At 44.4% G+C, this 72,089-nt stretch overlaps 1 long non-coding RNA gene across 1 annotated transcript; it reads left to right on the forward strand.

Moving 5' to 3' along the window:
* The first annotated feature begins 3,056 nt into the window (after positions 1-3,056).
* LOC310689088 lies at positions 3,057-39,764 on the forward strand. Its single transcript, XR_014517300.1, has 3 exons — positions 3,057-3,196; positions 24,403-24,477; positions 39,172-39,764. It is a non-coding gene; the product is annotated as an uncharacterized lncRNA (long non-coding RNA).
* The last annotated feature ends 32,325 nt before the right edge of the window (positions 39,765-72,089 follow it).

Below are 72,089 nucleotides of genomic sequence, written 5' to 3' on the forward strand. Positions count from 1 at the left end.
TCAATATCAGCTGGTGCTAGGAGACACAGATAAACAACACCAAATAAACAACTTTTGTTTTGCTGCGTAGCAATAGATACTAAGGATCTGAGGTTTCTTTCCTCTTTCTTGTGTTTTGTGTGCATCTCCAGCAGCCTTACTTTACTTTCTTTTTTGCTGCTGCACCAACCTTAGCGAATGCATTTTGATTAAAACAGAGAAAGAAAATGTGAAGCAGATATAATAACCAGGTGTGGTATTTGTGTTCTGTTGTACATTTCTCATAGACAGCAGTCAAAACATTCACTGCTTAAATTCTCATCAACTTATAGGGGACAAGGCAGCTTTGCCCACCAAAATTTGAATAATAAAAAGGTGTTTTAAGAGCCACTCTATTCTTCTGATTGTAAATCGTTTTAACTGGCTTTAATCTCATCTTTTTATATTGCTATAACCCACTGTGGGATCTTATGATGAAGGGTGGGCATAAAATGCACCGTGAGGATATTAGGGTTGGCATACGTCTGGAATTTTCCAGACATATCCAGAATACTGCAGTTGTAAGCAGTGCCTGGGTGGAAATAGTGCAAAAAAACCCCCAAAACAAAACAACAACAACAACAAAAAGTCTGGGAAAATCTGGACATAAGGCAACCCAAGTTGGCAGTGTTGTTTTGGGTGATTTTCCTTTTAAAAATAATAGTATTTGATTTTACAAGTATAAAGCTATAACAGTACCAAATACATATTCATATTTAGAGATTTCTCTGAATTTCCAGACTTCCCACCATCCTCCCCTCCGTGGGTCCTATTGTCAACATTTTCAACTGCATATTATTTCATCGTCCATATTTTATATCTCTCCAGATTGCCCATAGTATTTGTTACATTACAAGTGTTATTAGAATCCTGCTAATGTTTTCATCTGCCTACAGTGGTCTCCTAAATCAATGATAATGCTTTCCCATTCTTTGGCGATTTCCCTTTAAAACAACTCAGAAACAACTACTTCTTTTTTGCTCATCAACTTTGGGCAAAACTAAAAAAAGCACAACAACTTTTCACTGTTTGAAATGCAGCAACCCTAATATGATTATTGTGAGTATTACTGCCACCACCTTTTATGAACACAAAAAGAAGAGCTTGGACAAAACATTAAATTTGACTGGGCAGCAAGGCACAAAGCAAGAGCCCCACATTTCAGTGGTAGGCTACTATTTTTGGAAATGGCATTGCTGGTCACAATTTCAATAAGTAAAGGACTACCAAATGACTGACACTTGATGTTTGCTCAGATATCATTAACCATGAGCTAGGCAGTCAGATGCTTCATCCAGCTGCCTTTGTCCAGCAAACATCCTGCACCTAATGATCCAAACTTAATTTTGGAATGCTCGCTCTGAATATAGCTTTCTTTCCCCCAAACCCATCTGTTTTGCTTCATCGAAAGCTCTTAATCATTTTAAAAAACAAAAAAACCCCTCTTAATAACGACAACAGCAATGGGTGTAAATTATACTGCCGAGGGACTAATTTCAGTGGGATGGGATCCACAGCATGTCAAATGCAGTCGGTTGCAGGAAAAATGCAGCCAGCATGTCAAAATGCAGCCTACGATCCCCTAGAGGATTGGAGAAGATGTCTGCAACCAGCTGTTTGCCGCGTGTGCAGCTGCTGATTGTGTGTGCGGACAATGCTGTCTTCATATTGCCACATCTCATGAACAGTTGCTGTTTGCATTCTGCTTCCTGGTTTTGTTGTGCGAAAGCTTGCGTCTCTGGGGAAGAAAAAAAAGGAACAAGGATCTCGTGCCCTGACACTTCCTGGTTTTTATCTTTCTAACCTTTGTCATTCGTATCAAGCCTCCTTTTTGAACCCCCCCCCCAAAAAAAACCCCCAATACCTCTAGGCGAATTTGTAGCATTGCACCTGCAGCAAGCATGATGCAAGTGTAGGGAGGCAATGATGCAAATTTAACATTTACTTCTTTCTGTCTCTAGTAAGCCTTTGCCCTCCCTCTCAGCTAGAGCACTGTCACCTAATTCCAAATCCAGATGGATGTCTCATTGAAAGACACAGAGAGGTTTCCCCTACTATCAGGAGACCATTCCTTAGGTATTAGCTCCCACTGCCAAAATAGCAAATGATCCATCAGGACTGTTAACCAGCAATCAGCCTAACCAAGGGATGTTTGGGAAATGTGACAATAGTACTGATGGCTTCTCCCAAAGAATCGTGGGAACTGTAGTTTGTGAAGGATGTTGAGAGTTGCGGCTCTGCGAGGCGAAAACTATGGTTCCTAGGATTCTTTGAGGGAAGCCATGTGCTTTAAGTGTGCATTGAATGCCCTTTAAAGGTGTGGTGTGGATCTGCCTATAGTATACAAAAAGAAGATGCAGCAGGTTCTTCACCATCCCTGTGAAGCTTAAGTTCCTTTCGGCTTCATAGTTTGATGGACAGCCACAGTGTGATAGCCTCTTGCATATTGCATATGTATGTGATATTGGGGGTTCGGCTTTGGGGAGAAGTTGGAGACAACTGCTCTGCACCTCACACACAGAGGGGACACATTAACTCTGGCAAATAGTTTACTTCAAAGAGAGAGAGAAATGATATTGCCACAGGGAGAGAAGGAAATTATCACTTAGCACCTGAGTTTTCAAAGAGGGCTCCTTAGGTAGTGTTTCTGGGATGTTATGGGAAAATTAAATAGTTAGCTTAGTCCACCCGGTGAGCTTGTAGCCAAGAATCCACTGGGAACCCCTCAAGGCTGGTGCCCTGCATGGATTTCCAGGCATCTAACTTTGTCCTGAGCTAAAAGGGGCATCAATCTGGGCTGTCTTACAACCTCTGTACTCCCCCCTTAGGACACTTGGGCTGCAGCAGACTTTCAGGTTCCACAGCTGCCCCAGGCCTGTTCTGTCACCAGTTCTTTATTAAAACATGCATCCCTTTCATAACCAACTTTTTTGCTCTTATTACTGGATCCGTACGTCAGATCTGTGCCAATGTCGTCTTGGCACACTGCCCCAACCTGTCTAAATCCTCCAGTTTTCCTTCCTGACACAAGAGTTCTCTTCCCATAACACTCAAGTGAAGATGGAAAGTCTGTAGAGTGAGGTTGCAGGGCTGTGTTTTGAGTCCCAACCATGGCATGCATGTCCTGCTGATGTGATCCAAACATTTCCCCAGATCTTGGAACCCTGGTACGTGTAATGTGAGTATGCTAAAGCTTCTCCTTTATAATTTCTGCTGATATTAATGGTAGGTCCTTAGCAGGAGCACTGTTACAGAAATATGGGAATCTAGAAAATGGAAATTGAGTATCTTGGAAAGCCATTGGGTTCTACTTTCCTAATTATCCCATGTTCCTCTCCATTGCATCCTGGATCACAGATTGAGCAAGCAAGAGTTGGTCTAGATGGCTTCTGATGCCCCATCTCTAGAATTTTGTTCTCTTAAGTACAGAACTCCTAGCTCTTGGCAGAGAAAATCAAGGCAGCTGACAGCTACAGGCAAACAGGTGATATAATGTGAGTTTATTCTGTTTGCTCAGAATATCCGCCGTGCCTCAGAAAGGTCAGTCGCTTTGCAGGCAATCTTTGTATCTTCTTCCCGGATGTACCGGTTTGTATTCACAACAAGGAAAGATTTGTAGAGCAAACAGACGAAGACACATCTTTGCTTCAGTTTGAAAGTTCAGGTGTTGCAGTCCTGCTATTTATGGAAGTGTCAATTACAGAAAAGAAAAGAAAGCACCTTTGTTGTTACTTATCTCTGAATTCTTCTCACTCATTCCTTCATGAGTCAAGCCCAAGCCACACCATTGCGTTCTGCCTCGCTCTGGTTTGTACCTGTCATTCTGGTCTAGGGAATGAGGGAGAAATTTGAATCAGTTTGCGTTTAGAGGTGAGTTTACCTAATCCACGTGTTCCGAAACAATATGCGAACCAAAACTCAGCCATCCCTCAAAGTTTGCACTTCATAGAATTGTGGAGTTGGAAGGGGCCATGAGGATCGCCTAGCAAAGCAGGAATATGCAGCTGTCCTATACAGGGTCAAACCTGCAACCTTGGCATTATCAGCACAATGTTCTAACCAACTGAGCTAGCAAGACTTTCTCTGAATTTTGCAATTCATTTCTCCAGCCAAGAAACGCACACAAAAATGCATTTATGGGGAGAAAGTGTGCATATTAGTAAGGATACAGAACTCTTTGTGCTCCATAGGCCATATCCTGATCAGGATTGGCCCCAAGCGCCAAATTCATCAGGTGGGCAAGGTCATCTGCATGTCAGTCATGTGACATCATAGAAAGGGAGGCAGCCCTGTTAACCTGTCAAATATCCCTTGCTCGAGCAATGTTAACATGAGAGGGGTGGTGCTTCAGGGAGTGGTTTGCCCAACCCCTCTCTCAAGCACCCCCTCCATTAAAAACCATTCTAGGCTTCATTGAATTGAAATGAGTGTGGCTTAGAGTGCCTTAGGGCTGGGAGCAGAACAGGCTGCTGGTCTTCAGGAAAACGTTAACTAGACGGGGAAATCCAAATTACTAAGCCCGCATCAGTGACCTTCCTTCTCCTATGATAAGCAAGAATGTTGCTAGTCTGGATAGGCTTTAGTCACGAGTCCTGTTTTAGTCAGAATTCAAGTTCTGATACAGGGACAATGGTTCAGAAACCCAGAGGGTCAGTGTTCCACCAAGAAGGACCAAGAAGCTCCAAGCTGAGCACCTACTGCATATCTGCCTTCTTGTACGTAGTCATCATTGAAGTCAGTTGGATCTACTTCTGCTTAAACCTAGGGTTACAGAGCATCTGAACTGACCAGAGAGTGTGTGGGCCTTTTAACCCTGCTGGGAATCCTGTCCATATATCACTCCCATCTCTTTGGCCACCCACAGAAAGACCTGCTCCCTGCAAAAATTCTCCACTGGCCTTGCCCTTGTCCTCTTTCAAGATCTAGGCATGGGTCTGGTCAGCCTTCCCTGCTAGCATTTGTTTATTCATGATATGTAGCAGAAGTCCTTGCACAGCAGCAAACCTGCAAGCTTCCTCTTAAGACCTTTAGCACGCAATGTTGTAGTTGCCACAGGAAATACACTCGACCATTAATGCGCACAGTAGATTATCCTGTTCATCCACAACTTGCTGGTTTACCTAACAATAACCACAAGTGTTCGTATACAGATGGCTTCAAGCGTGCAGTGGTTGGAAAGACTCTCGCATGCATGCTGCATTTCAGTTTTAGTGACGTTTCAGCTCGCAAATTAGCAGAGGTAAACAACTTGTCCCAATCAGAGAATGCTATGGTTAATGCAAAGGAGCACACTTTGTACAAATGAAATGGAAGCGGCCTCTGTTGGTTAACAGTCCACAAGGTACACTTGTTAACGGCAGAAACTAGAGTAGGCTGTACAATTTGGGACCATAGGAAACTTCCCTGTATAGAGTTAGCCCATTGGTCCATCCAGCTCAATATTGTCTTTGCAGATTGGCAGCAGCTCTCCAGGGTTTCAGGCAGTCCTACTCAGAGATGGTGGGGATTGCACCTTCTGCATGCAAAGCAGATGCTCTACAACTGAGCTACAATCCATCCCCTAATTTCAGTAGGCAACCTATAGCATCTCCAGTTTTTCTGATGTCGGGGCATCTCAAGCCTATGTGAAAAAGGAAAATGCTATACTCTCTCTAGCATGAACGATTGAAGTGTTTCTATATATAAGCAATTAGTGAGGGCATAAAGTACTAACTTAAGACCCCTGTGAAATAGGATTTCTTGACACTTTTGTGATTTTAATGATTGCAGCCGCCGTCCTAGGTACCTTTACTTGGGAATAAGTTTCACTGAATTTACTTTCAAGGAAATAGGGGCTGCCTCTGGAGGCAATCTGGAAACTTCAGCTGGCGCAGAATTCAGCTGGGGCGTAACGGGGTCAGGGGGCAGTCTGCCCCGGGTGTCATCTCTGAGGGGGGTGACAAAATCCCCCCTGGGCAGATCACTGTGCCACCCCCGGGTGCCGATCGCCCCCAATGGGCACCAGCCACAGGCTCCGTGCTGTAGGGCGGATGAGGGAGGCCCCACAGCACATCCTGTCCTGTCCCTCCCTAAGAGTGCCACACAGTCAATCCTTATGGGCAGCATGCCCCCTATGGGTGGTTCGCCCCACCCCTATGGGCAGTTCACTCCACCCTTGGGCGCGCCAGGTGCCTGAGAGGCTTCCTCCGCAGCTGAATTCAGCAGCCAGGTTGCTCACCGGAGCAAGATGGTTCAAACATTACAACACCAATCCTGGCCTGACTGCAATGGCTGCCAATTACTTTTAGGGCCCCGTTCAAAGTGCTGGTTTGGACCTGTAAAGCCTTAAATGACTCAGGGCCACAATACCTCAAGGACCTCTTCTTCGACCCTGACCCTGCCACCACCACCTGCTGCCATTTCTGGTATAGTCCAACGAGTACCATGTACCAATGCAATTCCACTGTATGTTTAGATTGGCTCTGCGATCCCTTGGGATGCTGACTTAACCAAAGGGTTGATACTGTTGCTGTTGCTCCCATGGCACCCAAAACTGTTGCCTGCCCATGTGGGTTGACAGAAAGGAGTCTAGAATAGTCCCTTTACTTCACGGAAAAGAGCAACTTGTCAGCATGCTCAGTTCTCACTGGGCTATTTTGAGATGTCTCACCCCACCCATGCCTTCAAGTTCTTTTTTACTTCTGCAAACCTCAGAGGGTTCATGGACACTGGATGTCCCAAATCATCATGATTGCTTTGTTTTATTTTACAAACCAGACTTTCCTCTTTCTTTTGCGTACAGATACTTCCAGTTTTTGATTTTCTGTTTCAAATTGAGTTATTCACTATTCACTAATTTCTGCAAACATTTCCACTGTGTGTTTCAGATCCCATTATTTTTTATCCCAAACATTGACTTTTATTTGCAGAGCACAAAATAAACAATTAGGGTTAATGTTGTCAATGTTAACCTTTGCTTTAATGCCATGCTTACATGACAGTGCGCTACACTTGCCAAATAGCCCATTAGAAGTCGATGTCAGTGGACTGGGATATTCCATGATAAAAATAACTACCTTTCATAGCAGATGGCGCTAAATTGACTAGGGGAAACCCACAAAACAAATCCATAACCTGAGCATTTGATTTCTAAATGATGGTCAAAATCAGCAGGGCATGATTCAGCAAAAGGTAATCACTTTAAGCCCATGTGATTTCAGTGCAAAAGTTAAGCATGCAAGTAACTTTCAGCAGCTAAGTTCAATGAAGTTAATAAATAAATGCCTTTTATATTCTTCAGATACTGTGCTTTACTAGATGGAACAATTCTATGTAGCTTTTTTTTGCAATTTTGAGGATGCATTTTAATATTGTATTTTTCTCTTTCAATTTTTTTGTAGTCCGGTTCAAGAACATATGTTATTGGGCAGCCATATAAATATTGTGAAAATAAATAAATAAATGTTGAACTTCCACTGGTTTGTAGACATATTTCAAGGGTACAGTTTGTCAGCCATGTTCTTGGGCTGTAGTCTGTCGGTGCTCTTTTTGGTGGAGGGTGCAGAACATTGTGGTACTCCAAATTCCATTAACCAATGGGCAGGAAAGGTTTTCAGCACCCAGCGGGCAACACGGTCCCCATTCCACAGCCGACAGGAAAAGCTGATGATTTATGGCTTATTCAGATACTAGACCACCAAATGTTTGAAACCAAAAGAGGAGCTTATATTTATGGTAACTTCCCCAAAAGTCAATGTCAGGCACTGAAAAGAGAATGAAACAGCAAGTTTCAAAGAATGGCTGAGTGTGGTTATTCAGTTACTCCTAATAATTCTACCCCACCTTGCAACCAAACAGGTCCTTCATCTTAAAGCAGGCATGCCCAAAGCTCATTTCAGGAGTCCAATCCGGCCCGCCGGTCGGTCTAATCCAGCCCCTGTGGCAGTTTATTTCCAGGGGGTAGAAGCTCAACAACTTTGGGGTAAAATCATAAAAAAGAACAAGTATGGTCGGCCCTCACACATGTTCACTTCTTTGAAAAAAGTTTGGGCACCCCGTCTTAAAGAAAGGGCATCATAATCCTATTCCCTTAAAAAACAAAAGTGACATTATGAAAATAATAGGTTGTAGCTAATGTTAGTCATAGAGTAGATCCATTGGGCAACAAAGTGCTTCCCCTAGCACAAAGCTTTGCATTTGTGCAATGGGGCTGTTCTTCCCTCTCCTTTCCTCACACATCCCTGCAATTTCTCCAAATCTTCCCTCAAAGGCTGGGGAAAACCTCAACACAGTAGAAGGAGAGCATAGCCAATTTTTCTTTCACCACCCGATAAAAAGCAATAGGCACAGATTCAGGGGGTCTACTCTGAGTAAAATTTAGTCTGGTAATTATGTATTTTGAACTTTTTTTACCAACCAAGGTCCAGAGTATGGACGCCATATCACAAATTAGAGCCCAGCCCAGTTTGCACTTATTGAACCCATCTTGTCCGGGATTCAACATGTGCCCAAGCTATGACTCAGTTCTTCCTGTGAAATTGTCTGAACTTGGATTAAACCCAGATGTGTTGTGGGTTGCAGCATTCACAAACACAGAGCGATGCACGTTCAACAAAGCAAGTAAACCTGTTTTGACTTCCACCCTTAATTAGGCTCATTTAGCATCTGGAGCAGTGTCTATGTCATTAAATGAATCGGAAGGGATGGGGTGGTTGCTACAGTATAATCCCAGCTCAAGTCACATTTACTATTCCACCATGAGGCTGCCAAATGTGGAGTGAGCAATTGTGTGGTAGCAATGAGTTGCACTGACAGGTGGCTGCAGGGTAAAGTGATGTCACAATCTGTTTCGGGCATACTGAGCAGATGGGCTCAACCCATTTTAACAGCTCATCCATCCATTTATTTTTTAATACTTACAAAATTTCTCTTCTGCATATTTTTAGGTGCACTTATGATTGATAGACACATTTTTGTAAGCAACCTCCACTAATACAATGTATTTTTGTGTGCTATCTTCACTCATACATGAGTATTTCTACACATTTCTTCTTATTTGTGTATTTATGTACATATTATTTGGCAGAACAACTGTGACACAACATTCGGTGAACGATGAATTTTGCAGGACAGCTGAATCTGGGTTCATGCATTGGTTAGAGAACTGTAAATTGGGTAGTTTCTCATTTAAATGTAGTCAGTCTCTCCTCTAGGCTAACATCCCCATAATCCTTCCTCATTGCTGAAGGACCTGTAGGGCTCTTTGGCATCAAGAGATTTGTCCCATGGAAGAACACCCCCCCCCAAAGAGAGAGAGATGGAGAGAGAGAGAGAGAGAGAGAGAGAGAGAGAGAGAGAGAGAGAGAGGAGAGGAAATCACAGCACAGTAATGGCCTTCAAACACAGAGCATCCTTCTGAATGAAACTTCTGCAGTTCCTCAGGGGTAAAGTGTTGGGTACCACATGCTGGCAGGGAGCAGGACAGTGCTTGTGGTGGGAGAGGCCAGAGTCAAAGAATAAAAGTGACTTGAATCAAAGAATTGTAGAGTTGGAAGGGACCCTGAGAATCATCTACTCCAACTCCCTGCTGTGCAGGGATATGCAGCTATCCCTTATGGGGAATCGAACCTGCAACCTTGGTATTATCAGCACCACAGTCCAATCAACTGAGCTATCTAGCTGACTTGTACACAGCATCAGAACCACCAATGGGCAAGGCCAATTTGTTCTGTTCTTTTCTGCTCCAGCCTCTTCTCCCCCCCCCACCTCCCTCTCTCCCCTTCTTCCTTCCTGATCACTCTTGCTAGAGGTATGAACTTTTTGGTTGCAGAGGGCTTTTCCCTCACTCCTTATTCCATCCCTTTCAGGCACCTCCCCATGTCCCCCCCTTCCCTCCTGCCTTTACTCCCTTTGGGTTCTCTCACCCATTTGAAATTAGACCAATGCCCCCTCTGCTACAGCTGTGTCCCTGAAGACCTCCAGCCTAGAAGAAGATTCTCCTTCTTTTATGAAATCAAGCAAGGTTGCCTCCCTGTTGATGAGAAATCCCCAGTAAGAGGCAGCTCAGAAGGCAATGAAATTTCTGTGGAAACATTTGTGGCTCTGGTGATGGTTGTGATGTAAGCTCAAAGGGTGATGTACAATGACTCCTGCAACCTACAGTAACATTAGAGATATCAGACCCTCCTTGCAGACAGACATATTAATGAGGAGGATATATATTTATCCACAAAGACTTGGCTGCAGACAAAAGACCATCAGTGTGCTGCAGAGAATAATTTAATGTTCTACCATCTGCCTGAAAGGTTAGTAATAAACTATAGCAATATGAAATGAAAGCAAACCCTCATTCATAATTGCAATAATAAAAGGTTCTGGTTTCTCTTCAAAAGAAGCTTCATAAATGATTATGCACACATCCACCAGCACCAGAATCTAATTAATAATCAGTTACTTTTAAGAGATTGGGAAATCGAGTTTGTTTGGGGGGTTCCATGCTCCCTGTTTGACAGATAATGCAATAAAAAGGCATAAAGGCATAAAGGCACAATGTCAGGTAGTGTTTTCTCTCTCTCTCTCTAAATATATTTTTTTGTGTTTTGCTATCTCAGCACAATTTCAAGCACAGGAAATTGGAAGATAGAGCAAAATTGGTTTCCCAAACACCGCCGAAGATGGGATCATTTAATTAAACTGTAACAGAGCACTGCTTCACGGGGCAGGAAGGTTTGCTTTACCATTATTTTTATTGTTATCCTAAATGCTAAAACGTTTCGGGTTATTTGGAATGAAGATAATTTAATCCATGTTTGAATCTTCTGAGCTCTGCAAGTGTACTGGGCTGCCCTGTCTGTCACAGGCAATGAAGCTTCCATTTTGACATCCTCTAAAAGCTTCCCAATCTTGTTCAAATTTTCCCTTAAAATTAAATTTCATCCTCCTGCTTCAGTTTAAAAGGCTTTGTAAAAAAACACACCGTGGTAGTAAGTTCCAGGCCAGGCTTTTAGAATATTACATTTATAGTCCACCTTTTCTCCAGAGTAGAAATCAAAGAGCTGTAGGTGGGATTCCCAATTGGTCTTTGGTCTGAAAACTAACCAGATCCAGACCTAGTTCACTTAGAATCATAGAATCATAGAGTTGGAAGAGACCACAAGGGCCATCGAGTCCAACCCCCTGCCAAGCAGGAAACACCATCAGAGCACTCCTGACATATGGTTGTCAAGCCTCTGCTTAAAGACCTCCAAAAAAGGAGACTCCACCACACTCCTGGGCAGCAAATTCCACTGTCGAACAGCTCTTACTGTCAGGAAGTTCTTCCTAATGTTTAGGTGGAATCTTCTTTCTTGTAGTTTGGATCCATTGCTCCGTGTCCGCTTCTCTGGAGCAGCAGAAAACAACCTTTCTCCCTCCTCTATGTGACATCCTTTTATATATTTGAACATGGCTATCATATCACCCCTTAACCTCCTCTTCTCCAGGCTAAACATGCCCAGCTCCCTTCAGTTCAGCAAAGTTGCCATGCCTTGTGACTTTGGGATATTCTTTAACAAGATCAGCTTCTTTGCAAGGAGACTGCATCATGGGTGTTTAAATGGGCTTGCCATGCTAAATATCAACACCGTGTGAAAGGTAGATTTTTTCTCAATAGTTAGGACATTTGTACATAATAAAAGCCAGAGAAGCATTTGCTAAGTATAAAAAATCATATTACGTCTTGGTGCCTTATTTTGTTTTAGTGCCATCATTCTTTATATTGATGAAGGCTTGGGTCCTCAAAAGTGGCTTAGATCTCTCCAGACCTTGGGGGAAGGGGTGGGGTGAGACTGGGAGGATATATGATTTAGATCTTCCAGTATCTAAAGGGCTGTCACATGGAAGATGGAGCAAGCTTACTTTCTCCTGTTCCAGAGGCTAGGACCTGAACCAATGGTTTCAAGTTACAAGAAAGGAGATTCCAACTAAACTTCAGGAAGAACTATCTAGCAGTATGAGCTGTTGGACAGTGGAAAGGACTCCCTTGGGGGGTTGTGGACTCTCATGGGAGGTTTGTAAGCAGAGTTTGGATGGTCATCTGTCATGGATGCTTCAGCTGAAATTCCTGCATTACTAGGCGTTGGACTAGATGACTGTTGGAATCCTTTCAAACTCTACCATTCTATGATTTTATGATTATTTGGTTCTGCCGATGAGTACTGCTCACTGTGTAGGGACCCAAAGGGGATGTATGTGTCATAGTAGCACCTCAGTTTTTTAATCCCTGCCCCCCATGATGCATGAATGGCTCCAACATACATAGGTTTTCCCCATTTAGAGCAGGGCAGTGGCAAGGTTGGGGCTGTGCTGGTGCAACAGTGGAGAAAATATGGTTCTGTATATCCCTGGCCTGCCCTGCCCAACCCATCCCCATTCATCCCCATCCTAGTAACCTTCAGCAATCCCATTGTTGGAATGGTAGGCCTGTCACATGACATGGGTCACCACTAAACAACTTGGAAACAGTGGCGGAGCAAGCCAATCAGGCGCCTGGGGCAGCACACGTGCCCTGCACTCAGGGGTGGGGCCAGCCAGGGCAGGACGCTCTGCGGGGCCTCAGAGGAGTCTACCTGCCTACTTCCACTCAGCCACCCTATAGCTGGGGGGGGGGAGGCAGTGGGCAGACAGTTTGGGGCAGTGCAGAGCCTGTGGGCACCCAAGCCCATGTGTCACCATCAGGAAAGACGCGTGGCTCTGGTGTGCTGTAGGCCACGCGGTGAGTGCCACCTGGCATTTTGTCACCCCCCCCAGTGGTGACATCTGGGGCGACCCACCCCCACCACGCCCCCTTCCTCTGCCCCTGCTTTGAAACGCTCAGCAAGGCATAGTTAATCTCTAGCCTGTGAAAAACGCCAACCACAGGCTTCTGGCAAATCACAAGACATGGAATTTAAAGTTTGGTAACCTCCCGCTGTTTGTCTCCAGCTACCCCTGGAGTAGTTCTTTGGAGATTCTTTGTCATCTCATTCTTTGTTAAACACCAAAGTGCCACTTTTATGAAAGTATCAGTCTCCAAGAATATAGAATTTCCTTTTGGGGGAATATCGCCTTCACATCCTTTGATGCTTTTAGAGATGCAATGCTGATTTCCTGGAAGAAAGACTCTTTGACAAATTAAAAATACCAAACTCAATTTTAAAAAAAAGAAAGAAAGGAGAAGAAAATAGCAGCCTGTGCTCAATGCTTTTATCCAATGCACACAGCTTAGGCCTCAGACAACAAACAAAGCACAGAGGAGGAAGCTAATGGCCTCTGGCATATACTCACCAGGGAGTAATGAGGAAATTCTTAATACAGAACATGAATCTGTATTTGCATTGCCAACAATTAGGTCATAGAGTCTCAGAGGATTCCAAATAGTAAAGCTGTACAAAATGGCTTTCTTTTCTCTCTGGATGGGTTTCTGATATGTTCATACTCTGTTCTGCGGGAGTCTTGATGGGCTGCAGTTACATCAGCCACATGGTATTCAGCTCTGTGAAATTGATCTTCCAGCAATTTCGGGGTCTTCCAAAAAAGCAGGTGTTCTGGTTTTTCCTTTTTGAAATATGGCAACCCTACCTTCAGAAGCCACAACTCCATATGCAAGTCCCTCTTGCTTCCCTCTCCTTATGAGTTAACACCACCCCCCACCCCTCCACACTGTATCAGGGAAGCCTTTTCTGGATGTTCCAGTCTATAATGCCTGCATATATCTCATGTGTTTTGATTAAACACTGACCACGTGCCAATTGTGCCTTATATCGGCAAGTGTAATCATTCCAAACATCTGGCACATCCAGCTGAGGCGTCATGATCCAAGAGCACATCACTTAATACCTCTAATGTGTTTGTCTACTGTTCCATTGATCAAAGCTTTTCCTGCATGCGATGCAAAGATCTTCTTCTCAGCTTTTGACCCTTGATGTTGTCATCATCACACCTGAGATGTTTCGCTGGAAGAGATGAGCAAACTTGGCTGTCAAACGATTGCTTGGTGAAATGACTCAAAGGAATATATTAGCCTTTCTGGAACACAAGTCCTAGAAACTCTCAAGCCTAAGTACTAATCACTTCCTTGGAAGGAAGTCCATTAGATGTGATGTTGAAATAAAGGTAATCAGGATGAGACGCTGTTACGGTAACTCTAGCCTTTATTGTAATAGCACGATGACCCTGAATGTTTCTTGTGACGATTTCATTTTTGAATCGGATCTGGTGAATTTTAGCAGTGCTATCTCATGTGTGTTTTGCACAAAAATAAGCCCTTTTGTGTCTAATGGGGCTTATTCCCCAGTATGATCAGCACTGGCAGCCAAAACACCAGGAAAATAATAATAATAATAATAATAATAATAATAATAATAATAATAATAATAATAAATTATTTATACCCTACAATAGTCTATTAAACATTAAAAGCTTCCCTAAACAGGGCTGCCTTCAGATGTCTTCCAAAAGTCTGGTAGTTCTTTTTCTCTTTGACATCTGGTGGGAGGTTGTTCCACAGGGTGGGTGCCACTACTGAGAAGGCCCTCTGCCTAGTTCCCTGTAACTTGGCTTCTCACAGTGAGGGAACTGCCAGAAGGCCCTCGGCGCTGGACCTCAGTGTCCAGGCAGAACGATGGGGGTGGAGCCGCTCCTTCAGGAAGGTTGGGGAAGAGGACGAAATTACCATCATTGTCACTCCAATCTCTAGAGAGAGAGATAATGGAAGCAACTGTGAAATTTCTAGCCTGGTGAGAAGACCCTCTCAGCTTCATTTAAGCCAGGATACTGTGGCCCTCTGGAATGCAGCAAGACAAGGACTTGTAACATGAGTGGTGATGATTTTGGATTGTTAATTTTGCTTTTGTTCTCCCTGTGTACAAGGTCTAGATTATTGAAATATTGAATTTATCCTCTGTTTACTTTATTAATTTCAGGGGACCCTGGGCCCCCAACACACACACACACCTCCAAAGTGGTCAAACTATATATTTCTGTTGCTGCTATTCAAAAGTGACTCTGCTGTCCATCCACTGCTATAAAGTAGTCTGCCAACAGGGCAGCAAGTAAGATAACTGGGCTGGGTCAATGAGAAATCCTGTGCTCTTGTGGCCCCCACTCAGTGTTCAAACTGGTTAACTTCTGGTACCAGGCCTGGTTGAATTGCTGGTTTTAAATTTATTTATATGATTCGATACAAATGGGCTTTCCCCCACTTTGTGTATTGGGATAATAACTTAATGATTATTATTTATTATTATTATTTTATTTTTTTATTTTTGTACCGCTTTATATTTTTAACAAAAATCTCAAAGCTCTGTACAGCATATTAAAATCAATCAATCAATAAAACATTAGCCAGGCGATGTTCCTCCGGCCTCATGAGGAGCCTCTTCAGTAGAGCTAGTGAAATATAGTGGTACCTCAGGTTACAGACGCTTCAGGTTACAAACGCTTCAGGTTACAGACTCCACTAACCCAGAAATAGTAAGAACTTTGCTTCAGGATGAGAACAGAAATCGCATGGTGGCGGTGCGGCAGCAGTGGGAGGCCCCATTAGCTAAAGTGGTACCTCAGGTTAAGAACAGTTTCAGGTTAAGGACGGACCTCCGTAACGAATTAAGTTCGTAACCAGAGGTACCACTGTAGAGCAATTGTGGATTGCTTTCGTTTACTGTGGAAATGTGGTATATAAATGAACTAAACAAGAATGTAAGAATCATAACTTGAATCTGCTGGGCCTATATAGTCCATCATCCTGATCTCACAGTGGCCAACCAGTACCTGACTGCATGGCCTTTCAGCATTCTCCAGACATTACAATATACGATGCGGGTAGAGCTGTGGGTTAAACCACAGAGCCTAGGACTTGCCGATCAGAAGGTCGGCGGTTCGAATCCCCGTGACGGGGTGAGCTCCCGTTGCTCGGTCCCTGCTCCTGCCCACCTAGCAGTTCGAAAGCATGTCAAAGTGCAAGTAGATAAATAGGTACTGCTCCAGTGGGAAGGTAAATGGCGTTTCTGTGCGCTGCTCCGGTTCGCCAGAAGCGGCTTAGTCATGCTGGCCACATGACCCGGAAGCTGTACGCCAGCTCCCTCGGCCAATAAAGTGAGATGACTGCTGCAACCCCAGAGTCGGTCACGACTGGACCTAATGGTCAGGGGTCCCTTTACTTTTACATTACTTGTCTTTGAATAACCACACTAGGCTGACATGTCCAGCTTGCAGGGAATAGCCTTAGAAGTGCTGAAACAGAGCACCCGTTCTCTGAAAGTAGGGTTTTCTTGCCAAGCTCCTCATTTTCTGAAAGGACTTGGCCACTAGTAGCTGGAGGTGGGGAGGGGACAGCTTCAAAAGAACCTGCACATTCCTTTCTATGTTTGGGTAGCCTAGTTTTGGGAAGAGAAATGTCAAACAAGTCGTTTTAACTTTGATAAGGCCCAGTGGACATAAAAATGTTCCCATGTTTCGAATCACGTAAGTTGGCGTCTTATGTAGGAATATGGAATTAAACTTTATTTGTGCTTGCGAGTGAAGTTCTTCAGCTAGTCAGATCAAGGTCACTCGTTTCAGCGCCAAAGCACGCTTGACCCCATAAAGACGAATGACCTTTCCATCAGTGAATTGGGGGAGAACTTGGTGTGACTGTCCACATTCCTAGGGTAGAATTCAGCTTAGCCCTACGTGGGGGTGTGCACGTGGGTAATGAGGTCTGCTGATGCAATGAGATTTTCCACCCTCTCCTCCTGCTATGTGGCCTTTGTTTGCCTGCTAAATCTCTTCTTGGAGTTATTCTAACCCTCCAGAGTAGATTTAGAGGGCGTGGGTGGAGGAAAGCCAGGGGAAGTCCCATTGCTCAAGCAGACCTTGTTCTGTGCATCTAACAACTTAATTGAATGCCTCCCTTGGTGATGCAAAAGATGCAGGCTATAGACTTGACGTGGACTGGAACCCCAACTCCACTTTCCTGAACCTCATTGAAATAAATAGGATTTAGTCCTGAGTAGATGTGTGTGTGTGTTTGTGTGTGTGTGTGTGTGTGTGTGTGTGGCATTGCTTTACATTTTGCTCTGCATTTATCACATGTTTCCATTCTGCTGCAGTTCATCTTCCACCCGAAAGCACATCATTCATTTTACTTCCCACTGTGGTGAAATTTCACAGCTTACGTAGTTTATGTCATCACAGTGGTACCTCAGGTTAAGAACTTAATTCGTTCTGGAGGTCTGTTCTTAACCTGAAACTGTTCTTAACCTGAGGTACCACTTTAGCTAATGGGGCCTCCTGCTGCCGCCGTGCGATTTCTGTTCTCATCCTGAAGCAAAGTTCTTAACCCGAGGTACTATTTCTGGGTTAGCGGAGTCTGTAACCTGAAGCATCTGTAACATGAAGCATCTGTAACCCGAGGTACCACTGTAATTACCTAAATTGCATAAGTTATGTGGTCATTAAGTTATTCTACCCCCATTCATTTCAGTGCAAAGGAAACACAATGCCTTTGGGGAGATGGAGGGACACACACTATTAACTAAGTATTGTTTGTGGACTGAAAGCACACAATTCCTGAGTGCTGCACACACAACTGGATTGAAGCCAATCATATGTGTTGCATTGATTCCCAGTCTGGACATGGGATGAACAAGTGAACACCTGCCATTTCTGCTGTTGTTTCTGTTTTCCTTAGAATTTTCCAACTTCCTTACATCTGAGTAGACATGGTCAGCTGTCAGGGAACTGACATCAGAGACACGGGAGAAGGAGAGGGTCTCTGATTCTGCAGGCGAAGGTCCCAGCACCAGGGGGAGACTCAGCTTGGGAGAAGGGGAAGGGAATAAGTGTAACACCAAGGATCCAGGAGAGCAACGGGACGAGGAGGTGGAGGGGCTCCAGGACTCTTCTCTGGAAGTCAGTGAGGAGAGCCCAGGCACCCCGCTGCCCACGCCCACCCTGCGTAGGAGACTCCCGGGCAGTGAGAGGCGGAGACGATTGGGCGTCAAACAGCTCTTATGTTGGCAGCGGTTTAAGAAACGCCCACAGACAGATTCTACGAGTGACTAAGGGCAGCCACGCTGAGATGGGCTGTGCAGTCCGAAGGGTTAACCAGGCAACCTAACGCCCAAACGGGGCAGGATTCCGCACGAGTAACTCCCAACCACTACATCAGCCTTGTGATGTTATACTGCTTTCCCCCGAAATGCTTGCTTTAGTCTTATTTCAGGTATCAGAACACGGTCCTGCTATGTGTGATGCAATAGAGCTGCTTAGGTGCTGGGGCGGATTGGTGGTGAGGTCAGGGCTCACACCGCCACTAATGTCATTTGGTGTTCATTTCTGGTTCTTGGCATTTATTTATTTATTTATTTGATTTGTAGACCGTCCTTCATCTGAAGATCACAGGGCAGTTCGCAACATAAAAACACATGATAAAAAGCACAAAATATGCAATAAAAACAAGAAGAAACGAACCCAATAACCCCATTCCCCCCACCCCCAATCTTCCAATATACCCTGCACAGAATGGGGAAGGATATGGAACAAACTGGTGTGTTTTTTTACAACAGCGTGATGCCAGGAAAAAATAGCACACTGGTAAGCACTTTCAATGGGGAACAACACACCCTCAGGAAATCTTACCATTGCAAGAAATGAATATCTGCATTAGCAAATAAATGCCCTGAATGTGCAATACCAACCAGCGTTTGGGCTAAAAAAAAAATCACCCTAATGATAATCTCTGACATTTCAAGGCGAATATCTGCACTTGTCCTCTCCAATGAGGTGAACAGGAAAGCCCTGCTTGTTCTGCAGCAGAGAAAAAGAATATGACCAAGTCTTTCAGACAAAGCTGGCTCTACGTTCAAGAAGACACTGGGCAAAATGCCCACTGATTGGGTCCCAGTGATGAGATTCCTTAGCAGCAGTGGTGGGCAGCCACAGAACGTTGGAATTTTCTTGCAATGCTCTGTCAGGAGCATTGTGGGAAATTTAAAATAATGGCTTGCAGACTCAACTAGGAGTAAGTGGGCCAGGCAGGACCCTGAGTGCTTGCGGTTCTGGGTTTCTGGGAGCCTTCCACCTGCTAGAGGATGTTCAGAGCTGACCTTCAATCTGCTTCCAGATCAGTCTTATGCGATCACATGGGCTCCCCAAAACAAGCATAGATAACTGGAGTGATTCAGGGCTGCTAAAGGGGGTTGTGGTGGTTGGGCAGCAAGGAGAGGAGGGGAGAAGGAAGTGGTGCAGGCAAGATTCTCTGCCTGCATGTCTTCATCTCTCCCACCTCGCCACCAACCTTGTTTCTGTTAGAATTCTGTTAGAATTCCTGCTCCATGACTGCAGTCATGGAATTGTTGTCTTTCACATAACGGTATATGTTTTGACTCCACAGAGTGGGAAGTGACGGAGACAGGATGTTTGTGTTACTAGGTTTATTGTCCTTTGCTCATTCTCTTTGCTGCCTGATGTGTGTATGAGAGAGGGAGGGAGCCATGTTGCAGTGTGTTTATATGTAAATAAAGTAGATTAGCCAAAATGCTGAGTTGCTGAGGTCTGTTACACAACTGGGCAAACTCTGCAGAACCCTAAGTGTGCCAATGTCTGTTGGCATCGGTCGCTGTGATGTTCGGGCTGAAGAAAGCTTTTGAAGCTCCTGAACAATCGACCAGGAGGGAGAGAACATGCCAGTCGGGCATGTGTCTCTGCCGGGGTCCTACTCAAGTGTAGGCTGAGCCCCATCTCACCACCAACCATGTTTCACCAGGGTGCTGAAACTTGTCCTCCAATTTCCTGAAAACTTTCTTCCCTGAAAAAGAGGATCCTGCCTTTCTGTCTTATTCACAAGGCGCCTTAGAATGTCTTTAGAATTTTGATAGCTCTGGAGCTCAGAAATGTGTGTCTTTTTGTTTTCGTTTAACCTTTTCCCAGCACTCTAGCACTTCCTGATCTGAAAAATGCCCCGTGGGAATTCTCTCATAATGTCTTCCATGAGACTTTAATCAAGGTAAAGAAGCAGGCTACAGCCTGTCTGAGATAGGTGCACTCGCTGATCTCTGGTTTTTTTTTTCCAAATAAATTTTATTAGGGTTTATAGAGAAAAATGCAAAACTATATCAAATATATTTTCCGCTTCTTTTGTCCAGACTTGGACTTTGATCTAAATACAATATTTAAAAAAACCCAGAAAGAGAAGGGTGGGGGAGAGGAAGAAAGGAAGAAAGGAAGAAAGAGAAAGAGAGAAATAAAGAAAAAGAAATTTAAAGAGGTTAAAATAGAAAGAGAGAAAAATAAAATTCAGAAAGAGACTTCCGATTCTTCATCTGTCCACTATATATAAACAATATTCACTTCATCCACTTCAATATAACACCCAACAAAGCCACTTCCTATCTCGTTTCTATCTCATTTCTGATCTTGTTTCCAAGGGAAGCCTTTTTGTCATTGTAAAAAATATTATTGCACTAATTTATTTAATAGTAAAAAGGCCTCACTTTAACCTCCCAAACCTTAACAGATGTCAGGGTGCAGGCCTCCCCTCCACCCACCCACCCACCCGCTTCTTGCCCCCTGTCCGTACACAATAGGTTTCTGCCCCCTCCACCCGCTACCCCCTTGTCTCTCCTACCCGCCTGCCTGTCTGCTGGCTCAGACGTGCTCAGAAATTGTGCAGAAAGCTGGGAGACATGATGGGAGAAGAGGGAGAGGCACCCAGCTGGCAGGGAGGTGGCTGCCCAGGGGAGGGAGGGTAGGAGGTGCCAACTTGTAGAAAATATTGGGGGGGCTGACCTCCCTTAAATTTTTGTTTGGGGGACCAAAGGGACCAGTGCCCCAAAGAGTTGGCACTTATTCTTCTTGACTTCCTATAAGCATCTGGTTGACAATTATGAGAGCAGAATGTTGGATGAGATGGCACTTGGGCCTGAGAATTTCTCTGATATTTTCCCACCCCTTTGGTTCTTTTCAAATGCAATTTACCTTCTCATTAATTGATTAATTACCTGACATTCAGAAGACATCTTAAGGCAGTCCTGTTCAGGGAAGTTTTTAATGTGTGACATCTTAGTGTATTTTTGGTCTTTGTGGAAGCTACCCAGAGTGGCTGGGGAAACCCAGTTGGATGGGCGGGGTACAAATAAATAATAATAATAATAATAATAATAATAATAATAATAATAATAATAATTATTATTATTATTATTATTATTATTACACAGAGGAGAAGATTTCCATATGGCACTAGAAGTAAACTGTTTCTTCTATAGCTTGTTTTTTTTTTACAAAAAAATCAAAAAGCAAAGCAAAGCATTTCCAATATGGGTTTTAATCTCCTCTCCACTGAAGTCAGTAGCAAAGCAACCAATGATTTTAACAGGTCTTTAACTGTACACCCGGGGGATTGTGCTGATTCATGAGTTTAAGGCACCAGTTCCTGACTCAGCGACACAAACCCTTTGCTGACTGATGCCAAAGGGACATAGAACTATCCATTATGATTCCATGACAGAAAATTCTCAAGGTGATGAAAGCGTGAATCAAATAATCTGCATTTTGAGTGTTTAGTCATGTTCTGCAAGTGGTTAAGTAAATTAACCTGGCACTGTTTCAGAAAAGAACTTTCAAAGAACGGTGTGATTCAGAGATGATGCAAAGGTTTCTGAAGTTACAGCCAGCCAGATAGTTTGCTTTTGGTGATAGTCATGACTGGAGATTTTGTACTTCTGGAAAGGCTGGAAGAGCAGGGGGTGGGGAAATAAGCAAGTTTTTTTCTTCCAGGTGGGGTGGGGGGTGGGAAAGACAAATAAAATTATGGTATTTATTTGAACATCATTCAGTGCTGAAGTAGTTTATTGAAAACCCCGACTTCAAAAACGGAGTTATCTTTGTGGTTAGGCAAGGACAATTACTGGAAACTGGGAAGAAAGGAGCTCATGGTAGCTGGAAACAAGGCTGGATTTACCATTAGGCAGAATTAGGAAAGGATGTATAGATATGTGCAGTATGCACAGAAGTAAAAGGTAAAGGTAAAGGAACCCTGGACGGTTATGTCCAGTCAAAGGCAACTATGGGGTTGCAGTGCTCATTTCGCTTTCAGGCTGAGGGAGCCGGTGTTTGACCACAGACAGCTTTCTGGGTCATGTGGTCAGTATGACTAAACCGCTTCTGCTGCAAAGGAACACCGTGATGGAAGCCAGAGTGCACAGAAATGTTGTTTACCTTCCTGCTGCAGTGGTACCTATTTATCTACTTGCACTGGCGTGCTTTTGAACTGCTAGGTTGGCAGGAGCTGGGACAATGGGAGCTCACTCCATTGTGGGGATTCGAACCGCCAACCTTCTGATCGCCAAGCCCAAGAGGCTCAGTGGTTTAGACCACAGCACCATCCACATCCCAAAGCAGCCATGGACCCCAAGCAGCCGAGTGCTACCTGGGTTATTAGTATACTTACTTAAATGAGAGGATGCCTTTGAAATGTGACTACAAACAATGAAATTCTAATATTTTATCTTCCTGCATTGTTTCCTGTCATCATTTCTCCTAATCCTCAATTGAAGTGTACTGGCTGTTCAATGATAAAGCTATTCTGCTACCCTTTGATATAATGAGTGATGCAGTGGTACCTTGGGTTACATACGCTTCAGGTTACATACACTTCAGGTTACAGACTCCGCTAACCCAGAAATAGTACCTTGGGTTAAGAACTTTGCTTCAGGATGAGAACAGAAATCACGCAGCAGCAGGAGGCCCAATAAGCTAAATCCGTGCTTCAGGTTAAGAACAGTTTCAGGTTAAAAACCGACTTCTGGAATGAATTAAGTACTTAACCCGAGGTACCACTGTAATGTAACCCATTACCAGTGTTGAATTGCCAGCCTGGCAGACTTTTGTATGGGAGAATGGAGGCGACAAGGCTGGCCCACCCAAAAGACGGATTGAAGCAGCCACTTTGGGTAGCAAAATCCCATGAGGCAATGCCCCCCATGAGCACCCCACATGTCCCTGCCACCACATGACCCTGGTAAGCGAGACTTTGATGGGGATGGGGGGTATCTTCCCATTTCACCTCAGGTGGTAAAACAGGAGGGGCCACCATCTTGTCCTTCATTTCAAGCAGCAAAAATATCATGTCATAGAGCAGGCTTCCTCAACCTCGGCCCTCCAGAGGTTTTTGGCCTACAACTCCCATGATCCCTAGCTAACGGGACCAGTGGTCAGGGATGATGGGAATTGTAGTCTCAAAACAATTGGAGGGCTGAGGTTGAGGAAGCCTGAGTTCTTTCTAGAGCATGAGTTTTTTCCACCAGTTTTCCAGGCTGGAACCAGCCCTATTATTAGGCAGAGAGAGCAAACCACCTCAGACAGTGGTTGCAGCTCCTTTTGAGCTCGATGGCTCTCCAGGGTTTCAGACTGGGGACATTCCCAGACCTTTCTGGAGATGCCTGGGCTGGAACCTGGGCCTTCTGCAGATTCTCTACTATGAGCTGCTATGGCCTTTCCTTCCTCATGTGCTTTAGAGCACATTGATCTCTCACTCTCACCTGTCTGAGTTACACAATAAGAGAAACCTATACTTAGCTTTTAAGGCTCTGGATTAAACCAGCCTACAAACATATCTTTAATTTTTTCTTTTTTAAAAAAAAATTGGTGTGATTACTAGAACAATTGCCCTTTTAATGATCTTTCTCATTGATTATTTATTTGGATAACACTGAGTCTGAGACCATTCCTCCCCCCCCCCTTTGAAAGCAAGACAAGAAGGTTACCTTCTCTTATTTATTCACATTAAACAGTTTTGTAAATGCTGGGCACTTTATAGGGTGAGATCACAGTTCAATGTGTGGCAAGGGATCGGTAAATCAATCAACTTTTGTTTCCCTTATTTTTCCAATCTTATGTGCAGTTCTTCACATTTCCACATCAGTGGAAATGTGCAAATGCCGTGGAACTTAGGAGGGGCAGCTCTTTCATTAGTAGTGGGGGGGGGCTGCCCCCCACTTGTCACTCCTGCTTTAGGGGTTCAGGCAGGGGTCTTTCGCAGTCCTACCTAGAGGTGTCTGAGATTGAACCTCTACAGTATAGTGGTACCTCAGGTTAAGTATTTAATTCGTTCCGGAGGTCCGTTCTTAACCTGAAACTGTTCTTAACCTAAAGCACCACTTCAGCTAATGGGGCCTCCTGCTGCTGCCGCGCCGCTGGAGCACGATTTCTGTTCTCATCCTGAAGCAAAGTTCTTAACCTGAGGTACTATTTCTGGGTTAGCGGAGTCTGTAACCTGAAGTGTATGTAACCTGAAGTGTATGTAACCTGAGGTACCATTGTACATGCAAAACAGATGCTCTCCCATTGAGCTATGACACAGGTTTTAAGAGAACAAATTCAGTAAGTGTCAAATGCTTTAATCTTCTTCAGAACCTGCCCATCCTTAACTTTTGAAAGATCCACAGCTTGCAAAAGGCTGCAATAAAGCTTCCCCTAAAGAACCAGGTGGGTTATTTAATATATTTATGTTTGCAGCTTTATTCGATTTGTTTTTAAACCATGACTAGTTTCCCTGCAGCAACCGAAGAGGTGTTGCAAAATTCTGTCCCTTACCAGAGCTTGTTGCCTTCCAAGCCCTTCCACTGCTAAGCAGCCTACACCCCTGAGCCTGCTTGCAGACAATGTGACTGAGTGCCCAATCTAAATGCATCCTGCAGTATATCTGAAATATAATTAGGAATACGTAACCTAAGGACACGGGCCTCAGTCATTCATCTCCTTTGTGTGTGCTTCAATCACCCCTTTTTCCACAGTGAGGGCATAGAAACAGAAAAGGCCACTGGCTGCAATTTGGTTGGCTTCTCATGACTTAATCTAATGTTTGGGCTGAGTCATGCATTGTCAATATTTCTTTTTCTTGAGATGCATTATTTAGCTCCTTGCACTAATTTCAGTGCAATGTCAAGTGTCAGGTCAAGAATCCAGGACAAAGAATATCGTTTGCAAATTGTTTCCTTGTCTTGACGGAGTTCTGATAGAACTTGGCCTCAATACAGGATTTTAGCCCAAGAATTCACTTCCTCCTGACTTCCGAAGGAACAATGTTCTTGTTATACTGCAAAGGACCACACAGTGCCGAATCATGCACAGCTCTGATAATGTATCCTTTAGAGCTTGATTTGTCAGAAATTAAGGACCTTTCAAGTTTGATGGCTGACTGTTGTGCAGGTTTGGAAAAGGACAATCTTTAGTTTCTAGTATGGATACAGGAGAAATTCGATTCAGTTTGCATTTAAATGCAAATCTATCAAGTTCACATTGTTCAAAATGGTATAAGAGCTGAAACACAGCTGTCCATTGAAATTCACACTTACCCAAATCTTGGGACATCATTCTCCAACCAAGCAGTGTTTACAAAAATACATATTTTAGGGGAATTGTGTGTAAAAGTGAATTTATTAATGAAATAACGTGCATTATGTTAGGAGAAACTGCTTGCAAAAAATGTGTTTACAAGGGGAAATTCATGCAAACATGCTGAGGAAGTTTTATGAAGGTTTTAAAAAGTAAAATAAAATTGCAAAATGCAGAAGAAATGTGGAGAACTGAAGTCAAGACTGGAAAAACTGAAAAACTGAGAGAACTGAAATTGACAGGTCCTTCCACCTCTAGTTTCCACCCACCTGTAGCCTGGTTCCTTCCTCTGGCAGACTCTGCTCCTGGCCTATGGGTGTCAATTCCTGCACCTCATACCCGCAAGACATTTCTTAATAGCCAACAGTCACATAAAGTGGTTTACATGGAGGAAAATAAGACCTTGGGAGCAGGAGCGAGGAACTTGTAGCTGTCCAGATGTTGTTCAACTCTGACGTCCATCAGCCCCAAGTCCATACAGTCAACAGTCAGGGATGATGGGAGCTGTAGTCCAGCAACATCAAGATGGCTGCAGGTTCCTCATCTCTGTGGTAAAGGGAGGAACCGGCTAGGGTGTTGAAGTATGTACGGTAAGCATTTCCCATGATTGACTTTCCCAGAAAGGAACCTGGTGACTGTGCTACTTCCACACAATGGAAACAATGCACCAATATTTATTTATTTATTAGTGGGCAGACAGAAGAAGGCCCAGATTTGCGTAAATTTTGAGTGCATTCATTTATATACAAATTTACAAACAATTACTTTAGAAATACAGTGGTACCTCAGGTTAAGAACTTAATTCGTTCCGGAGGTCCATTCTTAAACTGAAACTGTTCTTAACCTGAGGCACCACTTTAGCTAATGGGGCCTCCTGCTGCCACCACATGATTTCTGTTCTCATCCTGAAGCAAAGTTCTTAACCCGAGGTACTATTTCTGAGCCTGTAACCTGAAGCGCCTGTAACCCAAGGTACCACTGTATAGCATATTTCATAATCAGTGAGGAAGACTGTTACCAGGTAACCTATATAGATGGCATTCAATTAGGTTTCCATTAATTTCAATGGGTCTAAATCTGAATAAAAAGTTGAGTGCCATTGGGCGTCTAGTCAGTCTGCAATCCAGGTGCTAAGTGTTGATGAGCAACTTCAATTCCACTGCTCTCCCTTCTTAGGGTTCTTTGTCTCTAAAGTAGACTTGGACCGTTGGATTCCATCTATCAACATCCCTAACCACTGGCTATGCTGGTTAGGGCTGATGGAGTTGGAATCCAACAACATCTGAAAGACACCACATAGTCCTTGACATTGTCTATACTTTGATAGCAGCTCCAGAGGATTCCAGATAGGAGCATTTTCCAGGCCTACGTAGATATTCTAGGGATTGAACCTGGGACCTTTCATGTGGTCTACCTTGGAATGGCATCCTTAATCACAATAGGCCAGATGTGGTCACATGACTCACACTGAGCCCTGTGAAGCTTCTAGGTTAGGCTTTCTCACTTTGCTCCTTGTGTTAGCTACAGATGGCATTTTATCTCCAATGTGAAAGAAGTTGGGCTTGGGAGAACCTCAGCCCACTTGGGTGGTTGCTTTAAATTTGCCATGACAACATTGGGGTCACCTCTGTCTTTAAAGTAAGCAGCTGGCAATGCTCAAGAATTGTTGCTTGTTGTTGTTTCCTGACAGTGACCATCAGGGTCTGCAATCCAGACCCATTTACGCTCAGAGAAGGCCCAATACAGTCAATGGAACAGGCTGGTCACGACTATATTAAGACCCATTGATGTCAGTGAAGCTGCTCAAAGCATGTCTAAGCCAGATCCATTGTGTTTGTACTCAGGGACAAATGACTCATCATTTCGGTTCCAGAAATTAATAGCTTTCTGGGTTTTCCATGTCACCCAGGAGTGGTGATATTGCAGAGGGTCTCGGTGTCCATTCTACATACTTTCACCATATTTAGTCAATCTGCGACAATCACCACAGATACTTTTGGCAATGCGAGACTGGTAGACAATGGACAGAAATCTGTTCCATCTGCAGTGGTGCGTCTTCAGGGTGTTCTGCTGCTCCCCCGTTACACACAGTCATGTTCTTTTCTTCTGTTTGTTATCCCTTCAGCTTTTATCACCATGCAACATTCCTCGTTTGCAGACTCTTCCCGTCATCTGAGCCAGTTGCTATTAACTTGTGACATTTGATGTGGGAGTCCAGAACAATTAATCGACACTGAGGTGTCTTATTAACTTTGTTTCATTCAGTGTGCCTTTTCTCTGGCATGCTCTCCGTGTTTTTCTTTCCTACTCAAAGTAATTAATCAGCAGGAGAGAATGCCGATCTGCCCTTGCCTTGTACAATTCCGTTCTTGTGCTGAGCTATTTTTATTAGAAGATTTCTAACTGCTTGCTCATAGATTTAGTTTATCATCTACCTTTTCTTATATTTACATGCTGGGATGGTGCAATGCACACGCAGACACACACACACACACACACACACATAAGACTCCTGAAACGACCCTCAGGAACAAATCTGGTCCAACTCAAATTTGTGTTTTTGCAGTTTGTGCAAACCACACTGTACTCTGCTCCAAATGACTGGGATATCGCATGGAATTTCTCTCATATTTCAGTGAGTGGCTGTGCTGCATCTGTAGTTCTTAGGTCTATAGTTATGTATCCAGGGTAGGCAACATTCTTAGGCCTGTGAGCACATTTGTAAAGTGCTCATTTTACATTTGTAAAACCCTTGCCAGCACCACAAACACATCACAACTACAAGGAAGGAGTCTGCCCCTGCGGCTTGATGGAGTTAGACACTGTCTCTCATGCCTTGTTATGCTGCTGTTTTTATGGGGATATACACTTGGTATTTATTACCCCTGCTATGCAAAAATCTCCAAATGAATCTGAACTCCAATGTCTAAAATCCCTGGTAGAGGACAAGGATCCTGAGATCACGTTAAGGGTAGCCAAATTCTGTGTGATTGCCATAAAACTTAGAAAACAAGCTGTGTTATCATAATGATTAAGGTTTTAAATGATAATTTTAGGTCAAATGATAATTTTAGGTTAAATTAAATTAAGTTTTAATTTATATATATTTTTAACTGTTGCTATATCTGTATTGTCCCTGTTATACCTAACTGCAAATTCAAATGTATCCCTATCGTGTTTTATGACTTCCTTGATATTGTATGTGGGCTGGAATTATGTGTGACCGATATATGTGTGACCGAAATAATAAAATTCAGTATTCACATCACAACCAAGCTGAATGTCAGTGAGGGAAAGCTGGGGAAAGGAACCCTATTGGTGCCAGGGTCAGCCTCTGTAAGCTTATGTTTGCCCACATGCACCATGTTGATGACCCCCAATTTAGGGGTCTCTCTCTCTCTCTCTCTCTTTCCACCACTCCTTTATTTAAAAATATATACATGCTGCGTTTCTGGGCACAGTCTATCTAAAGTAGGTTACAATAAAAGCTACAAAAAGCTAAGACAAAAAAATAAAACAGAATTCACAAAGATTAAAAAAAGACTCAGCACTCCAGTGACATTGTAAAATCCCAGCCTCTTTTCAGTGGGTGAGACAGAAAATAGCTCAGGTTGAAATGAATGAGTTTTGGAGGCTTTCCAAAAAGCCTGAAGTGTAGCCGCACACCACAGATCGACTGGGTATACAAAAAAGTATCAGGTGTTATAATGATTGTAATACAACAAAATCAAAACACCAAACCGGCTTGCAGATATAAAGGACAATTTTACTTAGTTCAGCAAATTAAAGTGCAACGTGCATATCAAAGCCTGGAGATACTTATAGACATACAGTCAATTAGTGGCCCAACTCTGCCAATAATGTATATAGTAATAGTGGCATAGCACAGATGAAATAAGCAAATCGTTCTACAGTTAGTTATCTACTGGAAGCACAAAGTCCTGTAAGTGGGAATGGTTGCAAGAAAGGGTCACGTTGCACTTTAATTTGCTGAAATAAGTGAAATTGTCCTTTATATTTGCAAGCCGGTTTGGTGTATTGGTTTTGTTGTATTAACACCACAGATCTACAGGACATTCAAAAGGTGTGGAGCCACCACAAAAGCACTCTTTCTCTTGTGGTCACACATCTTACAGGGCTAGGAGGTGGACATCTTCTTCATCATCATCATCATCATCACACCTGATTGAGCTCTCAGTGAGCAGGCATGATAATATGGGTGCATGTGGTCCAGCAACAGTTAAAAACCCAAGATAGTCATTAGCAAATCACTCCCCAGGCTTCATAGATGTCAGTTAGTGAGACTCTCCACCAATTTCCCTCAAGAAAATGTTGTTGGGTCACAAGCCCATGGGAGACAGCATCCTCTGTCTCCTAGCTAGGGAGGACCAACTTCTGCATTCTCAGAATCCTCATTGTCTTTCAAAGACAAGAGTTGCTACACAACTCAACATCCTCATTGCATGTAAAGGTAAAAATAAGGTAAAGGATCCCTGGACAGATAAGACCAATCAAAGGTGACTATGAGGTTGCGGCGCTCATCTCACTTTCAGGCCCAGGGATCTGGTGTTTGTCCACAGGCAGCTTTCCGGGTCATGTGGCCAGCATGACTAAACTGCTTCTGGCACAACAGGACACCGTGACGGAAACCAGAGTGCACGGAAACACCATTTACCTTCCTGCCATAGTGGTACCAATTTATCTACCTGCACTTGCTTTTGAAGTGCTAGGTTGGCAGAAGTTGGGAGAGAGCAACGCAAGCTCACCCCATCTTGCAGATTCAGACCGCTGACCTTCCAATCGGCAAGCCCAAGATGCTCAGTGGTTTAGACCACAGCGCCACCTGCGTCCTTGCATGTACAGCAATGCCATACCACCTAGAATTACAGGCCTCTTGGTTATAGAGATGGATTGTGTACTCGTGGACTGGAAAAATAAGGAGTAAATTTCTTCCCATAATTTTTGTCTGAAGGTAATTTGGCATTGGTTTTGCCTTTTGGGAACAAACACAAGAACCAATAAAATTTGTATGAGGTTTCTTTGGCCAGAGCAGTATGTACAAAATGCAAGGAGAGATATGACACAAAAGTGTGGAATTTCTCATGCCTTTGGCTTTGGAAGTAAGCGGCGGTGTGTGAAAATATTCTGCCAGATCTTCTATAAAATTCACAGTGCTGCTACAGGCCAGGTCAGACCCACTACTGCAAACTGGCTCTCCCTATCCAAGAGAAAGAAATGACTGACAAAAAGTGTCCCAGAGTGACTTACAAAAACAATAAACACCAAAACAAAGTATAACAAATGACCAATAAAAACCCAACCAACACAGCTATGCAGATAACAGACAGGATTGCCCCCACAAGTTGATACACATCTCTAACAAATGCAACCAAGTCTTTGGCTGATTGAAATTCAGGGCCCTTTTAAATGTGTTGTGGGAAAGGGACATTTGTTTTGTTCTTATTTTAATTTTGTATTTTTAAATTGTAATTTTATGTTGTGAACTGCCATGAGATCTATGGATGTAGAATGGTATATGAATTTAATAAACAGTAATAATAATAATAAGGACAATTTGCATGCCCAGGCACCATGAACTGCCCTCCTTCCCATACCAAGAAGTAAATGACCACTTGTAACAACATTCTTTGGTTCAAATTAGACCACAACTTTATTGATTTCAGATGTAAGTGGCTTCGGCTTAGGCACTGGGTATAACTGGTATCGACTAACCCACTTGCAGGTTGACCCCCCAAGGGGTCCCATCCATGTTGAGGGAGTCCTATGACATACATCAAGTAGGAAAGATCCCACACAGATCACCTGCTGTGGCCCTTAGCCCCCACTTGGGTGTCTGGACAGGAGACCTCTTCCAGGATCCTTTTAACGGGATATGCAAATCCTCGAAGGAGCAGGCAAGGCATGCAGCCTCACCACCAAGCATGACTAAACTTTTACCCCAAACCACCAGGTTGGCCATTTGACCTGAAGGACAAATGAAAATGGCAAAATGCTGTGTAAGGGACCTGCTCTCATTTATACTCTGGGAGCAGACCTGAGTGAAGTCCTGAGGGACCTGGTCAGGACCACCCCCCAGAGCATGCCCGCCCCCTGGTCCAGCTGTCATTGGCCAATTGAGCAGCCAGACCAAATCCCAACGCTCCCCAGCTGGTGGGAGAGGATATCGAATCTCCTGAGGACCTGGCAAGGAGGGGGCAGCAGGACGTTGACGTGCCGCAACACAACACTACCAATTAAATGGTAAGCAGTACAGTGGTACCTCGGGTTAAGTACTTAATTTGTTCCGGAGGTCCATTCTTAACCTGAAACTGTTCTTAAGCTGAAGCACCACTTTAGCTAATGGGGCCTCCTGCTGCTGCCGCGCCGCCGGAGCACGATTTCTGTTCTCATCCTGAAGCAAAGTTCTTAACCTGAAGCACTATTTCTGGGTTAGCTGAGTCTGTAACCTGAAGCATATGTAACCTGACGAGTATGCAACCCGAGGTACCGCTGTATTATATTTTTTACGGAATGCTGAAAATTCGCAAGTATTAAGCATCAATTGAACCTCATCCTCATATCTAATATTGGTTTGCTCGGGAAACAGTGCTGCAAGAGTTCCCGTCTCCTCTCATTGTGTGCGACTGAGGTGCGTCGGCAGAATTAATAGAGGAAATTATGGAACATTGAATTGATGGGAAATCTCTCACGTCTTGTTCTATATGCCCACAGTGTGTTAATGAGGCCTCTTCTGCAGCGCTTGCTGTGCTGTTACCAGGACCACTTAGTCTAAGTGATTCTAAACTGAGGTTCTACCTCTTTGAATGCACAAGCAGTCATTACGAGGCACACCTACATCTCTAGTTGGAAAAAGCTACTCTGCCCTGGGGATAGAAGGCTCTGCAATTCTATGTTTCCATTTAGTGCATGTGTACCCTGCTTTTCCTCCAGGAACTCTGGGTGACACCCACTGTTTCGCCTCTGCAAGTTTAGCCTCACAACAACCCTGTGAGATAGAGCATGAGCGAGAGACTGGCCCTAGATGAGATTCATGCCTGACTGGGGATTTAAACTCCAGTTTCCCAAGTCCTAGCTCAGTGCTCCAACCACTGCACCACACTGGTTGTTGAATGGTGAGCTGTGTTCTGCTCAAACACCAGGGGATAGGAAATGTGTGGCCCTCCAACTGTTCCTGGGGAGGAATTCAACATTGCACGAAGTTGATCGTTTCATCAGCATAAGCATTTCTGCTTGCCAGACAGAACAATTCCCCTTATCCTCCCCCTGTTCTGCGGGATCTCCTGACCCCCACCCCCAACCAACTTGTGGGGGGTGCAGGGGGAGGACAGGGGAAACTCTGTTGGATAAATAGAATGTATTGCTGATGGGGCTTGTTAGGTGAATGCTACCTCTGGACCTCCCATCACCCCAGACAATCCGAGAAGGAAATATACCAGCTAATGAATAAAGCCATTTTTAATTATACATGGGCATTCTTGCCTCAGGAGGGCATTCTTGCCAGTAATGGTCCGCAGCAGCAAAATGGATCCACTTGTGCATTTTGTCCTGAGGTTAAAAGGGCTTACATTAATAACTTACATTAGGAAGTTGGAAACATTCACTCAAGATGAAAAGGTTCTGCCAGACGGAAACCACACAGAGGATCTCCTCCTCAATCAGTTTCGGGGAGAAATAAGGCCTGGCAGCAGAGGAGAAACCTGCAAGTGCAACTGAGGAAATAGGTTTGGTTCTCATCTGCACTGATCTCCCTCCATTCAGGATGGAAATGGTTGTAAATAAACATAAGGTGGTCCACCAAATGTTGGGGAACCGAGGGCCCAAGGGGCAATTGTGGCCCTCCTAGCATCTGAATCTGGCCTGTGGGATTTTATTCACATCACACCCCTGTTCCCCAGGCTGGTCCCCTTCACTGGCTTGCTTGGAGGGCTTCTTGAGTGTTTTCGCTTGGGTGGAACATGTCCTTCCACATTGATAATGCCTCTGGATGGATGATGGTGTCAAGTGGAAGAGGAACCAACCCCCACGGCAGGTTGCCGGGAACAGACAAGGTAAAGCCCTTACCATCTGCTTTTATTCAATATTCACAGAGAGAGGCTTGGGAATGCAGTCTCTCGGAATAATGCTGTTGCCCCGAGTGAATCTCCACCCCCTGTGTCTCTCCCACTTCCTCATGAGTCATTGCTACAGTGCTGAAAAGTGCCCTCTGCCTCTGAGCTCTCTGCTCTCCTACTTTCAACGTGTTAGTATTATAATGTCTCATTCTCACATTGCATAAGGTTGCAGGTTGCCTTTAATTACTTAATTGATGTATGAGTATGGGAACTACAGTGGTACCTCGTGTTAAGAACTAAATTCATTCTGGAGGTCCGTTCTTAACCTGAAACTGTTCTTAACTTGAAGCACCACTTTAGCTAATGGGGTCTCCCGCTGCCGCCGCACCACCAGAGCACTATTTCTGTTCTTATCCTGAAGCAAAGTTCTTAACCTGAGGTAGTGTTTCTGGGTTAGCGGAGTCTGTAACCTGAAGCATCTGTAACCTGAAGCATCTGTAACCCGAGGTACAACTGTATTTAAATGTCTCCTCCCTCTCTCCTCTCTGCTCTGCTCCTCTGCTAAAGAAGATGGATGTGAGAGTCATCTTGTTGTTTTGTTATTTGCTTTATAAACAAAACCTTTGACGTTACTATTCCAACCATAGTTGCTTCTGCTGCATTCTGCTGTAAAGGACTGAGTTTACTATCTGTGAACCAGCGTTTAATGCTCATACAACGCTTACCGGGTTATAGAAGAAGAGTTTGGATTTGAGTCTCAAAGTGGCTGACATTCTCCTTTTCCTTCCTCCCCAACAACAAACACTCTGTGAGGTGAGTGGGGCTGCGAGACTTCAAAGAAGTGCGACTAGCCCAAGGTCACCCAGCAGCTGCATGTGGAGGAGCAGAGACGTGAACTCAGTTCCCCAGATTACGAGTCTACCACTCTTAACCACTACACCACACTGGCTCTCAACTTATGACCCTCTCTTATGGAAGAGGGGGGGTCTGGAATGCTTTCTAAAGACACTAAGTCCATCAGCTGTTGCCCTTCTTCTTCTTCTTCTTCTTCTTCTTCTTCTTCTTCTTCTTCTTCCTCTTCTTCTTCTTCCCTTACCATTATTCCCAGCTTTCCCTCTCATCTTCCTCTGATCTGTGACCTCCCTCAAACCTCTGTTGTAATTCTGACCTGTCTTCTTCTTCTCTGGAAGGGTCAGGCTGGGGAGGGCGTCTCCACCATTCCTCCTCTGCCCAGTCCCTGACAGATGGAGAGGGATGTGTGTGTGTGTAGAAACCAGCCCACTGACGAAAGATACAACTTACATTTCTTGCCTCGCCCACTTTGGCCTCTGGCCCTGTCCGCCACTTCATAGCTGTCAACGTTTCCCCCTTTTTAAGGGAAATTCCCTTGTTCCGAATAGGATTCCTTGCAAGAAAAGGGAAAAGTTGACAGCTATGCGCCACTTGCATGTGGCCCCCAGAAGGATGCTGAGAAAGGCCCCTCAGGCTGCGAAAGCTTTGTACTAATCTGCCAACCCGCCCAACCCTGCTTATTATTTTATATTCACTTACAGGTATTTATAAACGGCTTTGTGTTCAGAAAGTCTCAAAGCGCTATATGTAAAATGAAAAACAACAACACATAAAAGCAAAAAATGAATCCAATGGAATTGTGCCGCTATAATCACAACCAAAATAGAAAGAATCTAGTGTTATTTCAGAAGGTGGTGAGACACGTTCAGATGTTCTGAATGGGGGGGGGACACCCGTCACACATTTTAAACAAGAGGTTGGATAAATAAACGAAAAGGAGCAAAGCGTATTCCAGAAATAACTTCCAAGTTTGCAGGCATGTTACGACATATGGAAGAACAACAGCCGCTACAGTACATTGGTCAATCTGCATAACTTGCCCCCCGGCTTAAGGCAATGAAACAATGTTACCTTAAGATTTTAAATATTAGCAACACTTTCTGACAGGCATTAGCATCGTAAAAAGAAGAAATGAGAAAAAGCAAAACATGGCCCGCAGGAGACTCGAGGGGTGAATCATCTGAAGGATCAAGATACTTTTTGCACAGAACAGTTTGGAGGAAGCTTTGTCTGTACTATATATCCAAAGCAATGTCATACCACTTTAAACGGTCCCAAAGAATCCTGGGAAATGTAGTTTGTTAAGGGTGCTGAGAGTTGTTAGGAGACCCCTATCCCCATAGCCATTCACAGTGAGCTCTTGCGCCTCTTCTTTTTCTGGAAAAAATAGTGCTGCCTATCCCTGTCACGAGGGATGCGGGTGGCGCTGTGGGTTAAACCACAGAGCCTAGGACTTGCCGATCAGAAGGTCGGCAGTTCGAATACCCACCATGGGGTGAGCTCCCGTTGCTCGGTCCCAGCTCCTGCCAACCTAGCAGTTCGAAAGCACGTCAAGTGCAAGTAGATAAATAGGTACTGCTCTGGCGGGAAGGTAAACGGCGTTTCCGTGTGCTGCTCTGGTTTGCCAGAAGCGGCTTAGTCATGCTGGCCACATGACCCGGAAGCTGTACGCCGGCTCCCTCGGCCAATAAAGCGAGATGAGCGCAGGAACCCCAGAGTCATCTGCGACTGGACCTAATGGTCAGGGGTCCCTTTACCTTTACCTTTTATCCCTGTCACAAAGAACTCCCAGAGTGGTTCAGCTATCCTCTTCCCAGAGAATTCTAGGAATTTCTGGCATTTGTGTTCCCTGGGGTTGGGAGGCAATTTGGCCTCCTCTTCTGACACAGAATGGGGTTTTTCTACAGGTCAATGCCAGAGTTTTTTGGGGGGGTCTCCATTTTGCTCCCTGGGCTCTCCTGATTCTGGGCAGTCATAACCCTTGTCAGAGGAAGAATAATCCAGGGTCAGGCCAGGACGCATCATGACAGGCTAAGTCATTTTATACTATAAAGCTGTTCCTATACTGTTGTTAACACAGATTGACAGCAGCGACAAAGAGTTCTGCGCAGAATGAGCTGGTGCCGGCATCAAAGCACATGAAGTCATGTGTTTTTTTATAAACCAGATTGGCTATCAAATGTAGGAAATTGCCTGCTTATTTCCTCGACAGAGTATTAAACTTTATATTTGTTAGCCTCTTAATTGTGCCTTCAGAAATGAAGTTGTCATAATGGAGGAGGATAGTTTGAGGTAATAACTGGGGAAATGGCCCCCGTCCATTATTCAGACAGATGGAAGGCCTTTCGGTTTCCTGGATGACAATTGGAAGAAGGAAGAAAATTGGGTTTAATAAGATCCACCCTTATGTTGGTGCTTAAATGTATCCGCTTTCTAAAATGGGGAGGGGTTTCCCCCCCTAATGGCACTAGAAATTAAACGAAAAGAGATCCTGCATTATTTTAAAGAATATGCTTAGTTTAGAGTAAGGGACGTGGGTGGTGCTGTGGGTTAAACCACAGAGTCTAGGGCTTGCCGATCAGAAGGTTGGCGGTTCGAATCCCTGCAACAGGGTGAGGTCCCGTTGCTCAGTCCTTGCTCCTGCCAACCTAGCAGTTCGAAAGCATATTAAAGTGCAAGTAGATAAATAGGTACCACTCTGGTGGGAAGGTAAACGGCGTTTCCATGCGCTGCTCTGATTCGCCAGAAGCGGCTTAGTCATGCTAGCCACATGACCCGGAAGCTGTACGCCGGCTCCCTCAGCCAATAAAGCGAGATGAGCACCGCAACCCCAGAGTCGGTCACGACTGGACCTAATGGTCAGGGCTCCCTTTACCTTTACCTAGTTTAGAGTGGCTGTGTCAACAGGGCACATATAATCCATGGAGGAAAATAACCCCAGCAGAATTTTGTATCAGTTAAAACAGGATTCTCTGAGCTACATTTCAGGTTTTTTGGGGCTACCCCTTATTTTGTCTTAGACTCTTCTCTGATACAAAATGGAGGAGTTCACTTGGTGTAAGGCAACTTCCTTATCTTACCCTTGTTCTCCGAAACATGAAAGGATGAGCCAGAAGAAAGAGAAACCTCTTAGCATCAGGGAGGATGTCAGTGAATAAACTAGCATAGCCCATCTGGGCCTCCTCTTGCATGAGGTGCTGCTGTAAGCAGGTTTCAGAGAGGGATCTGATGGCGCCTTTTGTTGAGCCTCTCCTTTATCAGTGGGCCCTGGCATGCTTACTCCAAACAGCAAAGGGCCTGTGGGTCTAGCTGCCATTTTAATTCCCCATAATGTCCTACGAGAAATAAAGGTAAAGGGACCCCTGACCATTAGGTCCAGTCGTGGATAACTCTGGGGTTGTGGCACTCATCTCGCTCTATAGGCCAAGGGAGCTGGCATTTGTCTGCAGACAGCTTCTGGGTCATGTGACCAGCATGACTAAGCCACTTTTGGCGAACCAAAGCAGTGCACAGAAATGCCGCTTACCTTCCCGCCAGAGCGGTACCTATTTATCTACTTGCACTTCGTGCTTTCGAACTGCTAGGTGGGCAGGAGCAGGGACCGAGCAACGAGAGCTCACCCCGTTGCAGGGATTCGAACCGCCAACCTTCTGATCGGCAAGCCCTAGGCTCTGTGGTTTAATCCACAGCGCCACCTGTGTCCCTTCTACAAGTGATAGTAGGGTATTAAAATGGAGGACAGGCACAGCTTCCTTGCACTTCTTAGAGTGCTGGGTCGAGGGAGCAGGGATATTAAAGTGCGCATTGCAAGCATTAGTAGTGGGCTCTCCTGAGATGTTGAGGCCCTGACAGCTGCCAATGGGTATCACTTGCAGATACCAAGCCTGATAACTGTGGAACAATTGCCCTCTCTTTGCCTTGCGGGGATGGGGTTTAAACACCACACACAGAATCCACATGCCTCACTTGGGCCCATTGAAAGTAACATTTAATCCATCGGTTAAAGTAATACTAAAAAGATGCACTTCTCACCGTTCTGTCGCCTAATAGATCTACATTGGTCCACAACATAAACACAGGGAGAAAAGTTCTAGAAATCTCAGCTCCTAAATGCCTCTTGAAACAGAAAGCATTTAATCTCGACTGAATTGATAATAAGGAGCAAAGTAACAAAATCTCCTGGGCAGGAAATTCCACCCAGGGCTATCTTAGAGAGAGGACTTTTTGAAATGGGAGAGGTCCTGAAATTTATATCCTGAAATTTACAATCTTGGGTCTCAGCAACTTTACCTTCTCCGAGGCCCCTCTTAGAAGATATGTAAACTGGATGATACTCTGGTTAACTTTGATGGAGGGACGGTGACTCATCTCAGACATGCTGCTGGCTTGTGTGATGCTACCCGTACACAAGCTGAGTCATGTGTGAACAAAGATCCGATCTGCTGGAAAACCATCTGCCTTCAAAGCAATATCAGGAATTGGCTTTAAATCACTGTAAACCCAAATACTTCTTAAGCTCTGTCCCACTGAAAAAATTACTCCGTGTGCAATTCCCTAGAGAGAGCCACTTTAGCTGCTGCAAATCAGGGTAAAGTCATACTTCTCTTAAGTGTTTATTTTAGAGAGTCGTAAATGACTGATTCCGAGACAGCAGCAGTAATGTTGATGAGATTGGCTGGAGATAATAGAGTTTAGGTGAGCCACAAACTGGCTGACCCGAGGGTGTCCATGTGACCAAGGGTGATGTATCTAGAGCTAAACCTAAAAGTGTATTGACCAGTGAGTGATGAGCTTATTAGCTTCATGTTAATAGCCTTATAAACATCTGTGTGATGATCTGATACTTCTTACTGCCTTCCAGGTAATCAACTTAGCCCATGACCATGATAAATGAAACTTGAAATAGGACCACATCCTAATAAGGTTACAAAAGCAGGAGGAGTGGCAGATGCAAATGATGGATTATGCGGAATTGGCAAAACTGACCTGCAGGATCTGAAACCAGGATGAATCAAAATTCCAAAGAGACTGGAGTAAATGTATTGACTATTTAAACAAGAACTGTAGAAGTTTGAAGACACTAGCAGGATTAAAATAAATCTTACAACATGGACTTGAATAAAGAGGAAACTGCGAGATGTAGATTGGAAATAGAAAACTGTTGGCGGGAGGGAGGGAAGTTATTACTCGGCAGAGCGGGGGGGGGGGAAGAGTTGTACAAATGAATGTGGAAATTTATTGTTGTTTGGTTAAAGTGAAAATTTAATTAAAAACTATTAAAAAAGAAAGAAAATGGGAAAGCTGCTTTTTCTTGCCGAGTCTGCAAGGACTAATCATGCACATCAACTGGGATTTTGCTTTCGTTCTCTTAACATCTTCACCCCACCACCACCTGAGAAGAGTAGGGGCGCCCTCTGAGGAATGTGATCGGAAAGATGATGGACAGAAGCCAAAAATAGCCTTTATTATTAATTATTATTATTATTATTATTATTATTATTATTATTATTATTATTGAAGATTTTCTTGTTTTACAGACGTATGTGTAATGTCTCTTGTATTTTTTTCCATGTAACATTTTTACAAATCCGTTTGTTCAGCTTGTGTGCGCATGTTTTCAGTGAGTCTCAGAAACTTTAAAATCCTTCCTAGGTTATGAGCCCCTGTTTAATTTTGCAGTCCTGATTTTCCCATCCACCATCCTTTAAGTGGATGGAATTGGCTATTTTTTGAATGCTCAGTGTTTCATTGTTGCGTGTTTATTTGATCGTAAACCAGTTGGAGAGGCACTCTTGCCCAAAATGTGGTACAAAAAGCCTTTTAAATAAAATAAATAATACAATCATATATTTGTAGAGTTGGAAGGGACCACAAGAGTCTTCTAAGCCGACCTTCTGCAATGCAGGAATCACAGCTAAATGATCCCTGACAGATGGCCACCCAAGCTCTGTTTAAAAACCTCCAATAAGGGAGAGTCCACCACCTTCTGAGGTGTACCTGTGGAACAATACTCATCATGACAGTCCACTGTCAAACAGCTCTTGCCATCAGAAAGTTCTTCCTAATGTTCAGTCAGACTCTCCTTTCTTGTAATTCGAATCCATTGGTTCAAGTCCTACCCTCTGGAGCAGCAGAAAACAAGCTTGCTCCATCATTCATGTGACGACCTTCAGATATTTGAAGATGGTTATCATATCACTTCTCAGCCTTCTCTTCTCCAGGCTAAACGTGGAGATAAATAGATATTTTTAAAAGCCTTTTGGCCTTGTACTTCTCTTTTCATATACACATAAGAATGCAAGAAGAACCTGGGGGATCAGGCCAAAGGTCCACCAAGGCCAGCAGCCTGTTCTCAGATGGTCAAGTAGATGCCCCAGTGGGAAGCCTAAAAGTTGTACCTGTGGAACAATACTCATCATGACAGTCACTAAGGCTGCAATCATAAGCATTTGTTTGGGTAGTGGTGATGGCACCTTGTCATGTGTGATGTCAGGCAGTGGTGAGGATTGTGCCGAGTTCTTCCATCCATTTATGGGCTGTTAATATTTCTATCCTCCTATTTGAAACAATGGTAGGGAAGGATTTAGTCATCCTGTCATGAGCCAGCTTTGCCTGCTGAACAGCAAGCTGAGGGGGGAGAAGGCGGAGTGATTCCACCTGCTGCTGATCAGCCTTCAAGAACACAGATGAGAAGGCACTGGTGAGAACCAGCTGACTTCAGCCTTTTTAAGCAGAGCTTCCAGCAGCAGTCAGATGCTGGAAACAATGCTGGTAGTTCCTGGGCCCTACCTTGCTGCTTCTGGCACGTCTTGACCCTTGATCGTTGGATTTCCTAACCCGTGGACCATCTGGCCATGTGGATTGCTGTTTCCCCGGCCTTCAGACTGGACCTGACTTTGGACGCTGGTTCTGCCTTTAGGCAAATACTCCTCAGAGACTCTTCTGGGTGGCTGGTCTCCACTGCCTGTTCTGTTGCTCAGCAGTGAGACCACAGCACATTCTCCAGACTGTGTCCTGGTTTAGGGACACATAAGGGACTGGGATGCTTTCGGTCCTTCAGATCCAAGGCACCTCCTGGTCTTCTCATGGCATGCCAGCACACCACTTTCTAACCTTCTTGGTCCTACTGAGATCTAAGCACTGGTGCCAGTTATGCCAGTGCAGAGAGGATATATTAATGTAGATGGTGGTCCCAATATTGGAGCTCTGCTGCAACATCAGAGAGGGACATCTGATCGAACCATTGCCCCTTCTATGCTCTTCCAGGGGCCTTGGAATAAATCAGCAACCTGCTGCACCCTTCTCACAGCCATAAAGCTCTTTCTTCTACATCTCGCTGGTAATTGGGGGTGGTGGTGGTGGTATGGCACTGTGGGTTAAACCACAGAGCCTAGGACTTGCCGATCAGAAGGTCGGCGGTTCGAATCCCCACGACGGGGTGAGCTCCCGTTGCTCGGTCCCTGCTCCTGCCAACCTAGCAGTTCGAAAGCACGCCAGTGCAAGTAGATAAATAGGTACCGCTCCGGCAGGAAGGTAAACGGCGTTTCCGTGTGCTGCTCTGGTTCACCAGAAGCGGCTTAGTCATGATGGCCACATGACCCGGAAGCTGTATGCCAGCTCCCTCGGCCAATAAAGCGAGATGAGCACTGCAACCCCAGAGTCGGCCACGACTGGACCTAATGGTCAGGTGTCCCTTTACCTTTACCTTTAATTAGCCATAGCTACAATCCAATTCATGCAAAAAATGATTTTTGTTTTTTTAATTACGTGTGGCCTGAGGACTGCCTTTTTCATTAGAAGTGTCTTTTAAAATGCTCCAGGATGTGACTGTATGTTATATGAACATAAGACAAGATCTGCTGGACCAAGTCAGTGGCCCATCTAGTCTAGCACCCTATTCTCATGGTGGCCAGCCAGATACCTAGGGGAAACCCAAAAGGAACCTGAGCACAACAGCAATTTCCCCATTTGTGAACCCTGCAGCTGACACTCAGGCTGCCTCAGGCAGTGGAGGTTGAACATAGCCATTGATAGCCATATTCACCATGAAAAAAGCAACACCTTCATAGGGAATTGTGCAGAAAAATGCAACCAGCTCCCCCCCCCCCATTGCATACAGTTACTTTGTGAAGTATTTATAAAGGGAATTCATCACACTATTAGCTGTTTCAGGCCACTAATGCACCCACCCAGCCATGCCATCCTCTTAGGGGGATTCTAGTCTGCGGCTATTTTCAGGTGGGATTTATTCACATATCGGCAAACTCAGATTGGGCAATTATAATTGGCTGGGAGACAGGACAGGGAGAAGAAATTGTCTGCAAGACAAAATACACCACTTGTGAGTTCGAATTTAATGAACTGTAGTCCTCTGAGTACTTGACATTAACCCCTTGAATAATCTAGGCAATAAATCTTTCTGCGTAATAACATACACCAGCGGTTATGGACAGTGCTTATTTTTAGACACTTTTACAGCTTCCTGCGTAAAAAAAGGGGGGAATTCCCCATTCCCTTCTTTTCCCCCATTCCTTTCTTTTTCAGCCTCCCTGGGGAAAGCATTCCACAGACAGGGAGCCAGTGCAGAATAGCTCCATTCTTGTATTGCCGCCCTCCAAGCCTCTTGCTCCAGGAGTCATATGAAGAAGGGCCTCCAATGATTATGGCAGAGTCTAGGCAGGTTCATATGGAGAGAGGTGGTCTTTGACAGGGGTGTCTTACCCACAGAGGCTAGTGGTGTGGGGCGCCGGGGAGCCAAGTTCTGGAGGGCGCCAGGGAAGAGGCAGAGGCTGGATGCGGCGCCTCCTGGCATCAGCTCGCCACCCTCGCCCACCTGCCGCCAAAGCAGCACTGTGCCTGGAGCCATCCTCCCTAAAAAACTCTGGGAAATTGGGGGGGGGGGTGCCAGAGGGAGCTTTGCATCACGGCACTGGATATAGGCTCTGCAATAAAAGTGAGAACAAAAAGGCCTCATGCCTAACATTGGTGGAAGTCTAGTTTTCAGTGAGCATGCCCGCTGCAGTTAAACAGCAGTTCTAGAATGGGGCTAGTTTGGGGTGGGACTCAATCATATTTTGCAGTTCCAATCTGCCTCCTCATTTCCTTGGGTATGATGTTTTATTTCCTGTGCTCCTATCTGCAATTTTTCTCTTTTGATATTGACATTTTGGTAAGAATTTTCTATAATCCTCCTTGAACTTTAAAATAACAGCCTCCGATCTGGTGCTGCTTGGCATGTGTAAGAAACCCCAAATATCTGTGCAGTTTTGAAAGGTTCAGTTCTCCATCTTGATTCAAAATGACATCAAATTGTATCCAAACATAGATGGAAACTTGTCCCGTCATCTCAGGAACCACCATGGAAAGCTTGGTTATGGTAAGAGGTGCCCTAATGCATATTGAAAAGGCAAACTTTAATAATAGTAGTAGTAGTAGTAGTAGTAGTAGTAGTAGTAGTAGTAGCAGAATGGATATTTTATTTTATTTTTATTAAATTTGTATACTGCCATATACCCACAGGTCTCAGGGCAGTTACCACATAAAAACACATTATAAAAACACAAAATACACAATAAAACCAAAACCAAAAAACCCCCAATACATCACCCAGAGAATTTTAATGACTGAGTGACTGGCAAATGGATTAAAGAAATTAAAATCAGAGATGCACTATGCAGTCCTAAGAACTATTGAACACAGCTAGATTTGCTTCAGAGTAAACTTGCGTAGGATTGTGCTATTAAACACTTTAGGCAATTTGCTGCTGCTGCTCCGATGTTGGCTGCGCTCCCTTCGTTTTGCAAGAGCTAGTCATGATGGCTAAAATATAATAATCTAATTTGGCCCCGTGGCAACACTTCCTTCTGCAAGAATAATCTAATATTCTTTTGCATTGCATTAGTGTTTGCTGCTTGAAAGATATCAGTCTCAGACCACTTACTGGAAAATAATGGAACGACTCTGGCCGCAGCAGAATTGGAAAACATCTGAGCAACTGACTGCCTTAAAGGCATTAATGTTTCGGCACATATATGCCTCTCATTCTCCCAGGCGATCTGAACTTCTGGGCTGCTCCCTGGCAAACTCCTTACATTAACTCAGAAGTTGGTTCCTCTTGCTCACACATTCACTGCTTGTGCCATCCCAATGCAGTTAAGTTGATGAGAGGATAATCATACCTAGGAATTTGGTGATAATACTATAATGAGAGACCATCTGTAGGTAATTCTGGGCAAAGCCACACAGCCTTCTGCCTTTGTGGATGCCAGATTGCGGTGGATATTATTCATTATATGTTACATTGCAAGCTATATGAAATACCAAGGGGGAAATGTTCAAAGAAAATTCTGGAGCCAGCTGCCACCCTCAGTGACATTGATAAAATTGAACACCTGCTGTCTAGCATGGCTAAGCCTTTCGTGTTTAATACAACTAGGTTTGCTGTAAAAGCATCCCAACTGTCACAGGTGGGTTGGATACAGAGGAATGGTAGGAAGAACCAGCTGGAGAACCCCCGGGGGAAGAAGGCTTAGAGCCCGGGGATTGGTGGTGGGACAATGATGAGTGGTCAGAGGGAGAAGACTAGGAAGAGGAAGTGTCAGAAGCTGAAGAGGTAACAGGGCTCAGTGAGAGGAGGGAGTCTGGGGCAGAGAGCAGTTCAGAATCAGAAGGTGAAGTAGGAGAGGAGGGAAGCCAAGAAGCACAGAGGAGGCCAGAACTGGAGAGGGAAACCTGGTTTTAAGAAATTGTATTGATTTAATTTAATTTGATTTGTAATAATTTGGAAAATTAATAAAAATAATGGGGGGGGAGAGGCACAGAGGAGTACAGCTGGTGAAGAGGCACAGGGATGTCCCCCTCCTGTTGCGACAAGCTCCCTTTCCCCTGGGTCTCCCATAACCAGAAGAGGCATGAAGTGGGAAGAGCAAAGACAGGCACGTAGGTGCAGTCTCAGATTGATAAGGAGGAGACTTAGACAGCTGTGAGGAGGTGGGGACCTTTGGTCTCCACAACTGCTTCATAGGGGCAAGACCTACCGAAGATGAGTTGCTGTGCTCATTAGGCCTGACACTGTTTCTTCTAATGAAGACTTACTTCATTTGATTTACTGCTGGCTCGCTCCTGACACCAAATCAGGAAAGCCGATGAGGGCTCATCCATACTCCCGTTTGTCCTGAGATTTCCAGGCACTGGTCTGATAGGTCTTACTTTTGTCCCACTGCTTTTCCCAGGAAAACCTTCTGCTTACCGCTGAATTGGAACAAACATTAACCCACAGAAAACCTGTGAGCTGAAAACAGTGGGGTTTTCCAGGGAAAGCTGTGGGGCAAAAGAAAAACCTCTAGGTTCTGTGCCTAGAAGTCATGGACCAAATGGAAGTATGGATGAATCCTAAGTCTAGCCTGAGATATATGTACATTTGTATTAAATTGTGTTTTATTATGCTGTTTTTATTATCTACGCTAGTCTGTTAAAATCTCTTTGCTCATTTGTTTTTTCCCCTCGCTCTTTTTTGGCTATAACCTGAACTTGATTGACCAATAAATTTTTGATTGGGCTGGTGTATATGTACCAGGTCATAGTGTATATGAATACATAGATACCATTTGCTCTGTGAGCTGAACTATTCATCTGAAAGCTAGGTGGATGAAGTAATTGGGAACAGAGGAAAAGCTTTTCATGCATCTGCAGATCAGCCAAGCCCATATAATTTGGTTTTCAATTCCACCGGAATACAACTGCATAAAACCAGATCAATAGTTTTTGAAGCCACCTCGAGTTAATGCTTTATGATTAATCTGTTTTACAAAATTATCAGAACAGCAGCCCCCAAATGCTTGTGTTTTTCTAGAATAGCTGCAGGGAAGCCATTAAAAATTATTATGACTGATGCCACCAGTGCTATTAGCCAGCAAATGGTTTAGGACAGTAATTTCCGTATCCTTCATTTGGGAGCGAGGGTGTCGGAAAGCCCAAGACTTGGCAAAGATGGGAAACACCATTAAAAAACATACAATCCTATGAAATGATTTTCTTTTTTTAAAAGCCAAGAGAATATCCGTGCAGCTGAGCTCAGCACCAGAGAGGCAATCACAAGGTTGGATCTCTCAAGTGACTCAGACATTGTGTGTGCAGTGTGTGTTCTTTGGGTGACATGAACACACTGACGTGTTTGTTCATTTATCGCTTTGTCCGATGGACTCTCAATAGCCACTCCCAAGCTTTAGAGTGCAGACCAAGGCTGAATCTCACAGCTGATTATCTGCCTGCTATTTTATTTGATCCAGGAGAAAACACACAGGAGGAGACTTTGAGGGACTGAAACAATAGACATCTATATATACACACAAATTTCCCCAGGGCCAACTGGGAGATTATAATAGCTAAGGGCATTTCTGGAAGGTTATTGTTTTCAGGTGGGATTCAATTGTATTCTGGCAAATTTAGGTTGTGTGATGATAGTTGATTGGGAGGTCTTTTCCAATAAACCTGCTCCCCCCCCCCAAGATCAGACTTTCTGCAGTAAGGAAAGTGAGGGAGAAATACCCTGGGAATTGCGGGCTCACGCTTGCTTTGACGCAGGCTCTTCTAACCTTTGCTCAATAAATAGCTAGGGTCATCTAATCTCCCTGCAAATAAATCAGGATGAATGGTCAATAAACAGGTGCGTCAAGAAGTGCCCTTTGCCTGTGTGAGCTGAGATGTTCCGAATTTAGGCTGCTTCCAAGACTGTTGCTATTTTGTAGGTGGGATTTAATTGCAGCCAGGTGGCATCAGGTCGTGCCAGTAAAATGGATTTGGTAAAATGACACTGAATAACTTCAGCACAAACAAATTAAAATGAATGCTCCATAAATGGGGGGTGGGGGTGGGGGGGTTATAGGTGGGTTATAGCCCTGCCACAAACATTGCATAAACAAATCAGAGTCACATCCATGCCATATGTTTAAAAAACATTTAGCACACAAGGCTTCCTCCCAAAGAATCCTGTGAACTGTAGTTTGTTAAGGGTGCTGGGAATTGTAGTGATGTGAGGGCTAAGCTACAGTTCCCAAGATTCTTGGGGGGGGGGGTTATTGTGCCAGAACTCCCAATCAACTATAGTTGTGCAATCTGAATGAGTCTAGAACCCACCTGAAAATAGTTCGGCTCAGTATACCTGAAGGAGCGTCTCTACCCCCATCATTCAGCCCAGACACTGAGGTCCAGCTCTGAGGGCCTTCTGGTGGTTCCCTTGCTGCGAGAAGCCAAGTTACAGGGAACCAGGCAGAGGGCTTTCTCAGTAGTGTCAGCCGCCTTGTGGAATGCCCTCCCATCAGATGTCAAGAAAATAAACAACTACCTGACTTTTAGAAGACTTCTGAAGGCAACCCTGTTTAGGGAAATTTTTAATGTTTGGTGTTTTTAATATTCTGTTGGGAGCTGCATTATTATTATTATTATTATTATTATTATTATTATTATTATTATTATTATTATTTATTACAGTCTAGAAATGCCCTGCGATTGTGGGGAAGGGCCATCTGGAATAGACAGTGCAGGGTTCAATGGACAAATAGTTTGACCTAGTATGAGGCAGCAAATAAAGTGATGTGCTCACAAATGTGATCTTCATGTAGGGAAGTGTGCGAGTGTGGCCCTTTGTGAAGAGGGTAACGGGGAGCAGTCAGGAATCTCTTCATCTCTTCCCGATGGAAGCTTATGAAACCCAGTGGCTTCTCACAGGTTTGATCCAAAAGTGAAGGAACATTTGCCATTTTGTTGGCTCTCCTTTATATTTTGGTTCTCTGCTTGTTCAGACTACTGAGATTCACATCAGTATAGCTGCCAGATGATAAATTATTGGACGGGATTGTACAAAAAGTTCTTTCTTCAAGCTATACAGCAGACCGTCAGGCTTTTTTTGGCAGGGTAAACTGTAGCACCTCCCTTGTCACTCCAGTACTTGCTATGACTCAGAAGTTTAAGTGTACTCCACTCCCCAGATCACTAGATTTGCAATCCTCAGAACCACTCGATTCTGATTTACTACTGTTTCATTGAAAACTAATGCACTCTAATTAACTTGATCATAACAGCGATGCTATCTCCTCAATTGTATGTCACCCAAGGCCTATTTACAGAAGTGTCCTGGGGAGAAGGTTTCTCATTTATGTACATGCTCAGGTACTGAAATAGACCCAAACTATACATTCAATAAGAGACGCGGGTGGTGCTGTGGTCTAAACCACAGAGCCTAGGGCTTGCCAATCAGAAGATTGGCGGTTCAAATCCCCGTGACGGGGTGAGCTCCCATTGCTCGGTCCCTGCTCCTGCCAACCTAGCAGTTTGAAAGCCCGTCGAAAATGCAAGTAGATAAATAGGTACCGCTCTGGTTGGAAGGTAAACGGCATTTCCGTGCGCTCCTCTGGTTTGCCAGAAGTTGTTTAGTCATGCTGGCCACATGACCCGGAAGTTGTACGCCGGCTCCCTCGGCCAGTAAAGCGAGATGAGCGCCGCAACCCCAGAGTCATCCGCGACTGGACCTAACGGTCAGGGCTCCCTTTACCTTTACCTATACATTCAACAGTAGCTCAAATAACAACCCCTATTTTTCTTCATTCCTCTCTTCCTTCCCCATAACGTATAAGATTGTTTGCCTTGTATTCTTCGGACATCATCACCTTTCTCTGAATTTATGAGCCAAAACTAATAATACGAAGGTCAGTGAAATGCACAATGCATACCCGCCAAGTGTCCCGACTTTCCAGGGACAGTCCCAGAATTATGAAAGCCACCCCTGCTTCTGATGTGATCCTGAAATTTCTCTATTTTCCCTGCCAGTGCTGCCGCCACCGAGCTCAGGGAGGAGGAGAATGTGCTTAGAAACCCACTTTAGACCTTCCAGTGTGTTCCCCCCCCCTCATTTTTTGCTAGGAATTTTTGTGTGTGATAAAATAATATCTAAATAGGTATTTTTTAAAGTGGAGTTTCTTTCTTTCTTTGTTTGTTTAAAAAACAATCAACATAGATTAATGCAGAAATGGGGGAACCCCTAGAACCAATTTAGGGAGCATTTGGTGGTGTGGGGAGAAAGCCACAACCAAAACCCACAGCACTTATGAGTTGTGAGTTAGTGCTGCTTTGGCTACAAGTCCTGGACTGGAAAAAGACTGATGTATCCATTCCCTGAGAAGGAGCCCAAGCACCATTCAGATGTGGTTCAGATCCATGTTTTAATATTTTTAAGAGTTTTATGTTTCAAACATGTTTTCCTCGTCCAGAAAGTTTGAGGTGGAGAAGATGGCATGCCAAAGAAATGGATAAACAAGCTAAAAAGCAGACGGTGGCATTCACTGATTCGGGCCACAGAACTGATGCAGCCATATGTATCCTGAGCTTTTCTTTCTAGAGTCATAGAATCATAGAACTGTAGAGTTGGAAGGGACCCTGAGGATCATCTAGTCCAACCCCCTGCAATGCAGGGATATGCAGCTCTCCCCTACAGGGATTGAACCTGCAACCTTGAGTGTTTTCAGCACCATGGTCTAACCAACTGAGCTATCCAGAGTCCTCTTAGAGCATTGTCTATGACAGTGTTTCCCAAACGTTTTTGGGCAACGGCACACCTGTTTACCGGAAAAAAATCTCGCGGCACACCACCATTAAAGCCCCGCCCCGTGACGTCAGCGCGCAGCGTCACGCCGGGAGGGACGCACAAAAGTCAAAGTTTTTTCCCTCCCCGCGAAGCAACGAAAGAGGGCGCCTCAACACCGGGAGGTGGGCAGGGAGCGGGGGGAGCGGCCAGACGGGCTCCGCTGGGGGACTTTCGGCTGCCGGAGGCGGGGAAGGGGCGGCTGCAGCGGACCCGGAAGTGGTTGCGCCCATCGGGGGCGGTGGGAGCGCGCCGTGCGGGTTGGTGGGTGGGGGAAGGAGAGGAAGAGGAGGGGGCGGCGGCGGCGGCCGGAGGCTGGATGGATCCGCGCAGGGACGGCGCGCGAGCCGGGAGGAGGCGCGAAGAAGGAGGCAAGGCGAGAGCAGCGCGGCTCGGGATGCATTCGGACTGCCGGCTGCTGCGCCCGAGACGCGGGGTATGGTGAGCAGCCCGGAGCGCCCGCTCCCCCGGGGGACCCGGCCGGCGCTGGCCTCCCTCCTCCTCCTCCTGTTGCTGCTCAGGCGGGACGCGGCGGCGCAGAAAGGTGCGTGCGGGAGCCCCGCCGGGAGGGGAGGGACCAGAGCCTTCCCGCCTTTCTTGCTTGGCGCCCACCCAAAAGCCCGCCGGGTTTTCGCGCCTTCCTCCAGTAGGCCGGCCGAAGCGAGCGGCGATGGGATGTGGGAGCTCGCTCGCTCGCCGCCCCGCGTGTGCTCGCCGCCGCCGCCCCGCCTCTCGCCGCCCGACTCGCCCGCCTCCCTCCCACGGCACACCAGCCGGTGTCTCACGGCACACTAGTGTGCCGCGGAACACCGGTTGGGAAACACTGGTCTATGATAATAAAAAAAGGATCCTTCACAAGCTTGCTGTACACAGGCACTTCTCATACTTCTAAATATCCAAGGCCACACAGTGTTAAGTGACTAAGGAGCCATCTTTCACTAGATCAGGGTTTCCCAAACTTGGGTCTTCAGCTGATTTTGGACTAAAGTTCCCATCATCCCTGACTACTGGTTCTGCTAGCTAAGGATGATGGGAGTTGTAGTCCAAAAACAGCTGGAGACCCAAGTTTGAGAAACCCTGCACTGGATCCTTTCTTTGATGCATCTATTGATGATGTACACTTATATCCATTTCATGCCAGTCTAACTGCCATGGCTCTCCTCAAAGAATCCTGGGAACTGGTTGGGTGAGTATGCTGAGAATTACCATATTTTTCGCTCTATAAGACGCACCAGACCATAAGACACACCTAGTTTTTGGAAGAGGAAAACAAGAAAAAAAATATTCTGAATCCCACAAGCCAGGACAGCAAGCGGGATCGCTGCGCAATAATTCTGCTTGCTGTCCTGGCTTATGGGATAGCTGCGCACAGCCTCTCCCGGGCTAGGGGAGCCTTCATCCCCTGCCCAGGACAGGCTGCGCACGGCTAAGGCTCCCCCAAGAGCCGCGCTCCATTTGAAGAGTGCGTGGAGTGTGTGTGCGGCTTTTGGGGGCTTTTCCCCAAGAAGGGAGAAGGGCAGCCCTCCTCCCTCCTCGGGGAAAAGCCCCGAAGAGCCACACACACGCTCCACACGGCTCTTTAAAGGGAGCTCTGAGCAGAGCCTCCCGCCTGCATTCGCTCCATAAGACGCACACACATTTCCCCTTACTTTTTAGGAGGGGGAAAAGTGCGTCTTATAGAGCAAAAAATACGGTATGATAGAAGTCCCATTTCACAGATTTTAGGAAGATCTTTGAGGTGGCGGGAAGCTAAGGCCTGTGCAAGTAATGTGCTCTTTCTTTCCTTTTAATTTGGCATGCTGGGATTCTTGTTCAGACAGATTATGGGAAGTGATGCTGATGAGAGTCCAACATTCCCAATGACCCTAGAAATCAAAATGCAAGTTCCTATTACGGGAATCACAGACGTGCATCTCCCTTGTCAGCACCATTGCATCAACACATTCGCAGGGTTGTCCAGTTACAGGAAATGTCGCCAGAACTGTGTTGAGAAATGGACGCAAAATCAATTTGTTCGCAGGAATTAGCCCGAAAGTTAAGCTGCAAATGAAAGTGGTATGAAGCTAATGACCGCAGCAAATAAAATAATTGTGGGGATAATTCTCCCAAAGCCAACAGCTGGAACTCTGTGGCGTTCCTCATTATGTAGCGTATTTTCTTACACAATTGAAAAATAATAATTGGTCTGTTACTCGTAGAATGATGCTTGGAAAAGTCCGCTTTGAACCATATTAAACTCTGGCTATAAAAGATGCAAATGGATAAAATACTCATGGAGTAATTTGACTGGCAACGGATCAGAGCAGAAACACAAAAGGGATGCCCCATGTTGAAAATCGCTTGGGAAGAGAACTGCTGGAGCAGAAACCACATCAAATGGGGTTTTGCCATGGCCAACTAATAGCTTAAGGTTTAAAAGCCCACATTGTTTGGAAGAGATAGCAGAAGGCCCATGAGCCAAACATACATCTCAGTTGCAACAACCCAACAGTCTGGGTGCTTTCAGATAGTAATAATAAAGATGTAAAAGTAGAGCAGCCAGGTCTGGCTGAAACTATCTGGCTGCCATGGGTAAAAATTAACTTTGCTCTCCCCTTGGCCTCAGCATCTATGCCAGGGGGAGGGAGTTGTTTATATTGCAAGTGGACAAAAGGATCTTACAATGGGAGAATAGACCAATCTACTCCTACATCCTGTTTCCAGCAGTGGCCAGCTAAATATCTCTAGGAAGCCTACAAGCGGGATATGGAGACAATAGGGAGGGAATCATTTTCTTCACCTTAAGGCCTTTCCCAGTTATAACTTATTAGCTCGTATTTAGAACATTTTCACCCACTCTTCAGCCAGAAAGGCCTCCCAGAACAGCTTACAAAAGTTCAACAGCAAGCAAGGCAGTGCCCAATCTCCAGCTAACAATCTAAAAGGCACAACACAAAAGGAAAAAAGGGATGAGGAGGGATGAGGAAAACAAGCAAACTCAGGATCGAACAGCAGTTCTGAAAGCCCAAAATTCTCACAGCAACCAGCTTGAACAGAAACTCCCCACCCCCCTTGTTTGAGTGGTGTGTATCTTTGGTTGTACACTTTTTTAGGGGGGGAAATCCAGTGGTTTTACAGCAGCTCACTTGGCTTTCAAGTTGTTCATGTTAGGTGGGGTTACCCTCCAATAGGCATTGCAATGAGTTCCCTACAAAGAAAAGTTGACTTTCTTTCTTTCTTTCTTTCCAAGCCCCAAAGCCAAAAAAACATTTTTTATTGACTTCTCTAAGATCCAGGGCAAAGCACTGCCTTTCAGAAATCCCCCCTGGTCATCCAGACATATGACAGACCTATAGTCCCCAAAGTTGCAGGGGAAGAGGAATTGATTGTAAAACCACACTAGGAATGGTTTTTTCTACTTGCCAAGCCTGTCTGTCAACCCCTGTGCCAACCACTCTTTCCACCCACTTGACCAATCTACACATCACCACCCCTCGCAAATCTCCCCTCCCCTAAACACTTGCTCCAAGCCACTGCCTACACAGCTCACCCCAATCTCTTTTAAAGGAGATAGGAGGCACTTCACAGAGGTACTTGCTAAACTGTGCTGTGAAGCACCTCTCTCCCCCCTGTTAAAATTCGCTGCAGCTGCATTGACTAGAGGGTGCCACTTCCAAGAGGGCCTTGCTAAACCACTCGGTGAAGTACCCTCCCCCTCCATGAAACAGCTCCCTTGAGTTCCCTGCCCTGGAGTTGGCTTGGCCCTCTATTGGCAAACATGCAAACTGCAGAGGGTGATGACAGCCTTAGATTTTAAATACATAGTAAGATATCTATGCATTCTTATTTATACAGCAGCATTCCCTTATCATTTTGCGGGGGGGGGGGGGGTGTATGTATTTAGAGAGTGAGATTTGTTCAATGTCATTTGCAATGAAAAGTGACTCTTGAATCTTATTAAATTGATTGTCCCAGTAACCTTACTCTTTACTTCCCCATTGTTGAAGTGATGACAACTGTGCGCTCCAGTCATTGCCATTCCTTACGTCACGAAGTTAAGAATCGCCACGCTAACTCCCAGAGCTAAGATGTTTATACAACACCAGCAAGACGTCACTGATGTTTTTATAGTTTTGTTTTATTATTTTTGCATTTGGCTTTATTATTTGTTTCCCAGCTCGCTAAAACTCATGCGGGGTTTGCTGGTGCTATTAAGATTCACCGGTTCTTCCTGCCTGCATGTTTTCAATGCGCATGATTATGGAGATATATGAGAAGTTTGCTTTCATGGAATAACATTTTGCTGCTAATTGGACATGACGCAAAGCTATGGGTAATTTGATTGCGAGTGTGCAGCCCGTATTTCTTCTGTTGTTGTCAGCAGTCTCTCTCTCAGTCGTAAATGAAGGGTGGCAGCTTTTATTATTGCTTGCTAGACTCTGCAACATCTGTCAGCAAATCACAGATTTTGTTCAGGACAAGCAACTGACCTCACGGGCTGTAGGCTAGAGAATACACACTCCACTCAGGGTTAAAACCTAATCCTGATATGGCTCTTGCAGTGGATATATCACAGACCTACTAGATAGGCTATTGATGGGTACTAGCCTATGGTTACCAGATCTTTTTCAAGGAATCTGGGGACCCCCCCTTTTTTTGAATTTCATGCCTTATTATTTTAGGTTCTTGACCTTTTTTAGGGGGGGAACCCCAAAGTTGTTGGGTGCGCACCTCGACACACGGCAGGTGGAGAAGTCCATTTACAAACACACAAACGCCCCCCCAAAAGAGATTGGTGGTGGTGGGGAGAGAAAATATAGGTTTACCAGATTGGCTGGCTGGAACATTGACATAACCAGGACCTCTGGTGCTGCTCCCTGCCATGGCGCCTGCCATGTTGCCTCGCCGGAAGTCCCCAGGCATAAATCTGGGTACATTAATTAAAATCCAGGGACAGATTTTCTCCAGGGACAGATTGGTGAATCCGGGGACTGTCCCCGGGAACCGGGGATGTTTGGTAACCCTATACTAGCCATCATGGCTATGCTCTGCCTTCACAGCGGAATACCAGTTTCCGACAGTGCTTTTTTACTGGGGATATTCAAGGGTATGCAATACTGGCAACTTTTTTCCTAGAAGAAAAGCACTGGTTAAAAGTGTGGCACTTACTGTGACAGGCTTCGTGGTGAGTACCGGCACCCCTTTATTTCTAGAAGAAAAGCACTGGTTGCTGGAGACCACAGGAGGGGAGGGTATTCTCATACGCAGATCCTCCTTAAGAGTTTCCCGCAGGCATCTGGTTGGCCACCAGGAGAACAGGATGCTGAACTAGATGGGACATTGGTCTGATCCAGCAGGCTCTTCTTATGTTCTTATTAGGACAAGTATTCCTTTAGATCAAATGCCCATAAATTACACTGGCACAGGGTCCCTTATGACAAAAAAACAAAAGAGGATGTCCCCAGTTAAAAGTAACCCAAAGGCCAACTCACAGGAACCCAATGAAGAGTGGTATTAATATGCATATACATGAGAAACAGATCGGGACGCGGGTGGTGCTGTGGTCAGCGGTTTGAATCCCTGCAATGGAGTGAGCTCCCATTGCTCTGTCCCAGCTCCTGCCAATCTAGCAGTTCGAAATCACGCCAGTGCAAGTAGATAAATAGGTACAGTGGTACCTCGGGTTAAGTACTTAATTCTTTCCGGAGGTCCGTTCTTAACCTGAAACTGTTCTTAACCTGAAGCACCATTTTAGCTAATGGGGCCTCCTGCTGCCGCCACACGATTTCTGTTCTCATCCTGAAGCAAATTTCTTAACCCGAGTTACAATTTCTGGGTTAGCGGAGTCTGTAACCTGAAGCGTATGTAATCCGAGGTACCACTGTACTGCTGTGGTGGGAAGGTAAAAGGTGTTTCAGTGCACTCTGGTTTCTGTCACGGTGTTCCTTTGCTCCAGAAGCGGTTTAGTCCTGCTGGCCACATGACCCGGAAAGCTGTCTGTGGACAAACACCGGCTCCTTGGGCCTGAAAGTGAGATGAGCGCCACAACCCCATAGTCGCCTTTGACTGGACATAACCATCCAGGGGTCCTTTACCTTTTACCTTTTTTCATGAGAAACAAGCAAAGGCCACAATGAAAATAGTACAATTCTCCATACAATACAGGATGAGATCTCCAAGACTGAACCTTGTTCTATACTTCTTCAAACACGAAGTGAAGAAGGTGCATGGATGGCAACTATCAACAGCCTTATTGCCTCTTTTTTAACTCTCTAGAATGCATTGTATTAAACAAAATGCATTATATTAGGCAAAATTGCATGCAGAATTTTTTATCATTAGCATTATTACATTTTTGTACTGCTGTTCATCTATAGATCCCAGGGCAGTTTACAGCATAAAAATACAACACAAAAACACAAAATGCATAATAATAAAAAATAACAACAACAAGCCAAACCAATAACCCCCTTCCCCATCCCTTCCCACAAACACATTTAAAAGGACTGGCAGAAAAGGAGAAATTCACACTATGCAGATGGGTTTTCATGAGAACTTTAAAATATAAAAAAAATCCCAAACTAACATGGAACTGTGAAGAACTGAATTTAAACAGTGAGAATGAGAAACTGAGTGGAACTGAAACTGACAGATTCGCTTCCCCAAGTGCGGAAAGAGTTTGTTTATATATTATGGGAAAGGGCATAATTACAAAGGGACACATACCCTCAGGTTGAAGAAATAGCCTGAGTGAATTGAAAATGGCTTTTCACTGGTAGAGAAGTTTTGAATAGGAAATTCATGAGGACTGGTGGAGAATTTCTCCACAATGATACCAGTTTGGGAGACAATTGCACTGCTTTATGGCTGTGTATCTTTGATACCCAGAGCATACAATACAACACACCTATAGACAAACTGAATGTTGCAAGCTGGGTAGAGAGGAAAAGGGAAATATGGTCCCTGTTAGATGGAAATCAGAGACTAGAGAATAAAAGAACATGACAAATTCAACCGTTGTCAATTTATGACAGTTTATTTAGTCAGGGCTTGGCTTGGCTGTCTGGTCTGTTTGCAGTTTCCTCATCTTGGGCACTGCTGTGTTATGATACTGTAGCCGCAAAAATCCAACTGTGGTTAATATAAATACATTGAATGGCCAGAACTACAGGGAAGTTCCCGCTTTTCACACAGTCACCTCGTTGCCCAGCAGGGAAAGTGCTGCTTTTGTTGATTTCTGGCCACAGGAGAATTTCTCAGAGAAAATTCTGGTGCTTGAAAGAAGAGGTGGGGAATCAGATGTTGTTGGATTCCAGCTTTCATCAGCCTTGGCCAGCATGAAGAATGGTTTGGGAAGATGGAAGCTGGAGTTTAGCAGCTTCTGGAGGGTCAAGGGGTCTCCATCCCTTCTTTAAGGGGAACCAACCAACCATTGTAGGCTGGTAGAGCACTGCCCAGCCAACTTTAGCCAGCCCCCACCTGCCTATTGGCCTACCGGTCAAGAGGGTGGCCCTGGATGCCAGTTTCCTCCTCCTTAGTCCACGTGTTGTAGAACTCAGCTGGGAAGAGAATGGGGACCCAAGAAGAATCAGTTGGCTCTGACTGCCATTGGCTCTGGCGCCACCTACTGTTGGCCTCCCTGCTTTCTGCCCTATTAGCCTCAATGGGCAGCGGTCAATACTGCAACCAATTGAAACCAAAAGAAAGAAAAGATGTCTGTGATGAGGGAATGAAAAAGGGGATTGGGGAAGTACAGGGTTTCAAATGTTTACATCCATTTTTCATTGCATGTACACAGAATTTCACTTACAGCCAAACTAGACATAGTATTGCATGCATTTCTTTTTTTTTAAATAGCCAAGAAAATCAGCTAGTGGATGGATTGGAAACATGGAATCCAGCACGTATAGACAGTAAGTTTAACATTAATTGCATTACCACAATCCTGACAAACATGACTCTTTGCCAAGGGTGCTGCTGGTAGCAATAGGAGAGAATCTGCTGTTGACACTCCATACAGAGTGCATTGTCATCACTCAATCTAGCCATTGTCAGGGCCAGTGCTTTTTCCCCCAGGGGATACTATAGGCACACAGTACCGGCAACATTGTGTGTGTGTGAAAAAGTGTGGCACTTACTGCAACAACTACATGGTGAGTACTGGCACTGTTTTTTCTAGAAAAAAAGCACCAGTCAGGGCATCCATAACCGTGGCAGGTCATACAAAGCAGGTTACTTACTAAGCAACAACAAAAATGATGAAATAAGATGCTGATTTGCATAATGTTGGCATCTGCCTGTTTATATGTATGGATGCAATTGAATTGAAATAAAAACACTGTACATCTCACCATAGTGGGGAAGGCTATACCAAGATAGGCTGAATACCTGCTCAGTCTGTTATCCAGGTGGGCAACTTCAAGAGTCCAAGTCTCCCTTCTTATTGTTCTTTATTGTTAAATTGGACATGATTGGACAGCCTTTCAAACAGAGGCCTGTGCACTGCAAAGGAGGTGCACGGCCACTCTAGGCCATGCTTTTCCAGAAAAGGCTGCAGTTGGCAAATCAGCTGAAGCTGTGAGGAGGAGGGTGCTATCAGCCACAGGGGATATCTGAGCATCTACCCCCAGATCCCTTCCTCAAGCTGAAAACCTGATCCTTTAAGGTAAGTGTAACCCCACCATGATGAATCCTAGCGTTGTGGTAAACGATATAACCATTATCTGGGTTGAGCTTCAGTTTATTGGCCGCCATCCACCCTACGATGGATTCCAGACAACTGGGATTAGAGATATCCAGACAATGGAGCTTATCTGGTTTAAAACTGCTGACGGTTCAGCCCAGGTATGAAATGAAAGGTTGATTGTACCTTGGTACTTCCTTATTTTCCACCCTGTACTTTATATATTGAACAACACGCTTGCTTGTGTGTTTTTCGCAATGCACACCAGGAAATACCACTAGTCTACATAAATTCAAGGCTGACTAAACCGCCACCACAACTTTCACAGGACCACTCCCCCTCCTTGAAAGTAGAGGAATATTCTTGACCTTCAGGGCAGCGGCCAGTGGGGACAGCCACCTTCCCACCCTCCTCAAGATTTCCCCCAGGAAGTGTGCTACTTGACATTGCATTGCCATTGTCATTGGCCATTCCGTCCCAAATTTCAAAGGGAAACACCGCCAGGAGGCTAAATGCAGCCAAGCACTGACCAAGCATTTGTTTTTACTTGTATTTTTACTTGTATTTTACTTGTATCATGTATTTAAAGGTAAGTCCAAACAAAATCACTCCAGTTTTGGCCCCTGAAGATTAACCCATTCCTCAAGGGTGTTTTTACCCTTCCCAGATGAACCAAAACCTGTTGGGTCAAAAACTTTGGCCACATTCACATAATACATTTAAAACACTATGATCGTTGTTTAGTCATTTAGTCGTGTCCGACTCTTCATGACCCCATGGACCAAAGCACACCAGGCACTCCTGTCTTCCACTGCCTCCCGCAGCTTGGTCAAACTCATGTTAGCAGCTTCAAGAACACTGTCCAACCATCTCGTCCTATGTCGTCCCCTTCTCCTTGTGCCCTCCATCTTTCCCAACACCAGGGTCTTTTCCAGGGAGTGTTCTCTTCTCATGAGGTGGCCAAAGTATTGGAGCCTCAGCTTCAGGATCTGTCCTTCCAGTGAGCACTCAGGGCTGATTTCCTTCAGAAAGGAGAGGTTTGATCTTCTTGCAGTCCATGGGACTCTCAAGAGTCTCCTCCAGCACCATAATTCAAAAGCATCAATTCTTCAGCAATCAGCCTTCTTTATGGTCCAGCTCTCACTTCCATGCATCACTACTGGGAAACCCGTAGCTTTAACTATATGGACGTTTGTCAGCAAGGTGATGAAAGCTTTTTGAGATGCTGTCTAGGTTTATCATTGCTTTTCTCCCAAGAAGAAAAACCCAATTGACAATAACAACAGGCATATAAAAAAACACTATGATACACTTTAAACATTCATGGTTCTTCTTCCCCCCACAAATCAGCAATTCCCTGAATTCCGTGTGAGGAATGATTGATTGTTAAACCTCTATGGAAATTGTAACTCTGTGAGGGGATTAAGGGTCTCCTAATGTCTCTCAACAACCATAGCAAACTACAGCTTCTCATACTCTCCAACATCTTCGTCCCCACAATCAGGATGTCAGGAGGGGTGCACCTTCCAGTCTGGTGCTCTGGCGATCATCGCTGATGAAGGCTCACACCAGAGTACCAGGCCAAAAAAACTGGACATTCTAGGATCCAAACAGAAGCCAGGATTGGTTTCCATGATCTGGGATGTCCCGCTTAAAACAAAACACTGGTGGGGAATGGCTCCCAGAATTCTTTGAGGGGAGCCATGCCTGTTTAAAGTAGTATTGTGGTGCATTAAATGTGTGTGCGGCCTCAATGTCACTGAGCCTAACCTGCAATGACCCTGACCAATTCGCAAGGAAGTTCTGTGTGAAGTATTCTATATTTTTAGTTTTTTTCCATCACCCCTTCTGGGCCATATTTCACATCCTACCAACATTCCTGTGGGCTGTGCTTGCTCTCAAAGAGTTTTCTCATCATTAAGATTGAGAATCTTTCTCACAACATCCATTGAACTGCAGTCTCGTTGATGCTAGACTGTAGAAGTCCTCAAAGCACACATTTTGCTCCAGTGCTTGTACACATTTACTACCATCGATTGGCCTAATAAAAAGTTATCGTCACCACCACTTTATCTTTTGCAGGCTCAGGCTGTGACTTCAGGGCTAACTTTACAGCCTTGTTTCCAGCTTCAGGTGTGTTCAGAAAATGAATCATAAGAGTTGGAAAGAAACCAAAGGCCATCTAGCAAATTCTCCTGCCTTAAGTCAAAATTATCTACTTGCCAACTTCCCTAATGATCAACCCACACACTTTAATACCCAGAATGACCCAGGCAAGGCTGATAACAAGACTCAGCACCTTCAGACAGTTGCTGGAGCTTGAGCACCTGAGAAGGGGACATTGCTACGAACACCTGTGCTGTGCCCCTGTCTTGCTTTGTCCCCTGCAGTTACCCTTGAGGCAAGGCAATGCCATGACAAGCTCCAAGTGAGCAATTTCCTCCATTCAAGAGTAGAGTTGAACCTTATGAGCCCAGATGATCCCTCCCTTATTACCAAAAGAGTGTGATTCCTTAGAGGGTCGACCCCTGCCCCCAACTTGAAGGTGATATAGGCTGGGGGCTCCTATCTCATGTGCTCTCTGCTCCTTTGGACAGGTGTAAACTCCTCAAACAAATTGGGCTTGGGGGAAGGTGTCTGTGAGGTTGCTAGGAAGGGTACCACAGGTTATTGACTGCTAGCCTTCTTTTTGGTATCAAGAAAGTGGTCTAGTTCTTCAGGATTCAGCTGGCTCATTCTCCTCTAAGCTTGAGGCCAGGGCCATCCCACATGCAAAGGCACACAGCACCAGGCATCTAGGTCAATTACACATATTTGGGGGCAGTTTAAAATGGTGTCTTGCAGCAGCTGCCCGCTGGGTTCATTTGGGAAAAGTAACCTACAAAAGCTCGTTATGTTAGAGAACGTTGCTTTGCAAAAGTATGCACCTTAGGCAAAATTGCATGCATTTCTGGAGAAATTTCACTGATACGCTGAGAATTTTCATGAGGATTTTTTTAAAATATCAGAAACTGATGTGGCAATTGGGGAACTGAAGAAAACGCTTTGGAAAAATGAGAAATGGGGAGAAACCAATATTGACAGATTCTCTCATCCTTATCCTTACAGTGTTGACCACCCCCATATTAAGGATGGTAATAACTGAGTTTCTTTATTAGATCTTGACCTTACTGTAGGAGTGTGTGTGTGTGTGTGTGTGTGTGTTGTTGTTGTTGTTGTTGTTGTTGTTGTTGTTGTTGTTGCTGCTGCTGCTGCTGCTGCTGCTGCTTCTTATATTTTTAACCTCTTTCTTTCAGTGAAATGAAATGCATTTCCCTGGTAACTTCTAGGGAGTGTGTGTGTGTGTGTGTGTGTGTGTGTGTGTGTGTGCGCGCGCATAAAAACCCAATTGCACAAGACCTTGGCTTTTCTGTCTTTCACATTGACTGAGACACTATTTAGCCTTGGCTCTGATTCATTCTTAAGAGCAGGAAAGCAAAACCGGAGGAGCTAAATCAACAAACATTCATTAGGGCAATTGAAACTTCCCAGATCTAATGATGTGCCTTTTTTCTCTCCTCGCTTTTAAAGGAGACCTCTGTGCTACAATTTGTGCACATATATGCTGTATGAGAGCTTTTGGCTATGTGTTGTGACTTCTCAGACAAATATTCACACTTTATCTCGTTTTGGCGGCATTCAGCTAACCAAGGTCTATAGATTATTAACTGTTTATTGATGGCACTTATTTCTGTTATTAGAGAATTTGTAGGCTTTTAGTCAGGAAGACAGCATAATAAATAATAATGTTTAAATTACTTTTTTTCATTCATTTGAATTGACTTGAAAAGTCCCGCTGCATGCATGAATGTAGCATATGAAGTTAGGAAATATGAAATTTCCCATGGCAACTTCTTAGAGGCAAATTTCATAGCATCCAAGATGACAAGCCAGCATGCAAAAATACATCATATTAGTGGAGATTACTTTTCAAAAATGTGCATAGTAGGCAAAATTGCATACAAAATGTGTGTGAGAGGAGAAATTCACACTAAAATGCAGGTGAATTTTTGTGAGGACTTTTCAAATGCAAACTGATGTGGAAATGTAGAGAAGTGAACTGAAGATCTGAAAAAATGGGAATCTGAAATAGACATCCGTAGGTCCAGGACTGAAGCAAGAGACATATTAGAGGTCATGCAGGTAAAACTGTTCTTAACCTGAAGCACCACTTTAGCTAATGGGGCCTCCTGCTGCCACTGGAGCACAATTTCTGTTCTCATCCTGAAGCAAAGTTCTTAACCTGAAGCACTATTTCTGGGTTAGCGGAGTGTGTAACCTGAAGCGTATGTAACCTGAAGCGTATGTAACCCGAGGTATCACTGTACTTTAATGGCATCTCCAGGCTTTTGCCTGGCAAGAATGCATTATGTAACTCTGTTCATGCCTCTTCCTTATTTGGATGGACGACAGAGAGGAGCATGTGAGTGTGTTTAGAAAGTAGCCCACTCTACTAAGGTAATGTTTACATTCCATACCCTCCAACACAACATGGCCCAAATCCGGGATGCCATCTTCCAGTTCCAAAAATCCCATACAAGTCACATGACCCACGAGATCTTGGCCCCCAAACACATGAGAACAAGGCTTCCAAAATGGCCACCATACTCTCACTAGGGGAAAAGAGGATGTCCCAGTTTTTCTGGGGCAGTTGGCGGGTATGACATTTATAGCTTCACCCACTTTCGCCTCCAGTTCCTCCTACCACTAGTATGCAGGCCTCAGGCTGTTTCCCAGAAGGGAATGAAAAAGGTTCAAACATTCCCCATCCTGTTTCAAAAGAAGCCCATTATCCTTCTCAGTGGATCAACCCAGAAAGATCACTGGAGGTGACAACATTCAAAGTCATTCTAATGACTTTGATGGAGTTTTATATAACACACACAGGTCTGAAAGAAATGTTTCTGGGAAGCAACCATCATGCTGTTGTGTGCAGTCCTGCCCAGCAAGTTCAGTAATCTGTCAATTTCCAACTTCCTGACTCTCAGCTTCGGAATGCCTTGAACAGCGTGTGTTTTTCCTGTAATCTAAATAGATGCTCATCCAGAGAAATCAATAACACTGCATAATACAAACATTAGCCTCTCTTAAAGTAATAGTATCTTTCCATGGAAGAATTTGGAGTTTGTTCTACAGGGTTAGTATTTAGACTGATGTTACCCAGGCCCATTGGGGCTAATGAACAACTAATGAATATGCAGTTCTTAGAAAAGGCAGGACAGATTAATCAGTCTGAATTCAGAACGTGTTTTTAAATACTGGATGGATGCATGTTCATTTTTGGCTATTTCCTGAGATTTGGCAGGTTTTTATTCATACTAGCCATGTGTTCTAGGATCTTCTTAAGAACATGGGAGGAATCCTATGGGATCAGACTAAAGGTTAATCTAGCCCAGCATCCCATTTCCTAGAGAGGCCAATCATATGCCTCTGGGAAGCTCACAAAAGCAGGCTTTGAAGGCAAGAGTCCAGTTGCTTGTTGTTGCTCCCCAGCAATTGGTGTTCAGTGAAATAATGCCTCTGAACACTGAAGGTCCAATTAGCTATCATGGTGGCAGAAACCCAATGTTTGATCTGCCTAGGTGCCTTACATGTCTTATGAGTCATTGTGCTGTAGTTATTAGAGTGCTGATTAGGACCTGAGAGACCAGGGTTCGACCTTGGTCTATTCATTATCTCCCAGCCTAATCTACCCCACAGGGCTGTTGTGAGGAAAAAATGGAGAGGAGGAAAAGTGTGGAAACCGCCTAGAATTCCTTGGAGAAAAGGATACAAATGTAATAATAATAGATTTGTGTGTGGACATTACATTGAACTGTTGTGAAATAACCCAGTACCTTTAACATGCAAAAATAGTAGTAGTAGTAGTAATAGATTTGTTCAATCCTTTTTTAGAGCAGTTGAAGCTAGAATGGGTAAAGAGTTGTGAGACCTCCAAGTCTGAGAAGTTTCAAGTTTGTGCTTTCGATAAAGTGAATTCCCAAATAAAATCCCAGGATCCAGAATGCAAAACGCCAGTTGCTAGAAACCGCAGGACGGGAGACTGCTGATGTGCTTGGCTCCTCCTTGTGGCCTTCTCCTAGACATCTGGTTGGTCACTATGAAAGCAAGGGGCTGGGCTAGAAGATGATAAAGTTCCAACCAGGGAAGAATGGATAATCACGATGATGGACTATGTTGAAATGGCAAAATTGACAGGGAGAATCAGAAACCAAGAAGATAAGAAATTTAATAAAGAATGGGGGGGGATTATAGATCATTCTAAAGAACACTGTACACAGTTAAAAACGTTAGCAGGATTAACATAACACTTGTAATGTAATAATTCTATGGTTATAAATGGAAATTTGAATACAATTTGGATAATATTATAAGATGCAGTATAAAATGAAGTACTGTGGAAACCACGGGAGGTGGAGGGAAGTTCAAGGATTCAGGGAATCCTAGATATGTATAAAACTGACTATATTTGAATGTAAACAATATTTGTAAAAACTTAAAATAAAAATATATAGAAGAGCAACTGGCCTAATTCAACAGGCTGTTCTTATATTCTTATGAATGTTGTAAAAGTGAAGAGGGACCACAGCTCAGCAGGAGAGCATAAGCTTTGTAACCAGCTGGTTCCAGGATCAATCCCTGGCATTCCCAGTTAAAAGGATCTCATGTACCAGTGATAGGAAAGACCCTTGTCAGTCCTTGTGTAAGAGAAGACAATACTGGTCTAGGTGGATAAGGAAGGACACCAGGCTGGGGAAGGCTGATATAGGGGGTTAATTTAACCCCACTTTTTTCTTTAAGGGTGAGAGTTCTGTATTGTTTGTAAAGGCTTGATTCTACCCTGCCAGATGACTCAGTTTCCATCCTGAGTCATCTACATATGGATGGACTGAGTTCAAAAACAGGATGTAAACTATAAACAGGCTGCAAGTCTTCATGTTGTCAAGCTGCCTATATTCCAGTTACTTCAATGGAATTTACATTATACAATGACTAGAGCCATCAAAAAACTCACTGCTTGATTGTGGTGTGAGCTACCATAGGCAACAACCTGCTGCTTCCAGATGTGTGAGATTTCCCGTTGCTTTCAAACAAAACAGTACAAAGATCGTAACGCTGGGGAATGTCAGTCAATGGTTTATAAAATCATTATTCATTGTAGTCTGAACGGAGGAGTAAGGGAGAACAGCAGGAGGAAAGAAATGGAAAAGTTTCCTTTTCTTTGAGATCAGCATGTAGCTTTTATGATATCTAAGGTGGAAATACAGATTAAAAATACACTTGAGAGATGTCCAGGCTCGATATGATGGTTTTCATGCAATGAGCAGAGCACAGGCTGTACTTTCAACTTCTCCTAAAGGTTGGCCCTTTCGTCCCAGCTACTGGTCCCATGGACTGCAAGAAGATCAAACCTATCCATTCTGAAGGAAATCAGCCCTGAGTGCTCACTGGAAGGACAGATCCTGAAGCTGAGGCTCCAATACTTTGGCCACCTCATGAGAAGAGAAGACTCCCTGGATGTCGGGAAAGATTGAGAGCACAAGGAGAAGGGGACGACAGAGGACGAGATGGTTGGACAGTGTTGTTGAAGCTACGAGCATGAGTTTGACCAAACTGTGGGAGGCAGTGGAAGACAGGAATGCCTGGCGTGCTCTGGTCCATGGGGTCATGAAGAGGCGGACACGACTAAACGACTAAACAACAAAAAATGGTCTTTTGAAAAGCTATCTCACTGAGGTATAGATCATATAATGTCCTCTTTATGTTATGAAGAGCAAGCAGATCCTGCTTTACGAAATGCCTTGGCCAAAGGTCCATTGCACATTTAGGCTAAGAATCCAAACAAACAAAAATTGGAAGGGCTGTTGTGGATAATGTACAAATCAAAAGTGTTTTCTGCATACCTAAATACACCGAGCCATTCAGCTTATAATGGTTGCTAACTTGCTTCTGGGCCATGTTCAAAAATTATGGTATTAGTTCACAGAGCCCAAAACAACTTGCACCCAAAGAGCCTTAAGGATCACTTGCTTCCTTATAACCCACCACTGAAAATTTCTGACGGGGTATATTTGGTGGTTCTCCATGCTCCTGAGTTTCAGTCAACCTTTACCAAGGACAAAGCTGTTAGCATGGAGCTCTTTGCCAATAGAAGTCCAGCACAGCCTATGATTACTGATATGTAGAACATTACTGAAATATATTCAGAGTCGAGTGTGGATTTCATGCTCTTTATTCAGCTCATAGTGGTGAGGAGGAATGGAAGTTCCCCCACAATATCTGCTTTATATACATTATTTACACAATGGGCCCCACGTGCTTGGCTAATTCCGGGATTTTCCTGTAGGCCAATCAGGTTGTGGATTCACTTCCACCTGGAGCTGCAGTGGGTGGCTCCTGCAGACCAATCAGACTGCTGCATTCTGGATCCTATTTTTCTAGGACCAATCAGACTGCTGCATTTTGGGTCCTATTGTTCTAGGACCAATCAGACTGCTGCATTTTGGATCCTATTCAACTCAGTACATAACAATTACCATAACAGTAGAGGAGGGGGAGGGGGAAAAAGAGAAGTCCCTCCAAGGAGTGCCAACTTGGCCCCGCTACCGTGGGTGCCTGGGGCTGTGGGTGCCATGCAGCGTGTATGGCCCTGGCACCAAAATTTGTGTGCCTGGCCCCTCCATGTGGAATTTTGTGGGTGCTTGGGCACCCAGGGCCCCAGGGAGTTGGCGCCTCTGGTCCCTCCCGCCTTCACCTCTCCTGCCTCTAACTCAGCAGCACCCTGGTCTCTGCATTGATACAGGTGAATGGAAGGAGCTCTCTTCTAGCTCAAATTGAAATCTGAACCAGAGAAGAATTCAGAGGGTTGTAATACTCATAAGAACTTAAGAAGAGCCGGCTGGATCAGGCCCTTGGCCCATCTAGTCCAGCATCCTTTTCTCACAGTGACCAACCAGATGCCTGTGGAAAACACGCAAGGAGAACCCGAGCACAAGAGCCCTCTCTCCTCCTGTGGCTTCCAGCATTACATTACTGCCTCCAACAGTGGAGGTAGTAGCCCCTGCTGGCCTTCTCTTCTGTGAATTTATCCAGTCCACTTTTAAAACCACTCAAGTTGGTGGCCAACAGTCTTCTCTGTAATTTTATTTCATAAATTCATATTTTATACAGAAAACGGAGAGGTGTGTGCAGCTGCTAAAACTTAGTACTTAAGCTAACATATGTTTTAATTGCTCATAGTGTGTGGCAACTTAAAATCCTCAGACTTTACCTGAGGGACACAGATAAAGTCAGCAGGTAACAGAAAGAAGCCACTTCTTTCTGTGTGAAGAGAAATGAAGGATCCATTTCACTGGTCTTTAAAACTCAAAGAAGGAAGCCAATGAAAGCTGCTGTCATAACCCCAGCCTACATCTGGATCCAAACCACTTAGTCACATAATATCATCATAAGACACCTTTAAGAATGGCCCCTACACCTTATAGTGTTGTGACAGCAACATCAGGAGTCTCATAAATTAGCATAATTTAAATTGCTAATATATATCTTCATATTCATTAGAATATTTAAAGCATTGCTCTTGGGTACTGTGAGTTAGGGTCACTCAAGCACAGTCGAGACTAAAGCTGGAATTCCTCCAAACATGCATTCTTGTCTAAAGTTATATATACATTATGTTGAACTGTAAATATGTGTATCAACATCTGGTATAATTGGCATTGGAAGTGCTGGACCTCTGCAGATGTTTGTGAAACAGGAAGCCATTTATTATCATCCATTTTCCTTAGATTCCCTGTAGAATCACATAAGCTCCTCCCTGTTTCCAACTCCACTATAGATTCCATATATATATATACCGTATATACCTTTCTTGTATAGAAGTAGTCATTGCACCGCAGCTTAGAGCTTTAGAGGAAGATAACCATTTTCCTAAGAGGAACGGAGGTTTTGTTGCAGAAGATGGACAAGTCAAGAGAATATGCTTTCGAAGCTGAAACCTGATCACTTGTTGATCCTGAGAAGTAAGGACCTTTTCTTATTCTGATGCCAACAGGATATAGAGTATAAGAGATTGTGGACTCGTTTGTCCCTCAGTAAGTTAACTTACAGAAACAGATCTGTCTCACTTGAAGGGTTTGATTGATAAATGGGGTCAATCAGGAATGTCTACAAACCAGATGGTAACTCTGAATTCCTTTCAGTTGTTTGGTTGGGTTTCAGCAATTTTTGTCTGCAGTGTTTAGCTTGCCTTGCTTGCTGGAGTCATCTAATGTAGATAGCCCTGCAGATTTCTCTTGTCACCAGCCATTGGGCACAGGGAATAGGATCTTCTTCATGTGCTCTTTATGAGCCTCTCAGGGCATCTGATTAACCATGCAGGAGACAGAATGTTGGACTAGATCGACCTTTGATTAAATATTGTGGTTTTTATGCAAAGTGTCTTTGCACTCCTGCTCTCAGCTTGCAGCTGTGGTTTGGCTTGTGTTTCTTCACCTGTGGGGTGCATTTGCTTTATGTTGCATGTGGATTACAAGTATTCTCAGGGATATACTAAGGTGTATAAGCTCCAATGTTAGTCCTCTTCGTTTGTGAATTAGGAAAATGTATTAGAATGCCCCCCTCTCTTCCCTGGGTCTGTGCATTTGAGAGAGCCAGTAAATTATGAGCAGCAAGGTTTGTTTTTGCAGCTGATATGAAAGCTGAACCTTTGCTGCTGTAGCTATTTTACAGTTGGTAGGCATTGGTGCCTAGAGAGTCATAAACCGGTCCATATTTCAGAAATATCTGACATGATTATTTTAATTACATAGAATCCCACATTAACTAGAATGTCAGGTTCATAAGTACATGAAACAGCATTTGTGTTCAATGGGACTTCGTAGTAAAGAATTGCAGTTCTGGCATGGAAATACTATATGGGAGCAAGTCTCACTGAACGGATTGGGACTTCTGATCAGTCATGCTCAGGTTGGGATTTCAAATGAGGCTTTCTGCAGTGGAAAACAGGGAGTATCCGACTCCCAGAAAAACAGGGAGTATCCGACTCCCAGAACGATACATTAAATTATGCTGCCACTAATTCCAATTAGATTAAAACAACAGCAACCTCCTGCTCCTTTCAATGGTAAAATTGACTGAAACAGTTGAAATATTACTGATTCTGCAAATGTGGAAAGTTTCTGGTATGCATTGTACTGAAATAGCTTGATTTGCTAAAAGTGGCATAAAATATGAATACATTTGTTTTTAGGGACTATGAACTGTACATATGTTTCATATCAGCTCCTGATCTGTGGATGCTACCAAGACCCCAGCCCCCAGACAGGACTTACTGCTGACTCCTACCATGCCCACCTCCTCACAATTGTTTTCTAGTCTGGTACTCTAAGCTTGAGAGACTCTTGAGAGTCCCATGGACTGCAAGAAGATCAAACCTCTCCATTCTTAACGAAATCAGCCCTGAGTGCTCACTGGAAGGACAGATCCTGAAGCTGAGGCTCCAATACTTTGACCACCTCATGAGAAGAGAAGACTCCCTGGAAAAGACCCTGGTGTTAGGAAAGATGGAGGGCACAAGGAGAAGGGGACAACATAGGACGAGATGGTTGGACAGTGTTCTTGAAGCTACCAGAATGAGTCTGGCCAAACTGCGGGAGGCAGTGGAAGACAGGAGTGCCTGGTGTGCTCTGGTCCATGGGGTCACGAAGAGTCGGACACGACTAAACGACTAAACAACAACAACAACAACAACTCTAAGCTTTAGCTGCCCTCTTGATTTCCTACAATTCCCATAACCTAGCAGCACTCTGAGGCATTGTGGGAAATTAAAAGCTGGTTAGACCCAGCTGCCCAGCCACTGCAAGCAGGCAAACCTCCCAGAGCCCATTGGCAGGGAAGGGCTCCTCACTTGCCCAGGGACTCTTCTCTATTCAGTACCTATATTCAGTAGCTCATAAAAAGGTAAAGGGACCCCTGACCATTAGGTCCAGTCGTGGCCGACTCTGGGGTTGCGGCGCTCATCTCGCTTTATTGGCTGAGGGAGCCAGCATACAACTTCCGGGTCATGTGGCCAGCATGACTAAGCCGCTTCTGGCGAACCAGAGAAGCACACGAAAACGCCATTTACCTTCCCGCCGGAGTGGTACCTATTTATCTACTTGCACTTTGATGTGCTTCCGAACTGCTAGGTTGGCAGGAGCAGGGACCGAGCAATGGGAGCTCACCCCGTCACGGGGATTCGAACTGCCAACCTTCTGATCGGCAAGTCCTAGGCTCTGTGGTTTAACCCACAGCCCCACCCGTGTCCCTTCAGTAGCTCATAGGCAACAACTATCAACATCCATCTGAGGTTGAGAGAGGACCTGGGGAACCTGCAGCCCTCCAGATGTTTTTTTGACTCCAGATGCCATCAGCCCCAGTTGGCATGGGCAACGGTCAGAGATGATGAGAGTTGTAGTCTGAAAACATCTTGGGGTGGTGGTCCTGGTTCCCCACCTTTGCCTTAGAATCTGAGGATCAAAAACTGTCCTCTTTGCACCTGCAATTTGAATTCACAACTAAAGAAACTAAATTCTTATAATGACTGCACCAATTGAAGTAACCACTTTTACTATTCACTAAATTAAAGCCTAGAGAAAAGGTACCTTACCTGTGCCCATAGGAATACCTGTTGCAATATGAAAAACAGCAGAATAATTTCTTTTGGTCCAATTCCAATTGGATTTTCATTTTCCACACTGCTGTACAAGGAATTGAAATGTTTTGAGTGGTATGTGGGTGTGTTTCTTCCCCCTTTATTAAGTTGGATAATTATTGCAGTGGATTGTTATAGATTTTACTAAACGATGTGGATGTCAGAAGTTCTGAAAGCCCTCTAAGATAATTAGATCCATGTTACAGAAATGTGGAAATCAATATCTATTGTATTAAAAAATGATGTATTAAAGCCATTCTTGAAGCTCCTCAAATTGCTGTAATTAGTATCAGTTTCTTCTCAAAATAAGGAGCATCATCTATTCCCAGTGAAATATGGTCCTCAGTGGACTTGATAATGTGCCAAAAGCTCATTCTAACTGAATGTACTGCATAGCTGTGGCCACAATCCAGCTTAGGAGAGCAGCATGTGCTTAGTGAGCACACATCTTGCAGTGTCCTCCAGTACCGGGTCCCCAGATGTTGTTGGACTACAACTCCCATCATCCCCAGCCAGTTTAGTCAGTGGTCAGGGATGATGAGAGTTGTAGTCTAACAACATCTAAGGTTGAAGAACACTGCTAGAGTGCATATGTCCCTCTCCCCATGCCTCAATGCCTTCGTCTTTTTGCCAGTGGCAAAACAGCACAGTGAGAAGAAGATAGGCCCTTTTGCATATGCCAGAACTGGATTGCAGAATCCAACCCACCTTCCCAGATACATTCTAGAATTTTGGTAGGGTAGGAAAGGG

The sequence above is a fragment of the Podarcis liolepis genome (genome assembly GCF_965112155.1).
Source record: "Podarcis liolepis genome assembly, chromosome: 11".
Lineage (NCBI taxonomy): Eukaryota > Metazoa > Chordata > Lepidosauria > Squamata > Lacertidae > Podarcis > Podarcis liolepis.